Source organism: Mytilus galloprovincialis, chromosome 9 (assembly GCF_965363235.1).
Source record: "Mytilus galloprovincialis chromosome 9, xbMytGall1.hap1.1, whole genome shotgun sequence".
Lineage (NCBI taxonomy): Eukaryota > Metazoa > Mollusca > Bivalvia > Mytilida > Mytilidae > Mytilus > Mytilus galloprovincialis.
The window spans coordinates 57,040,482-57,112,570 of NC_134846.1; the positions used below are offsets into that span (position 1 = coordinate 57,040,482).

The window sequence follows — 72,089 nt, forward strand, 5'->3', positions numbered from 1 at the left end:
GTACACATACAAAAGTTCAAACTGTCCTACTGTGAATCTTGATAAAAAAAATCTATAAAAAATCAAGCCCTCCACGTTTTGTGTGCATATTGTTTTAAACCTGGTCTTACTTTATCAGATCGTGACAGATCTAGGGTCAGTTTTATGGTTTTTGTATTAAGAATACAAAGATTAAATAAACTTTAGCTGGACTATATAAACTTACCATCATAATAAAACATAATTTTTGGCACACATGCCGCTGTGACATAATAAATCATTATATGTTAAATATAATAATAAACAATATGAATAAAAATGACAGGTCATGTGATTTTTTTTCAATGGTAAATTATTAAATCCATTTGATAATTAAAAATAACACGTACACACAGTCGTCAGATAAGTATATAAGTATTTAATTTATCTGTCATCAATTTTGTGAACAACAATATAAGTTGTTAAATCAATTCGTCTGTGAAATAATGTTAAAATTACACACTTGAAAGAAGTGATAGACTCATATACAATGGTTGATTGACAAGGGCGCGTTTTTTGAAGATACTAACAGTGAACTGGTGAGTTGAGAATAATAGAACATGGTTCTCTCGGTAAAGTTCCAACGGAGGGGTATCCTGGTTTACATTAATATTGTACCTCTGTCCCTAACATATTGCTGTCGTGAATTTCTGTTCATCAAATTCAGCTTCTTGGTATAAGTCGCCAAGCCCATTTTAAATAAGTTATACCATACCGTGTGATACATTTTCAGATCAATCAGTGTTCTACTTTCTGTTTTACAAAAAAAATGTACATTTGATTGGGTTACTTTAATATAATTTTATGTCTTTGTTTTATTTTGTTATAAAGGATTATAAATATACTGTGCTCAGCAATGATTATATATATATTGTGCTCAGCAATGGGTACCATAATTGGCCAAACAAAACTATCGTTTTTATCAACATAATAAAATTGAAAATGGAAATGGGGAATATGCCAAAGTGACAACGACACGGCAAATAAGCAGATAACAGCCGAATGTCACCAATGGGTCTTCACAACGCAGTGAGAAAATCCTGCACCTGACTAACCTCTAAATAAAAATACTAGTTCAGTGAAAATGAACGTCATACTAAACTCTAAAAAATATAAATGAACTAAAATTTAAAAGCATACAAGACTATTTTTTTTTTTATTTTTTTTTCTATGGTCGGGTTGTTGTCTCTTTGGCACATTCCCCATTTCCATTCTCAATTTTATCAAAGGCCAGAGGCTCCTGGTATGGGACAGACGGATAAATGCAGCGGAGTTACACATGTTTTGTGAGATCTCAACCCTCCCCTATACCTCTAGACAATGAAGAATAAAGAAACACACAGCAATACACAAAGTAAAACTCTGTTTAAAAGAAGTCCTAGTAGTTAGTACGATCTCAGAATAAGAAACTAAGGAAAATGACAATGATACACAAATAAACAAAGGACTACTAAAGCAGTTACTGATTTGCCAGCTCCAGACCTCAATTAAATTGATTGAAAGATTATGTCTTCATCATATGAAAATCAAGTATAATCCATCTCCTTGAGTGTTTAAAAGTATCATACCATCACATTTTTTATTACAGGTACCTTGTCTTCAGACAGACACACAAAGTATACGGCGGGGTTAAACACATCTTTGAGAGCTCACCCCACCCATTAATCTTAGACAGTAGTGTAACAACACAGTATAATAACAGACTGTTCGCATCAGTTGAAATGGGCTTGACTCATCAGGACAAAAAAATCATAACAAAAAGACAAAAGTAGCGAATATCTATTTAAAAAGTTTATCACCAATAAATTTGTTTATACCTGTAAGTCGAAACGTCTGACATTTTTACAAAATGTTTTCAGAAAATTAAAACCATACTGAATATAATTGTTAAACACATGCAATGTATGTACTTTCACTGTACTATAACTATCTGTCGCTACCTATTTTTGGCATTGCACAAGGTAATGTTTTTTCTCGTCTGTTCACTTAATTCATTGGATGTTGGATGTGTACTAAATGACATCGTAGTATTTGATTCTTTTTTTGTATTTGTTGTTATTGGCTTTGAACTAGCTTTCAGTAATTCTAGAAATCCCAGATCTGTACATGGTATCTTTTTGTTGTTAGGGATGAGGAATGGATAAATACCCTGCCACGTCCGATCTGTGTTTTTGTTTGATGTTTTTTTTTTCTGCTTTGTATCGATCTGATGTTCAGTCCTTTTCAGCCGATTTCATAGTTAAATCTTATGTTGTGCTGGTACCAACCGTTCAAGGTTATGGTAGGGTTGAACACTCACAAAAATGTTGAATCCCATCCCATTCTTTGTGTACCTGTCCCAAGTCAGGAGGCTGTAGTTAAGTGGTTTTCATTTGTTCATGACTGGCATATGTGTTCAACGTAAATTGTTTTGATGTAAATAAGACCGTGATTTTTCTTAAACTGTAAGTTTCATATTTTATATGTTTCAGTGGGGCATTTTATAGCCGACTATACGGACATATAACGGTAACAGACTATTCACTTATGTCACAAGAAAGACAACTCGATACTTGTTTTTCAACAACTAATTCGTCAGGTCGGTAAAAAAAATACGCATTTAAGACTATATATGTTTATCGTCAAAACACTAAACTAAACAATAACAAAAGACACAAAGACAGATCTGAGTGTAATCGCAGTTGCTGAAAGCTAACCAACAACGATTTATAAAAAATCATGTATCTAAGACTACAATATCAAAAAGTACACATCCAACTTCCAATGCGATCATTTTATAGTGAAAAGATGAAATAATACAAATATTTATTTTCAATACAAACAAGGATATGTATAGTAATCCTTGATGCAAATAAATAGTAATAAATATGACATGAGATTACTTGTAAAGTAAAACATATAGTTTAATATCTAAGTAATTCTAACGTGGAATTAAGATGGAAAGAACAATAAAACATTAACAATTTCCAGTTTAAAGCTTGGATAAGATTGTAGATAACAATATTAAAGGTAATAGCTTCAAGATAAGAATAAAAAGACAATAATATATCAACAGTTTCCAGCATTAGAAGTTTGATAATCTTTCTTTTTACAGTGCCAACAACTGAAACAGCAACATGATAAACGGTCATCAGGGTGATAGGCACACGGACACCAGTCACAGAAACAAAACAACACTCTTAAGATCTCTAAACTACAGAGAATCATATCTATAATAGCGACTACTGATGTTACTACTCCATACACAGAGTCCCAGTTAGATATTGAGAATATAAATCCAGCATGTATACCAGTTGTCACTTTAAACACAATAAATATAAGCCTCCATATTTTTGGATGATAATTATCAGCAATAAGTTCCCACTTTATAACAACAATGATAGTTAAAATAATAGCTAAGGTCAATAATACGGCTACATATACTATTATAGGTACTTTGTAGCTATCTAACCAATCCGGAAGTCCTATCTTCTGCCACACAATAATGAATGTTACTGCGTCCACTATGTAACCGATCCACACACGGATGGCAAAGACAGTCACCCATTTCCTCGGTTCTTCTTCGAGTGTTTTATCAATGTACCGAGAAGCAAAACATCTAAATACACATAGCAAAATGTCTCCATTATTTCGACAACAATCCGCCATGACTTTTAATTGATCGGAAAGATGTTAACTACACTATAAGAAAAAAACACCCACTCGTTTTCTAAATATAAACCTATTGACCCATACCGGTATGTATTGTATTACTTTATTATACAAAAGCTATTCATCATTAGTGTTGCACGAAAACTGTCAAAACGGACATGTACCCTTGAGGTATCGTCAGTTTGCGTAAGAATAAAACGGATGAATTTTAAACAATAACAATTTATAAAATACAAGTTCTTTGTTTTGTTTATTTTTAGACGGGCTGGATAAATAATTATCAAGCATAATATATATCTATAGTTATAAATAGCGATTTCGAACAAAAAAACAACATCGTGTAGCCAGTAGTTCGATGCAATTTGTCACTTTTTCACATCAGGGTTGTCTTTTACCATGTTTACTTTTTAGAGACTTTAGAGCTAAAATACTCTATAACTGCATGTTTTCTGTCCTCAGTTTCTGTCAGCTGGTCAGATGAGTTAATCAGTTTGATTTCAATAAAAAAAAATTTAAACAATAATAGCAGTTAACAATATAATTACCATCTGAAATTCATCAATATAAGCAGAAGAAGTGATCAGAAGTCCATTTACTAATTTTAGGCTCAAGCAATGAACTTCTAATAAAAAAAAGTAGTAAGTACTCATAAATGGGTTGAACTAGTCTACTATATCAAAGAAGAAATAAAAGAAAAGAGAAAATAATTTTATCATTGCTAACTGAAATTCGTGCATCTTGGTAGGTTAACAGTTTAGTTCTGTGGTAACTTGGTTTCAGCCGCTGTTGAATATAAACAACTCTTATTAAAAGGACTGAATAGGCCCTGTAATGGTCATTTCAGCCATATGGGATAGGGGCAAACAGAAGAGTTGCCTGGAAACATGCATCGGAATTCCCCATTCGTTCTTACTATTTCTACCTCTATAAAAAAAAATCTGTTCTTTATTCAATATACCTGCTGACTCTAACTTGTTGAATGATTGAAGCCTCATTGACGATTATTTCATCTCTTTTTATTCACTAAAATATTATAAATGCGTGCATAAAACGAGTGTTATTATAACCAGATACATGTATTATATGTCTCTGATATAATAAAAGTATATTAGGAAAGGAATTCAATTTGTAAAAGTCACACAGTCATGTTATCACGTGACAAATTGTTATTTATTACCGTCAATTTTCAAGTTAAACAAAAGTTATTAAATCAAATGATCACATCGTTAAAACATTAGCACTTCAAACGAGCAATTTGTCAAAACTTAAATCGACCGTTTAACTTGTGTATGGTAATGTTATTTTCCACCTTAAAATGAAGCCATTTTACATTTACATTAACAATGAAATTGTTCGATTTATGGGTACTTTTCTATTGTAAGAGTGAAACAATATTAATCCATCCATACATTTCACTGTACGTAGATATGAATAAAGTCTGGACGAATAATCTATTATGATCCGATTATACCATAGCATACACTAATTAATAAAATGGTAACTATTAAAACTTTTATCTCGGGTGACAAGTTCAAATAGGAAAAGATACGACTTTTTACAAATTGAAACGGATTTTTCAATCATGGAGCAAAAATTTAAGGCATAAAATGTGCTGCATTCAAACTGACACTTGAATGAGACATATGCAACGTGGAAAGACTTGATGGTCTCACAAGAAAAGGTTGTTCGGTATAAAACTTTTGTGACGACGTGTCCAATGGACACGCAAAAAATTCGTTTACTTGGACGGAGACTAAGGCCACATCCAGTGGAACCAATTCCGTTTGCTTCATGCAAGGAGAAAAATTTATCTGTTTATCTCAATTTGCTCGACTCGAGAGATAAATTCGTAAAAAGTAAAAAGTATCAGGCATGGAACTATTATTCTGATAAGGATGTAATCGAAGAGCAAACGTCTAAAAGGACATCGGTAGATATGCCAATTATTGAGTCACCTCCTGCTCATGTTACAAGTGTGTCTGTGATTAAAGCAGAGAGGCAAGGCAGTGGACGGTCTGTAGGGAGGTCGGAAAGACAACACAGTGAAAGGAGGAAGTCTGCCAAACATGCTAGCGAACGTTCTGTGGGTAGACCTGAGAGACAAAACAGTGAAAAGAGGAAGTCGGCCAAACAAGGTAGTGATCGTACTGTAGTTATGCCGGACAGACTAATTAGCGTGTCGTCTGAGGTTATGCCGGCAAGACAAGGTAGCGAACGGTCTGAAGGTATGCCTCAGAGACAAGGTAGCGAACGGTCTGAAGGTATGCCACAGAGACAAGGAAGTGAAAGGAAGTCTGCGAAGAAAGTCGCCTTTAGTGTTAATGAAAAGGTTGACGAAGATAAATTTCCATCCATAGAACCAAATTCACGTGCTAGCTCACGTGCAAGAGCGAACACTAAACTATCCGATTTGACCTTTGGCAGTCGAAAGTCACCAGGACGAAAGAGTGCAGCAAGTATTGATAGTGCGTTAAGTAGAGACGGAGAATTATTTCATATAACATTTAGGGGATGCAGCAGAGAATCACAACGAAGGTATGATCCAAGAAGTGAAATACATAGTGACTATTATTCAATCAAAAAAATATCTGAAAGTCCTCGAACAAAGGTGCAAAATGTTCAAAAGCCAAAATCAGCCATCTTCCCCGAGTCAAAACAATCCTTCCAAGCTATACTCTTGGGTAGTCAGAAAAGAATGGTAAAGAAATTCGACAAAGGAAACATTAAACTACCGTATTATACGTGGGATAAATTAAACAGAGTGTCACATTTAAGAGGGTATACTTCGGTGCCTATATTTTGATTTGTTTATATATGGACCATTTGAATTTATTACACACCTTTGAAGATTAACATTAATCGCAGTGATGATAATCGGTCTATATGTGCAACTACAGTCGGAAGTGAATAGTGAGGAAAGAAGTGTTGTATCCAAATCAATGTATTACATTGGAGCCATAAGACTCATAGTATATTCTGAATATCAGAACTACTGCTATCATATTGGTAAAGTTAAAAGAGACAACTTTCACGATCGATTTCCCCCGTAATTTCTAACATTATTCGAATATTTTGTTTGTATTTTTCTATGTCAGACTTTGTTTCGCGTATGTAGAATGATATATTGTATCATTTTGTATTAACTGGTAATAATATGATGTGAAGCAAACATGTATAGCAATGAGCATGAATCAAAGACAATCAAATTCGGATAGTGCGTTATGTTTGGAAACTTTATTCTGTTCAAGCTTCGCTTTCTGCACTCTTTTTCAGTTGTCCCGGAATTGAGCACAATTTCCTTGTTGTGGCTTCAACATGGCCGAAATACGATAAAAAGTATGGTTCTCGGCTTATGGCCACCGTACAACTTTGTCCATAGATTATGTCAGCAATAACCATATTAAAGAGTTGAGTAATGTCTTATAAGACATGTCTTAAGCTTTGTGTCCGCAAATGAGGTCAACAGGAATGACCTGGGTTCGTCATTGAAAACACCCAACCTGCATGTTTTTTTCACGATGACTACTTTCAGTGTAGGATTAAAAAACAAAGCTATCTGAAGATTTGTACATACTGTACGTGTAAGCTAATTTTCCTGATGACTTGTATTGTTAAAAAAATGACACATATACAATGTGGTGTTCAGTTTAAAGTATAAACAATAAATCTGACTCTAAAATCTTGACAACAAATTAAAGTCTTAAGGGGTTTTGTGTTCTTAAGCTGATTAAAAATATAAATCATGTATTGTTAAATGTACCCTTGCTCTGATTATGCATAATACATTTGCCACTGTACGTTAAACAATCAACTATTAATGCCATTAATCCACTGGTTGGTCCGTTTTTCTATCTTGGGTTTTCTGTCTTTTTTTCAACTAATCTTGTTCCTGTTTTAATGCTTTCATTCAACTTCACATGGTGAAATCAATGCTTAGAAATAAAACAACATGAACTCATAGAAATCTGCTTCATGAATTAGAATTGTAGACCTTTTTACGATCTTTACTTTAATATAATTTCGATTTATATATTAACCTTACTAAAAGTCATGGCAGTTGTCGTCTGTAAATTATACTACTTAGAACTACAAAGTTTAAATGTATGGTAGGTCCCCGTCTTGGTGTCAAAGCTCATCAATCTTTAAAATGATGAACAAACCATTATGTCGTGTTATGGTGTACGACACCACCGGAAAAAAACCACCAGTAACATGGTTAAACATACCATTATAGCACCTCAACACATATATGGGTCCACAGTGGGCGAGTGGTCTATGTAGTTTTATAACTACTGTACCTATGGCCTTTCAACACTGAGGTTGTGAATTCGAACCCAACATATGACAGGTGCGCTAGCCTTCAATCTTACGGTTGATTTGCATAGTCATTTGTTCCCCAAAAGTTATGCTTTTCTCTGGGCATTCCTGTTTCCTCATCAAATTAAAACCGGCCACCACTGAATAGTCAAAAGCGCTGAAAGTGGCGTTAAACCCCAAAAAATAATCAGTAAAAAGGACGTTTTATACAATTTGAGTTGTGAAAATAAAGTTGTAAAGAGATAATGGAAGCTAGATAACATGATTTTAGGATGGGATGCAGGAAGTAAATATGGAGAAAATCGGATAAAAAATAATAGTTTACAGAGATATGTTTCATCTGTATATAATCATATTGATATGATAATTCAACAGTCGAAGTTTAAAACAGCAATTCTTTAAAATTCGAATGTTCATACATTTGCTATTCTGGATACCAAATACTATTGACTTCTCAAAACTGGTCCCTTGACTTAAACAAAAACTTTCTTTGTAAACTATACACATATTTTTACATCTTTTACTGAGGGGGCAGGGCAACATAATCTTTATGGATACGGGATGTGCAAATGATACTACAACTGTATATCAAATATCTAAAAATTAGTCCTTAAATCTAATAAGAAACTTACACATGTGAACTAAACAATAGTTTTAATCACAGGGACTCGGTTGGCAGATACTTTTTTTTAATCTATGTTTTTATGCCCCACCTACGATAGTAGAGGGGCATTATGTTTTCTGGTCTGTGCGTCCGTTCGTCCGTCCGTCTGTCCCGCTTCAGGTTAAAGTTTTTGGTCAAGGTAGTTTTTGATGAAGTTGAAGTCTAATCGACTTCAAACTTAGTATACATGTTCCCTATGATATGATCTTTTTAATTTTAATGCCAAATTAGAGGGTTTATCCCAATTTCACGGTCCACTGAACATAGAAAATGATAGTACGAGTGGGGCATTCGTGTACTGGGGACACATTCTTGTTTCAATCTTTTTTTTCATATTTCCTGTTTATTTGTATTACATTATTTACGTTTTTAACATTGGTATCAATATTTTTGTTTTCTAGCGATGTGCAGTATACTATCCATATCTGTATACTGAAAAATCCTACTTTTTTTTCCAACGTTAAAAACTTTAATAATGTAATACAAATAGACAGGAAATATGAAAAAAAAAGAATGAAAAAAAAAATAGATAAAAAAAATGTATCTGCTAACTGAGTCCCCGTGGTTTTAATCACTTAAGAAAGCAGAGGAAACAAGCTCAATGGAAATGGAATGTATCAATGATAACAAAACTACATAACAATGGTCAAATTAGTTCCACTTAATCTTATCTAATCTCAGACTTAAACATTATTGACAACATTACAGCTGAAAAAAGCAGCATGCCTTAGTCATTCCTCAGCACCTGCACCTGCACCAAGACAAGACAAGACGAAAGCGGGATGTCATTCCGTACCTATTGACAAGATGAACAGTAAACAATATTGGGGTCTTCAATGCCTTCATATTTTTTTCGTCTACAAAACACAACTAAACATGTTTCTTCAAATGAAAACTTTAAGACCGTGTTTGTCATTATTATGCTCAGAAAAGTTTTATCATTTCAAGAAATCAGGGAAAGGTGCCGATACTCCCATTCTTTTAGAAATGTGTAAGTTTTTTGTCTCCACGTCTTGCTCAGTAAGTACCAAAAATCCTTGGACTGTGTCACTGTCGTGTCAATCTGTCCAAGAAATACTTTGGTTTCATTAAATCTATATTAAGTTTTTAAACATTTGGACTATTATGAGAAATTAGTACAATCTTACAAAGGCAGCTCCATAAGACCACACTATTTCAGACTCAGACATCTGAGATTAACATTCCCAAAATCTGACAAGCTCAGAGATGAAATAACATCTTAACAGAGGATATCTGAAACTAAGTCTTGCATTCTTACCATTGGATTTAATTCTGGTTCACCTAAAAGTTCTATTGGATTCAAAATGGCAAAAAAGTTGCATGTATGCTGTCCCACCAGGTACACTAAATTATTTTCTGTGATAAAGAAAGTTATCACTTTAACTTGTTAGTTTGAAGTGTGTGTCCTATCCATTGTATTATTTCTTGTTTTGACAATACAATATCATTCTGTTTCCAATATAATTTCTAGTTCATAATATAGATATAAGAAGATGTGGTATAAGTGCCAATGAGACAACTCTCCATCCAAGTCACAATTTGTAACAGTAAACCAACAAGGAACCTAGACTCATACTGAACAGCAAGCTATAAAGGGCCCCAAAATGGCTAGTGTAACACCATTGATACAAGAAAACCAACTGTCTAATCTAAATCAAAAACAAGAAACACTTATGAACTACATCAACAAATGGCAACCACCGAACAACAGGAGTTGATTTCTCAAAAAAACTTACGACTAAGATTTATTGTAAGTATACTGAATGGTTAATGCATTTGGTTTAAATTTTTTAACAGGTGCCAACCTTCACCCTAACATGAAATGATAACAACATACACTGAAGGAATCAGTGTTCTCCCTGGGGCCTTTTAGCATCATGGTAAGGTGATGCTATCTGAAGTGGTTTTCTTATATATATTGTTATGGATGTGATACATTAATTTTTAGAAGGTATTTCTCCTGTTTACCAGGATTCTTAATGAAATATCTGGGGAGAACACTGACAATATAAGGTCAATGTCAGAAAAATATAACCTTTTTGTAAAAGGCTGAGAAACTTAAGTAAGACAAGCTTTTGACATTGACCTAATACTGTTTTCATACTGAAACTTAAATTAATAAATTGATAGCTATTTAAATTGTAACACAAAATTTCAAACTTCTTTCCACCTCTTAATGAACCTCTGATTGTGGAGAAAGTGTTACATGTTGAAATTGACATCGCACAAAATATAGACTATAATTATGGAAATAAACACAACTACCGTAGTTGAAGTATAAATATGATTCGATTTGATTTGAAAATGTTTTATGATTTGATGATGTGTAGAAATTATGAGTTATCAAGTTTAAATCAATATATCGGAACATATTTTAATAATCTATTGTCCCTTTTCTTTAAGGGATGCCAGCATTTGTATTGCAGCTATAGTGTCACTATCTATAGGTTTATTAGGATCGTCTGAAATGATATGATATTCTGTCCCAGACTCTGTCTCATACATAACACAATGGGTAATCTCCTGTACATTTGACTTTTCAACATCCACAATACATGACAAATCGTTTTCAGAACAATGAGGTATGTTATTCAGGTCAATTTTCTGTTCTGTCACTATGTTGGTATCTTTATTATGCTTAGTCAAAGGATTTGTTTTCTCATTCAATCTCTGACGCCGTCCTTTTTTATGATTGGTTATCAATGTCTTATCTCCACTTGCTGACTCTGTACGTTCACGCTTCAGTTTATCTTTTCTAATTCCATTTTCACTGCTAGTTCTTTGTATTTCCTCTTTAACTGTTTGCTGACAGATTTTATGATGGCTGGTTAGGTAATGCTTTCTGTGAAAACGTTTTCCACATTTGTCACACTGGTATAGTTTTAAATTTTGGTGTCTGGCCTGTTCATGTCGCTTAAGTGAACCTATAATATAAAATAATTAACCAAATATTAAGCATTGTTATATTTATTTACCCTTACTAAATCTGCATTAGATTTAGTGCTGGCAAAAAAGAAGGCAATTTATTACAAGCAACAAAACAAATAAAATTCTATACAGCAACACAAAAGATGTATCCATTATACTATATATAGGGTACATGGTATGCTGTTTTAAAATTCCAATGAATTATATGTCTTAGCAAACAAGCTGACTTTTGAAATGGATGGAAATTACTACTTATTTTTTATTCAAACTATCCTACTCCTTACAGCTGGAAAAAGGAGTATGTTCACAGATATCTGAATAAAAGAAAAATTTATCTGAGGACATGAATGCCTCCCCTCAATAAATGACTCACTACGAAAATTCGAACTCTGTCTGTGTGTTGTGGTTCTTAGCATTGTGTATGAATTTCATAAATATCAGATGAGAAAAACCTAGGTTAGAGTAAAGAAATGAAAAATGGATGGACAGAAGGACTGATAGAAAAAAGTTTTAACAAGGGTAACACATAATGTGCCCTTTGCCTTGGTGCATTCTTATAGTGAAAATAATCATGTTTACTAAATTCTAAATAACTTTCAGAGTTATTGCCTTTGACAACATTGCTCACATGCTAGGGCAACAATTATTTTTTGTAAGGATGTGTAGTTCAACAAAATATATATCTTTATAACAAATAAGACATTAAAAGTTTCTTGCTTTTGTAGAAATCTATATTATACATTTTGGAATAAGGCAGTTATTTTCCCACTGTGCTGCTGATTTAAAGCTTTTGTTTTTGTCAGTTTTTAATATGAAAATACTCTTTATGAATTGGCCTTATAGTTTTCCGTTTTTGTCTTACATTTTTGTTGGGTTAACTTATCATTTTTTTCATTCTGTTTCTGTTATTTACTCTATTATATTACAAAGTCCAAGTTTGATGACAAAACACAGGTCATCTTGGTACTGCCCCTTCAACTATAGATATTGGATAGACAGCAAATGACTGACAAGAAAAATTACACATCGAATGGACTAAGTGTGGAAAGTTGTTTAAAATACTTACCTTTTCTAGTAAATACTTGGTTACACACAGTACAGCTGAATAATGAAGGAGAAATAAATGCATGTCTATTGTTTATATGTGCAGTAAGATCAGCTTCAGTAAAAAATCCTTTGAAACAATGAGGACATTCCAATCTTTTAGGGTTAGAATGCATCTTCAGGTGAGATTTTAGAGAAAATGATTTAACAGTCTTTCCACAGGTGCTACACCTACAAGTAGAAAAAAGTAAACATGTATATATTCATAACTTATATTCAGAACAGACAAAGTCTTCAAGATATACAAAAAACTTTTCTGGCAATCAACAATTTCCATGTTTAACATGAATGAGCAATGGATATATTCAGGTCAAAATTTATAAACTGATATTTGGTTCCAAAGGAAAATATTTTGGTAGTATTTTTTATGTGGTCTATGCTAGATCTGCCAATAGTTTTCCTAAAAATAAAACAAAACATGGCCTCAAATGTATGTTTTCATGTAATTTTGGAACCTCATTCAAATTGATCCAACGTCACAGCTTTTAAACATCATCAAAGGTCTGCAATGTTAGTTAGTGAAGCACAAATTTCTAACAAAATATGTGAAGTACCTTTTAGTGTATTTTGAACACTACAATACAAGTTGATTATATGTTAAATATCAGAAAGTAAAAAAAAGATATGTGTTAAGAATATCCAAAGGATGTTATTTGATAGATTGATACGAAGTTGTAATGTAAGGATAAAACCTGGCTTCAATTCGCTTATATTTTCCTTCATTTGAATAAATATTGAATATACATGGCTGGATCTAAATGGTATCTTATATTCTTAAGGCATAACTTGAAGCATTAAAGGATGTAAATAAATTCACACTTACAAACAAGTGAGAGATCTTCTGTGAGCTTTCATTAACTTCTTTGTTTTACAATCTTTCCCTTGGGAATTAGTCTTGTTATTTTCTTTAACAGATTCCTTACTGCCAGTAAATATTTTCCCATCTTTACCACAATTTACTTGCTGCTTTGGGTGTCTTGTTAGTGTGTGATTTTCCATTTCTTCCACTGTCCTGCAGTTATTCTTGCTAAGATCACAACTACAATAAAACTAGTTAAATAATTCTACTTAAATCTTTTTTTAAAATAAGCAAGCAAGAAATTAATATTTCTTTCACTTTTTTGAAATGACAAAATAAAGACATGGACGATATATATTTTATCATAGAGAACTATAAGAAATATTGGTCCATGCATCATTCAAAAATATATATACAATTTGTTTAAATTTTCTTTAGTTTGAGAATTTATTCTGACATCAGAAATCTAATGGTGTACATGTTTAACTTGTTAATGTAAATGTGATTTTTCATACAACATTTGTACAAGTGTGTATAGTAAACCCTCTATTGCATGACACAATGTGGCTGCATAAATCCTAAAAAGTATTACCTCAGGTCAGCATTGGACTCCTCATGTAAATGTGCTTTTACAAGATTTGAGTTTATATTCTTTTTGGAAAGACAAATTTTAGATTGCACATTATCTATCATACACTTCTGCTCCCCTTTTTCTGAATTATCAGAATGTTCTGTTCTTTTATCTTTAAACTCTACCGAACCATTCTTGTGACAAGTTGCCTGATCTTCATCCTTACAAAAATTTTGTTCCATAACTAAACTGTCATCAAATGATTCTCTCTGATTTTCTACAATCATGCAGTTATTGGACATTGCATCTTCATGATTAGATTTCTTTCTGTTTGAAACTGGTTTTAACTTTTTAGTATGTTCTGATATAGTACCAACAGAGGATACTTTCCTTTTCTTAGTCTTAAAACTATCTGTGGTCTGTTTGTCTGATGATAGGGAACAGTAATCAATTCTCTTGTTTCTTGTTGCCATTTTACGAGAAGATTTCACAATTTCATTATTATTTACCACTTTTGTTGTCTCAGTATTGTCTTTTGAATATCTTAAAGGTCTTTTTTCAGTCACGTTAGCTTCTTTTTTTGAAAGATTCTCAGACACAGAATCAAGTTCCCTCTCAGTTATAATATCTGTGGTGATCTTGTCATTTGTGTCACCCAGATTCACTGACTTATTTGAACAATATCTATATATGCTGAGTAATTTTTTAAGCTTGCTATCAAATTTGTGAAATCCATCTTCATTTTCCTTTTTTTGTCTGAAGTAAAGTAGATTTATATCATAATTAATAAATTAACACACAATTTTCTCTTTAACCAAACCAGATTTTAAACTTAAATGGTAAATACAATTTCAATAATTCTGATTTGACATTCACTTTTCCTATCATGTTTGGAAATTTTAATCATGTTAATTGGTGATGAGTTTATCTCTTGTTTTTTCTTTTTTAACAAATGTTGAAATTTGTCAATATTTTTAGCTATTCTGATAGATAAAAAGCATTGCTCAATAAAATTTATCATCAAAACAAGAATTCAATATATATATTATTTACTTTTAAACCAAAATATCTAATTACATTAGATATATAACTAAAATAAATTTAAATACTCTTCTTTAAGAAAATAGAAAAATATTATACCTTCTTTTGATAAAAAGATTACAGGTTCCATCAACATGATCATCATATGCAATTCTAAATGGCATAATGGCAAATAATAATGTGCATGGCCAGTCTAAATTGTTCTTAATAAAACATGAAACCTTGTTCTTCAGTAGTATCCAAATCTCGTCTGAAATAAGATTTATAAATACCGGTATAAAATTATTCTGATAGTAGCGTTTTTTTGTTGCTTACCTACTTACAATAATATCAAAAGGTGACCATTTATTATTTCATTTTCTGGCTTATCATCGCATAATTCAAAAAGATGTAACAAAATGAAATTATAAACAATAGCAAAAAAATTTAGATGTACATTGTATCACAAAAACATAATTTTGATCATTGCACCATGAAAATTAGGTCAAGATCAGGTCAAGATGATCAGGTTGATATGTAAATGTAAGAAGGATTCAATAGACTAAATATCAATAACCTAATACTTCAAGTACTGAGAAACTGACATGATCATGAAACTTAATGTTGACTTTTGTGGGGCCATTAAACAAAGAAAATGATGTGCATATGAAAGCAGTGAATTCTCCAGGCCCTTTGAGGACCACGGGTTCACAGTGGTATAAAGTTTTAGCGTGTTGGTATAATTTTGGTCCTTGGGGCTAAAATTTTCAGTTAAATCAAAGCGCTGTAAGCGCTGAAGGCAGTTAACCAAAAACCAAGGCAACCGTAATTATGAAAACTGTGGCAACGTTGCCTCAACATTAAACATTCATATATAGCACATTCATGTCTATCTAATGATTTATTTATTAAGGCAAATAATTTATATGTTATCAAAGTTTCAAAAGCAATGCATATATCAATGTATATTTTTTTTATGGTGAGTCTGCAGTGGTACAAGTTCCCAATGATTGCAGTTGTTCTACTTGGTAGTTAACTTTGGTTTTATTTGACTGCTAGAAGTTCAAGTTGACTTAGTATGAAGATGTAATAGTATGAATGGACTGGTTTCCCTGGAAAGAAAACTGAGTTTGTGTTCTATAGTACAAAAGTTATGAGACACGAATCAGACAAATGTTCACTACAACAGGGATCAAAGGTGAGGTCTGACTGACCTGCCCATAGTAAATGTAAATGATTTGTTATTTTGTCCCATACATATGAATATATATAATTTAGGGGTGGGGATCTCAACGGTTTTCAAGTTCTCAAACAGGTAGGGGTAGGCCGAGGATTTAGGGGGGGCAGGCGGCCCCGCCCCCCTTTTGGGAAAAAAATTGGTTGCTTATATAGGGAATCACTGAAGCGTGACTTGAGTGGGCCCCCTCTTAGGTCAGTCAGCGGGCCCCCACTATGAAAATTTCTGGATCCGCCACTGGGGGTAGGGTGACCCTAGGGACTTCCCCTACATTTCATTTTATTTGTTATATTGTCCCATACATGAATATATATGGTTTAGGGGTGGGGATCTCATTGGTTTCCAAGTTCTCAAACAGGAGGGGTAGGTTGACCCCAGGGACTCCACCTATATTTCATTTAATTAGTTATATTGGCCCATACATGAATATATATTGTTTTGGTGTGGGGATCTCAACCGTTTCCAAGTTCTCAAACAGGAGGGTTGGGGTGACCACAGGGACTTCCCCTACATTATATTTGATTTGTTATATTGTCCCATACATGAGTATATATGGTTTAGGGGTAAGGATCTTGACCATTTCCAAGTTCTCAAACAGAAGGGTGTACAGTGACCTCAGGGACTCCCCCTATCTTTCATTTGAATTGTTATATTGTCCCGTACATGAATATATGGTTAAGAGGTGGCGATCTCAACGGGTGTCAAATTCTCAAACAGGAGGGGGTGGGGACACAAGGGACTCCCCCTATATTTCATCTGATTTGTTATATTGTCCCATACATGAATATATATGGTTGAGGGTGGGGATCTGGGCCATTTTCAAACTCTAAAACAGGAAGGGTGGGGTGACCCCCAGTGACTCTTCCTATATTTCATTTGGTTTTTCATATAGTCACAAACATGAATATATATGGTTAAGGGGTGTGGATCTCGACCGTTTCCAAGTTCTCAAACAGGAGGGGATGGGGTAACTCCAGGGACTCCCCCTATATTTCATTTTATTTAAAATATTGTCCTATACTTGAATATATGCAGGGGCGGATTCAGGCGGGGGGTTGCGGGCTTGAACCCCCCTTAAATTTGCAAAGCATGGGTTGTTCTCAGCTTAATAAAGAATATTCCGATAATTTTACCTCAATTTTTTTTTAGCCTCGCTCTGCTCAGCGAAAATTTAAGTTTACGTCCCTCCTAACCTAAAATCCTGGATCTGCCCCTCATATGGTTTAGGGGTGGGGAGCTCGACCGTTTCCAAGTTAGGGAGCTACCATTTGATTTTTATGGGGGGGCTAGGATGAAATTTGAAAAAAATAGGCAGGACAGGAGTTTTGAGTAAAAAAAAAAGGCAGGATGAGCAACTTGGTAAAAAAAAAAAAGGCAGGATGACAATTTGTGTAAAAAAAGTCAGGATAACTAGTAAAAAAAAAGGCAGGACCGAATAGAGTAAAAAATAAAAAGGCAGGACAGAGATTACAACTAAAAAAAAAAAGCAGGACAAAATTTTTCATCCTAGCCCCCCCATAAAAATCAAATGGTAGCTCCCTTATCAAACAGGAGGGGGTAGAGTGGCCCAAAGAATGCCACCTATATATCATATGATTTACTTACATTTAGGTATATATAATATAGTTGCATTATTTGTGAAAATAAAGAAACTTTCAGCTACATTAATTGACCCTTCAAAATTGAGAAAAACAAATAACCCTTCGAAATTGCAGTAATATGTTTACACTTTAAAAGCATCTCACATGCATTATCATCATTTATCACTGATAAAGAAAATTTAGACTGTGACCATGAACATGTATATTGTTAAATATATTCTGTTCCCAGCTGTTACGTTGTATTGGATTTTTAAATTAAAATTTGTCAAAAAGTAATTTTGAGTTTCTGTATAAAATATTTTTCTGCTTTTTCTTTCTTTTACATATATCTTTTGGTTTACAATTCTAGTGTTTATATTCATTTACCATGCATAGATTTATTTTTTCACCTGCTTTGATTTATTTTGTAATTGATCGCCGAATCCGGAATTATCCTTATCCGCTTCCGGAATCGGATCCGATATTGTAAAATTTTGTCTTCACGGTCGCCATTGTTATGTGTTTACAATGTTGTTTTTGTCAATCAGATACAATTTTACTCGAATTTATACAACATTTGTCGGCGATTTTCTGTATAAAGCTAGCGGTTGAACAAAATGAACATCGCTGTCATGAATAATAATGATAAAAATAAGTTTTTAGCTCGTTTAATTGGAGACTTTGGTGACTTGCATGGAAGGTTTGCAAAGTAATTTAAAGTGGAAGGTGACTACGTCGGACGTAGCTATAGAAACCAACTATCCTGGTCGAAATTCCTCTTGCAAAAGTGGAAGGTCGCGGACCTCGGACCACCGCTAATTTGCACACCTGCCTCCAAATTCAAAAGCTACGAAAATTTCTTTTTCTAATTTGAAATTGCCGCCAACAGCATGAACTTATTTTATAATATACTACTGACGTAGTTGTACTACGTATTGATGACAAACAATATCCCTACGACTTTTGCCATTTGGGAAATCTAAACTACTTGTCTTAAGAGATTTTCGGCGATTAAATATTTCATACAATTGTTCTTTGACATCTTAGCTAAAAGCACAAGTCATAATGAACTACACAAGGATTCTTAATAAGCACTACTTCCTATGTGTAACTTCAAAACTTTTGGATAAATCGACGATCATTTAAGTTTTTTCTGGTCATATTTTTTGTAATCCAGAATAAAAAGTATTAAAAAAGTGTTCAATTAGTTATATATAACATAGTAGCGAGCTAGATAATAACAATGGCAAGTATTTCAGCATTTATTGGGTAGAACACAAATTTAGGGTGCTCGCATAATGCAGCTTAACTGCATAAAAATCCGTAATCAGTAAAATTTAAAACAGCTTCTTTAATCTTTTCTGTGTGGTATAAAATTCCAGAAAGTACACAGAGAGTTGTGAGGAAAGAAAAACCTTTAATTCAATAAAATATAATACACTTGTAAGATATAATACTTTCCCTTTTGTACAGCGTACCTGAATAATGGACATCTTTTTTCACTATATCTATGTGTAAATCAGCTGACTTTAAAAGCTGAACATCAGGTGTTAAAAGTGATAATCCTCCACATAAACTTCTTCTAAGGTATAACCTTGTCATTACATTGTATCTGAAAAATTAAGAAGGAAAAATTGTCATGTTATGTCTTTGTTGTCTCATTACCTAGTTTATTTTATTTTCAGAAAAAGGAAAAGCCATGTCAAATGCTGTCCAGAATTACCTCAAAAGACCAAATTAGACTAGCCAATCAAAGAATCACAATCCCTACAACATCTGGAAAATAACTGTCATACTCCTATCTTGATTTGTGAGTTGAAAATGATGTGCTACAACATATTTTATAATGCCAAGCACCAAACATTTATGACAGCAGAATGAGTCCTTGGTCATAAACTTTACATGGTACTAGGAGTACAGACTTTGTGCCCGAAACACCAAATCCAGTATTTTGGTTGGTTGATTTCTGTCAAATTCTCAGTCTGAGTGTTATAATCTGACTGCAAGGCCTGAAGCTCTGGTTCAAATGATTATCATTTCCAGACTTTGAAAAACTATGTGTTTATATGAATAAAAAGAGATGAAGAGTACTAAGTTAGGAGTAACTAGGGTCTACATTTATAATGAAATAAAACCTGAACCACATGCTTAAGAATTAATTTTTTTCTACTGAAATAATGTTGCAACTGGTGGAGAGTTGTATCATTGGCAATCATATATTACATCTTCTTATTTATTTTTAACACAAAACTAAACTAAAGTACCTGCAAACAAGGTCAAGTAGACCCATGGTAATAATGTCTGGTGAAATTGTATCTATTATTGCTACCTCTGGCCACATAGAATAGAGGTCAAGGAATATCATCACATACTTCTGTCTTCCTTGGCAGCCATATGGTCCCAACACACATAACTCAACCTGGAAATATCAATATCTCATGAAAAACTCTGAATTAAATGCAATGAATTGCCATTGTAGTTTGGCGAGTGATTCAGCTTTGAAAGTTAAAAAGTAATGTAAATATAAATCAACAATTAATTAATAGATTCTTTTGTACATCAAACTGATATCTTCACTTATTGTATGTATGACTAAATAAAAATAGTAAAAAAAAAATCTTTAAAAAAATGAAAAAGTTACATGTACTTGTAGTTAAAATATCTTGGAAAATATGTTAGACTTTTAAAGTACATCAAAACACCTTTTCATATAATCTTCTATATGGAAGAGAAGTCTTTGTTTATTTCAGATGTGACCTTTTAAGTTTTATTCTACTTAGTTAATTCCGACAAGTGAAGTATATAGACTCAGGAACATGTAATGTTTGTAAAGAATTGCCTTTAAAAGAAAGGAAGTACATTGAGATCTTTGAATGGATTTTCACAGAAGCCCCACTGCTCATAGAATTTCAAAATATCTTAACCATTGTTAACTGCTAAAACCACACATAAAAATTCATATGCAAAGACTTAAAAGATCTCAGGTAACTTTTCTTAAACAGCCAATAGTCTGATAGTATAAATTGTGTTGAATGACATGTTAAATAATCTTACAGAATGCCAAAAGTAATCAGGTTCAACATCAGATTCAAGGTTACATATTTCTACTCCATTATTATCCACATTTTCTAAAACTTCTTCATTTCTCTCCTCATCTGGCTCATTTTTCATTATACAACTCTTCTCAACAGCTGAATTTTGTTTTGTAGAGCTCGAGCTTTCTAGGTCTGTTTCATGCACAGTTTTTATTTCATTATTACAACTGAAAGACAATTCCAATGATTGGCTGATGTCATTGGTATTTTCATTATGATCAACATCGATGTCTGTGTTTGTTGAAAATAATTCAATTGTACTATCACTGTTTCCATAACTTCTGAAGTTTTCCATTTCTTGTAATACATGGTTGTCATGTTTTTCACCATATAACATATTCAATATATCCATGTCATTTTCCTGCTCCATTGTGATAATGTTAGTTGTATCTAATCTTGAAGTACAGATAGGACAGTTCCTGATCAACAGTTTAACCATCTCAATCATACACAGAAAATAATATTTATCTTTACACAGTGCTACAGTTCTGTTTTTACCATGATGTTGACCTACAAAATATTCATCAATAAATTTTTATTATATTATGTTTTTGCTTCATGAATGAAAAAATATGGTATTTCTTAAGTCCATTTCGTTTTTCTTAAATTAATTATCACAGGAACACTCTTACCTCCCCCCCCACCCCCACCCCCCACCCCAAAAAAACAACAATCAACAAACAAACAAACTTGGTATGATAACTACTTAAACACATGCAACTGGTCAATACTTATTAAATACAAAGAACCCTTTACAAAATATCAAGTGTTGTAAACTTTGTTAAATTTCTAACGTGACAAATCTAGATCTAAATTCAGATTTATCAGATTTATACAACGCACTGTGTCCCTGGGAGCATTAATTACCATAAAATCATCGTTGTATTCCCTACACAAAGCCCTTTTCAGTGCATTTTCTGATATCTATAGTATACATAATCTTGGTTTTATATAGAGCTCTTGGAACTGCAGAAAATACATTTTTGTAAAATAACTAGAAAAGCAAAATGAAAAGAGCCTGTGTCTGGTCACCTTAGTACAATGTAGTATGTGCATTTTCAAAAAGGGATTTATACACTCTGACTATGCCGACCCCATTAGTTCATCTTGTAAATCTGAAAATGGAAAATTTAATAGTTGTGCTGCCAGCTAGACCTTTTTGTAGACAGGGTTAAGTTGCATTAAAGTTTCAATGAAAATAATTTGTTTTACATAATTTTACAAGACTGGCCAAAACAACTCATTGGGAAAGAACCCAATACTGTCATCTACTGCTATTACTGGAATAGAGTCGAAAAAGGAAATGTGTGAAAGAGACAACAACCCCACCAAAGATCAGATAACAACACAAGGCCACCAATGGGTCTTTCAAGGGGCTCTAGCTAGGAGATACAATGCATATATAAAAAAAATCTAAAAAAAATAATTTTTTAATCATTAATCATGCTAATGCAAGTTGAATAGTGAAATTATAATTCCCTTTTAGCAGCTAGTATGGTTCAATTTTGTCAAATAAGCTAAGAAACATTGATGATGAATTCTCATTGAATCTGTATTCATGTGACCTTCAATTTAACCACTTACATGTAGCTAGAGATGGATAGCACATGAACTGTGCGTGTTGAGTTATTCGAAGGAAAAGAATGTTAACATTGAAAGAGATTGATTGACAGGTTTTGATCCACAAATTATCATTCTTATAGATTATTATGCAGGTAAAAACAATTCTTTAAAATATATTTTTTTAATGTACAAATGTATATAATAATATGAAATTAAACAGACATAAAAAAATCTAATTGCATGAGTTCCCTATCTATTTATATCTATATTAATGTTAATATTATTTATTCGACCATCAGAGGTTTTCATAGGTTAAATCAAAAGTAATTAGATGGCATCAAGACATACATGTACACACAAAACAAAGCAACATATTATCGATCCCATGCCCTGTAAATTGTTTATTTTAGACTTTTTATAATTCAGATAAATGTTTTACATTATATTAAATCAAATATGAGAATTTGAATCGAATTGGTGAATGTGAATTTGACAGCTAGTTCCCCTTTAACACAGCGAGAAGGTCCTGAACTCAATGGTGAAGTCTTATTCTATTTTTACCTTCTTCGCTTATATGGCATTCATAGAAGGCCTGCAACTTATCGTCATTGGAAAACAGTACCAGTCTTTTTAATGACTTTTTATCACTTTTCTGATGGTCAGTATCACTGGTATTATCACAAGTCGATGGAAAGGGAGTGGAATAATATTGTGAGTAAAGTTTGCCATTTTCAATGATAAAATCTAAAGCTCTTTGTCTTAGGTTAGATCTGTGTATTCTGTTGCTGTAACGATCATCTGGAGGATACTCATTGGTTTGGAGATAGCTGAAAACGTGTTCGAGATCTATTTTTTGATAGAGAGATTTTTTCGTCTGCTTCTTATTTTTTTCCATTTTTTTCTGCCGGTGTTTTGCAAGGTTTCGTCCCTTTTGTTATTACGGTGCAATGGGAAATATGTAAACATTCTGATGACTTCGTTCATTGATTTTTTGGTGTAAAAATTGTGAATGTATAATTTAATAATAAAAATCTGTCAAATATATGTGCTTTTCCTTCATATAAAAACTTTGGACTTTTACAAGTAATGTGGTTTTGTAACAAAATAATTTGTTGTTTGTTTGAAAATTTACCATTGCACCAGGATTGAGAATTGCAAATGGCGGTGTGGCCAGAATGAAAAGTGAACGATAAATACCACTTCTTATACCAATGCCCCCGAAGAAAAGAAGAGCTGCTAAGAGCAGTTTGAATTATGATAATTTAATTCATTATTTAAAGTATGAAGCATATCCCCCAGAAGTTAACTCTGATCGAGAAAAGCGAAATATCCGGAAGCGTGCAAAGTCGTTCCGCCTGGAACAGCTTCCTAGTGGGGATAAACTTTATTTTACATACACATATCCAGACGAAGAAAATACACAACACACAAAGGAAGTTATCTATAAAACTGAAGATCAGAAAAGAGCTTTTGACGAATTTCATATAAATTCGAAAGGTAATTGAAGTGTTTTTTGTTATTTGCTACAAGAGTCTAAGGCTAAGTAGTAAGGGAGCTACCATTTGATTTTTATGGGGGGGCTAGGATGAAAAATTTTGTCCTGCATTTTTTTTTAGTTGTAATCTCTGTCCTGCCTTTTTATTTTTCACTCTATTCGGTCCTGCTTTTTTTTTTTTTTAGTTTATCCTGACTTTTTTTACATAAATTGTCATCCTGACTATTTTTTTTTGCAAGTGTCTCATCCTGCCTTTTTTTTTTATTAAAACTCCTGTCCTGCCTATTTTTTTCAAATTTCATCATAGCCCCCCCCATAAAAATCAAATGGTAGCTCCCTAAGTAGGGTAGGACTATGAATGCCTTTTACAGTCAGGTGGTCATTTTCAGTAAAATTTAGCGTCATTATAGTTCAAACCTTATATATGAGGAAGGCGCTTCCATAAATTAATCGGGGACATAAATGCCAGCTTACCAAGAATATGTCCTACATATTGATTGATTGTTGGTTTGCTTAACATCGGGATGTATCAAGTTCGCAGTCACGTCCGGTCAGAATGGGGACGTTAAATCCGATGCCTCGTGTATAGAGAGTGCCACGCTCTTTGCACGTTAAGAACCCTTGCAACAACTCTTTGAGGGGTCTGTAGGTTGCCTGTTGAAAGGCAAAATTTCTGTCCCTATCCAATATACCCTCATTTTCCAGTGGCAGTTCAAATTTCCCCGATGAGGCTAAGCGATTGGTGCTGTACTTTATCAAATGTGTGAGTTGTACAAAAATCTAATTCTAACACTGTTGGGTGTAATTTTCAGACTTATATATATACAATGTATACACCATGTATAGATCAATAACTTTGATCAATTATTTTTTTGTGGAGTGTGTTTTGTGTTTTGATTTTCATGAAGAAGTGGAGGATTTATAATATCTTGTTCATCAATAGTTAAAATTTGTAGCTGTTTTTTTGTTTATTTTGTAGGCACTGGCTACGGTTACATGGAAATGTAACAATAATAAAAATATTATTGTTACATTGGAGACTAATTGCCGGAATGCAAAGTTGGGTGAGGAACCGATTAATTACAAATGTAACAATAATTACTGAGGCTACGGTTACATTACGTTATTGTTACATGAAAAACAGCAATGTACGCTAGATTGATTAAACTTAAATCTTCTATAGTTGTATTGCTTCATTCTTTCATATGTACTAAAGAATACTTGTAATTTAATACTGATAAATAATAAAATATTATTATTCAACAAATGGTGTACAACTTGATAGTTTTACTACGTATTAATGGTTTTGATGTATTTAAAGATACTACACCGACCGTGCGAGGGCTGTATAGCCAGTCAAGGTCGTTAAACACTTCCATATATAAGATACTACTCAAGATTAGGAGTGTGACTGTCAAAGGCGAAAAATATAGTTCAATGGTTTCACTTTTTTAAAGTATTTAACTGCACACCTACTCTTATTAAGTGTCATTATACTTTGGACCAATTTTGTTTATGGTGAAAAAAATAAAACTTGGGATGCGTTTTAAACGAAACTGAAACAATATCAAGACATACATTTCATACAGCTTTATAACTTGACGTAAATTGATAATCAAAAGCAAAGTTTGCTAACTGTTACTTAAGTACTAAGAAAATCTGTATGTACACGTATCCGTGGAGGACGTAATTTCGTTCATCAAAAATGTGTCGGACTTTAAAAACAACTTACTGGATTTGTAGAAATTGTCATTGTAAATAAAAAATTACAGTAAATAAATTGTATGTTATAAATTTTTGAATAAATGTCCTCAACTTTTATTATTTAGTACATATTACTAGTCCCATCGTACATTGCTTTTTTTCATGTAACAATAACGCAATGTAACCGTAGCCTCAATAATTATTGTTACATTTGTAATTAAACAGGTCCTTACCCAACCATGCATTCCAGCATTTAGTCTCCAATGTAACAATAATATTTTATTATTGTTACATTTCCATGTAACCGTAGCCAGTGCCTGTTTTGTATTGCAAACATACATATATACAACTCTTTCTGTTTGTTGAATTATTTTTACTTTCTAAATTAGCAGGATGTTCATATTGTACATTTGTATTTTCAGCCTGTATCTCATATATATGTGATCAGTAAGAGGATCATATTGATTGTTAAAAATGAGTTTGAATTTACAGTGAGCCTGTTTAGTAAATTGATTTTTATCACGATAATAACCAAAAAATTGGTAAAAATTGATGAAGAATGAGAAAATCATCAAAATTAGGTTCTTTCAAAGGGCCTTTAATAGCTTTTTTCTTCACCGATTGTTAACAGTCATATAAACCATGTAAACCCAAAATTCAGGTTAAGAAAAAAAGTTTAATTCTAGATTTTTTGGCTCCTCAGATGTGTACATCCTTTAGGAAAAGATTTTCGATTTTTAAATTTTTTTGATTTTATGTTTTGTAATTCTGTTATTTTCTTTATAAAAAAGGGGGAATTTTCCAGTTTTTCGGATATGACATTGAGAAGTTATTGAACTTTATTCTTTGAAATAGCAATGGGCATATCATAAGCTCATGGCGCAGCTGTTTATTAAATAAAGATATATTAGATAAAACAAGTACAAATATGGACCTATTCCACTTAACCTTCTAGGGTGAGCTCAACTTAAGTGACTCAACGAAGGTCTGGTTCACCAAAAGGATTTGAAAAATATGGCTGTGCTTACACCACAAAATTTATTCTGAAATACATGCCTATTTAACTGGAAAAGATTAAGACATATTGAGGGAACTTTACTTTCTTTTTCCAATGAGACGTAAAATAAAAAAACATACATTTAACCAACATTTATAAATTGTAACAAGAAAGATTTGTTTCTTTTTTAGGTGTTCACATCGGTCGTGAGAAATTACTCACCCTGATAACAGAAAAATATTACTGGCAGGGAATATGTATCAAGATTCGAGAATTCCTCAGAGCATGCAAAGAATGCCACCAAAAGGTAGAGGCACAAGTTACAAAGAAGAAACTCATGGAAGATACCATACAAACAGAGGGATATGTTGCTGTAAAGATTGAGGATGATCAGGATTATGAAGAAGTAATGGAAACAGAAGATTTATCTGGTGTATCATTGAGTGATATTTGGACATCATCTGAACAGCAGTTATTACAGTTACAGTCTCAGCATTTCTGGGATATTGTACGTAAATGAAAACTAATTTGTTAGTTAAGGTGGTACCTAACACCTTAACTAAAATTAGTTTGTCTGGTTTACTTTTCATAAAATTTTGACAAGACCTTGACTTTGACTAGACACATTATCAGAAAAAAATGGTTGGATAAATAGCAGTTTGACTATCACAATTTTGATCATTGAAAAGCTTAATATTTCATTAACAATACAATGTCATTAAAACGTTTAGCTGATTTTACAGAGTTATCTCCCTGTAGTTTTAGGTACCACTTTAAATAAAATAAAAATCTGTGGATTTTAACAAATCATTTGTTGAAAAACATAGAATAGTCTAGACATGCTAGACTATGTCTCCTTTTGGCTTAAAACTAATTTCAGTTAACTGTGTATTTTCATGATGTGAACAAGATAAACAAATTTTTATAATTTAATTTGGCCATGTTGGTTGAAATATATAGTAAATTTCTGGACAAAAATTAATGCCTGTGGTTTTTTTCATCAGAAATCAAGAACACTTGACAACAAAAATATAACCAACCTGTAACAATTCGGTTTCTATTGTTACCATGTTTTTTTTTTTTAAAAACAACCAAAATAATGATGTCACAATAACTTTTTGAAAACAAACCCATATATTAATATGAAACATATACATGTAGCATGGTCTTTTAGGTGATGCATACTTATCAATTGCATAACTCTGTATAATGAACAGGTTCAAGAAAAAAATGCAGTTTAAGAAAAAAAATAAGATGAACACCCACCCATATAACAATACATGCACAGGGTTAGATAAGCCAATAAAAAAAGAACATGAAAATTTAATGAAAATCAAAGCATGTTGAAGTTGTTGGAAATGTGATAGAAATACATATATCTGGCAGAGAAAGTGAACATCCAGTCATATTAAAGCTCTTGTAATTTAATTAAAAGTGATAATACAAGATTTCACATTTGTTAACCGTTGAAAAGGTTTTTTTTAAGTGTTATTTTTTTTTATATTGAAAACAGAATAAAAAATCCATAAAATCATTTTATTCTATAGTTTATTAATTCTTATTCATTGAACAGGTTGAAGTAAAGATGTTAGGACCATATCTTTGTAATGGAAGAAAGAAGCATGTTATGGTATTTATGGATGTATTTTCCTTATGGCCAGAGGCAGCTATTGTGGAAACCATGTCATCCACTGTTGTAACACATGTTCTCATCAACCTCATATGTAGGTAAGAGACTGAGATAAATAAACTCATCATAGTGGAAACCATGTCATCCACTGTTGTAACACATGTTCTCATCAACCTCATTTGTAGGTAAGAGACTGAGATAAATAAACTCATCATAGATACCAAGACCACAAGTTTGTACACCACACACACATATCATCTATAAGAGACTCATCAGAAACGCTTGATTAAAAAAATAATTAAAAAAGCCAAATAAATTATGAGGTTGAAGAACATTGAGGACCCAAAATTCCAAAAGATTTTGTCAAATACAGCTAAGACAATCTGTGTTTGGGGTAGAAGTAATAAGAGAAAAAGAAATTATTTTTGAACTTGCCTGGATGTATGAACTAGTTGACCCTTGCCATGATGGCCTATCATTATTTGCCTGTTTGACAACTTTATATTTTCAATCTATTATTAGGTCTTCAGAATATTTTCCTCTGCAAATACCTTTTAAGTGTTTAATATCAATATTGCATAGGATGACTCTCCTAGTCAATAAATATGGCTTCCATTAATTTAAATAGAATACAGGGGACTAAAAAAGACAAAACATTATTCTTTATGCTGATTATACTTAAGCAATACCCATACCATATAGTCAGCCTTTAAATTCCCTGATATGAAAAAATGTAAAACAATACAAATAAAATTAAAAACGACCCATTTTATTTATGAACAGATTTGGAGTAATGAATAAGTTGTTGATGGGAGCTGGTCAAACAGATACAAATGTATTTATGTTACCTAGGACAGATATTCTTCTAGCTTCTGACATTGATATTAAGATACTGCACACTACCACTCCACAAACAGGTAATATAAAAGTAATGTTGACTCAGTGGGATAGGTAGAATATAAGAAAAACAAGAATTCAAACATTTAATATGTACCGGTATGCACTTTTAAATAAGATACTGCAGGGATTAGAAGAATATAAGTTGAAGAACAGTTTGGATAGGCAACACATTTCTTAGTCATAGACATATCTACAAGTAAACAGACACTGTATAAGCATAGGGTTAGGGGGGAATTTTAGTTTGAAGCAGATTTCCTAATATCGGTACTAGATATGTACTTTTTGTAATGTTGATAAACAAGAATCTATATTTTTCTAACACTCTGAGGAAATTTAAATAAGTTCTACTTCTTGATGTAATAAAATAAATCAAATATTTGAAATTGTTCATCTTTTCACAATAGCTTTCCTACTTTCAGCTGAAGCATGGTATGAAATAGAAGAAACAATGAATCAGTTTGTTGCCAATAATTCTGACTGGACAAATTGTCTCCCCTTTGCTCTACTGCCACACAGAATATCTCGTGGAAGACATACTGAATACTCTCCAGCTTATCTTACATATGGCAGGTAAGGGGATATTAAAAAATAATTTTGACATCAGTAACATACTGAGAGTCCTGCTGTATTGTTACTTAAGGAACACCTGCCAACCTTTTGTACAAAACAGTACGTCATGAATGCAATTTACATTTCATATTTTGTTCACCTTTATAAACATTCTGTTATCCAAGTTTTGCTATCAACTTGATAATTACATTAAATGGCAAAGTGCTGTTCCTAGAAAGTATTACTCTTAATTAGATTCACATACATCAATTCTATATAAAGATGTTAAATGATTTAGACATCTATTAAGTTTGTTTGTTAAAATCTTATAAAATGAAGTTGATATAATCGTCTTTATATAAAGATATTTATATAACTTAGAAAATACTTTTGTAAAAATACCAACTGTTATATTATAGTTTACTATTAAACATCTAATTATACGTCAGAGTGACCAAGTGCTGTAAGAAGTTCATATACAGTTACCACCAATCTTTCAACATGGATATTGTGAGTTCAAACCTGCTTGTGACAGTTGTGTTCAACTATTTAAACTGACTAAAATTAACAGTTTTAAAAATACCTACTGAAGGTCATGGTAGTCTTCAGGGGAACACCAGCTTCTTGGCTGCGACATTATTATAGCCAATAGTGGTGAAAGTGCTGTTAAAATACCAACAATCAATTATTTAAATGACAAGTGACAAAAACATTACATAGGATTGATTTTACTAAATAGCCACATTAACTGCAAAAGGTTATGCTAAATAATTGTTGAATTGAATGAATAATCTAAATGTATTTTGACCTTGTAGAGAATTGAATCTTCCATCGCTACTGACACATCAACCCACAGCAGAATACCTTCAAACAAGTGATGGATATATCCCTATTGACAAAAAGTTACAAACTTTAAGTTCATTAATGACTGTTTACAAAGGATATTGTGGAGATGATAATGTTTCTCAAGATTCTGATATATTCAAAGGTCCGTCTATGAATATGCCTGGAAGAAAGATTCCATTGGGTTCTGCTAAAACAATGACTGCATCTAGTAGTTTAAGTAGTCAAGAAGTGTCAACATCAACTTCTGCTCAGATATGTCATGAAGGTATAGAAACATCTGGGATGTCTGATGAAGATGATATAAACACTGACAGCAAAAATGTCAAACCAAAAGGAGAAATAAAAGAGGAACAGGAAACTTCAGTGAATACTCCCCTAAGAAGGAAAAGGTGGTCAAAAACTCACAGAACGAGTATGGATAATAGCAGTAATAATACTGATGATCTTAGCATAGAGGAAATACAGAGCTATGAAAAACTTCTAAAAGTTGATGAAAATAGCAATGCTGATAGATTGATGGTATTAAATGTTTTAAAAAACAAATATTCTCGGTCATAAATTAAAGAGTGCAATGGAAAAATCAATGGTTTCTTAAACATGATTTAAGTAAAATTAACGTAAAAATGAAAGTGAAATATGAATATGTTATTTCTAAGGTAGTTAAAAAGACACTTATTGATATTTTGCATAGCATCGCATGATGTTTAAACAGCTGGCCAATTTCTGACTAAAATGTCCAGTTTGAAAATGTTAAGTGATTACTTGAAAAGATTCATGCTACTCTCCGATTTTCGACACATATGTTTACTTTCGTAATAGATAGCTATGTTGAGTTGGAACTGTTGTAACATAAATTTAAACAATGATGCATATTTTATGACAGAATTGTACAAGTTTTATTCAATAAATATTTTTTTTTTAAACAGTAATGTTTCTTCTAACCGTGGGTTTCTATTGTTGGGCGCCAATGTAACCAGAAAGCATGAATTTCATTACAAAATTGCTCGTCTCCACCGGGACTAGAAGGCTGGACCTCTGTGTTACAAGGCAGCGTGTTAACCGACTGAGCTAAAGAAGTACTTCCTTAGCTCAACTGCTTACGGCTGACTAAGTATCTACTAAGTTTTCTAATCAAAGCAATGCCGTCACAAATTCATAAAAGAAATGTAAACATGTAGGTAATGTAAAAATGTTAAGTACTATAAAAAAAGAAAACAAAAACACATATATTCGATGTAAACATGAATTATGTAAACATGAATTATGTAAACATGAATTATGTAAACAAATGTCTTCATTTAGTATGAAAAATGAGGCTCTCTAACCAACATACATTAGTGGTCAGATAATTTAAATTTGAATATTCTTTATTTTAGGTGTCAGGAGAAGTTGATGCATATTATGACGATGTGATATTGTATCTAAAACATAAGAGATACGGGGTAGGTGTTGTAAATGATCATATGAAGAGGAATATAAGAAAGATGTCTGAGAGTCATTACTTAGAGGGGGATATGCTGTACCACAAATGGAAGACCACTAGCAGGGTTATACCACTCAGATTTGATGAAAGATATTATATTATGGAAAATTACCATATTGACAACAAAGGTATGAGAGATATTATATTCGTCTTCATGTTTAAATATTAATGTATTTCTTACAATAAAAGTAACTATATATGTTCTAAAGAAAAAAGCAATAAAAAAAAATCACGTTTTTTGACTTTCATCTTTTTAATAAGTTTTTTTTGTACTTATCAGTGGGTTTATTTTCATATATAAATTTTTAAAGGTGGTGCAATATTGCAACTAGCCTGCTCATTAACTGGTCATCTAGTAAATGTTTTTCACTTTTCTAAGTATTAGGCCAAAAAAATTATATGCATTTTTCCTTTTTTTTGATCGACATCAGGGGTGTGGAAATATTTGTTGTGGGCACTTGTCCCCGGGCAAGTGAAACCTAAAATTTTACTTGTCCGCAAAAAATTTACTTGCCCTGATTATCCCAATAAATATTGAATAAAATTGAGAATGGTAATGGGGAATGTGTCAAAGAGACAACAACCCGTATTGTATTTCTTGTTAGCTAATATATGATTCTTAATTAGCACTGTTGTGCATCACAAATGAAATATATTTGTTTATATGTGTAAAAAAATAGGAAAGTAGGAAATTGGTTGACATCAATGGGACAGAAACCTAACAGCAAACCAACCGATGAAATGACATGTAAACATGGTAAAGGACAATTTTGCAGCAGTTTTTGAATAAAAATTGTAGCTAGTAGGTACATATACTAAATTTGAGGACAGTGATTGAAGAAATGTAAACTAAATAATAGATAAACTATTGATTTTGTGGCGTTTCTCTCAACTGACACACTTGGTTTTTTCTTGATTATTTAGTATTGTCTTGATGGGCAATTAAAGCGTCCCTTTTATTTTCCACTTTGACAACAAATAATGTTGACCTTTCATCTATAAATAAGACTTCATCTATAAATAAGACAAAAACTTAATTTATTTTTCGAATTTCCATAGATAGCCAGGGGCAATTTGATATCCACGATGTCTGAAATTCTCGCTTCCGTTTTTGTTTTTAAATACTGTGTCCTCCATTTGCATTTAAGGTTTTGTACTCGACTCATGACTCTTTTTGTCTTGCTTGCCCACTTTTTATTAAGAATTTATCAATCTGAAGGTTACAATACACCATTAGATTTTATGGGCGCAGCCATTTTATGAGCATAACATGGTATTCAGAATTAAGAGTATGACTTATCCTGATTGGTCGATATGTGCGCCCGTTGTTTTTTATTATTAGAGACTTCGTGCACTCTGCTTTATACAAAAGGCAAAATAAAAATTATTCGGTAGCCCTAAAGGCACTGAGATGACTTTTCAACGCTAGGACAAGACACGTATTTTTAAGGGCAAAATTGATAGGCATGGGAGATAAGTACAAAATACGCTAAGAAAAGCAACGCGAACCTATATTTTTTGGACCAAAAAATACTGTCATAATAACTTTTCTTTGATTCTAGCAAGGTTTCGTTAAGAAAATCAACTTTCTAAAGTCTGTATCTCGAAAAAGGCTACCATTGTCGCCTATGGGGAAATTAATTGTTTATTTCAATCTGAATCTCGATACAAAATTTAAAGAAATGACACTTCCGGTAAATGATGGATAAAACCTAATCGACGATCCCGGGTCAATTGACAAAGCCAATGCAATGTTACGCGACTCGGGTTCGTATACTTATTTTTATTTATTTTGGTAATCGATCTATTTCCGGTATCATGTAATAGAAATAAATTGACGAGAACTTTAGTCAGCTGCAATATTTATCGCCATGAACATTGATGTTTTTACTTGCTGAACATTGGTTTCTTTTACATAAATTAAACATCTTTATACGTTTTGAAATTAATTTTATGTTTTTGTTGGATTTGAACTTTGTCTTGTATATTTTTATGCAGTTAAGCTGCATTATGCGAGCACCCTAGATTTGTGTTCTACCCAATAAATCCTGAAATACTTGCCATTGTTATTATCTAGCTTGTTACTATGTTATATATAACTAATTGAACACTTTTTTAATACTTTTTATTCTGGATTACAAAAAAAAGTGACCAGAAAAACCTTAAATGATCGTCGATTTATCCAAAAGTTTTAAAGTTACACATAGGAAGTAGTGCTTATTAAGAATCCTTGTGTAGTTCATTATGACTTGTGCTTTTAGCTAAGATGTCAAAGAACAATTGTATGAAATATTTAATCGCCGAAAATCTCTTAAGACAAGCAGTTTAGATTTCCCAAATGACAAAAGTCGTAGGAATATTGTTTGTCATCAATACGTAGTACAACTACGTCAGTAGTCTATTATATAATAAGGTCAACTGTTCATGCTGTTGGCGGCAATTTCAAATTAGAAAAAGAAATTTTCGTAGCTTTTCAATTTGGAGGCAGGTGTGCAAATTAGCGGTGGTCCGAGGTCCGCGACCTTCCACTTTTGCAAGCGGAATTTCGATTAGGATAGTTGGTTTCTAGCTACGCCCGACGTAGTCGCTTTACATTTGAAAGAAAATAAGAAATTACTTTGCAAACCTTTTCACCATGTTCACCAAAGTCTCCAATTAAACGAGCTAAAAACTTATTTTTATCATTATTATTCATGACGGCGATGTTCATTTTGTTCAACCGCTAGCTTTATACAGAAAATCGCCGACAAATATTGTATAAATTCGAGTAAAATCGTATCTGATTGACAAAAACAACATTGTAAACACATAACAATGGCGGCCGTGAAGACAAAATTTTACAAGTCGGATCCGATTCCGGAAGCGGATAAGGGTAATTCCGGGTTTGACGATCATTTACAAAATAAATCCAAGCAGGTGAAGAAATACATCTATGCATGGTAAATGAATATAAACACTAGTATTGTAAACCAAAAGATATATGTAAAAGAAAGAAAAAGCAGAAAAATATTTTATTCAGAAACTAAAAATTACTTTTTGATAAATTTTAATTTAAAAATCCAATACAACGTGACAGCTGGGAACAGTATATCTAACAATATACATGTTCATGGTCACAGTCTAAATTTTCTTTATAAATGATAAATGATGATAATGCATGTGAGATGCTTTTAAAGTGTAAACATATTACTGCAATTTCGAGGGGTTATTTGTTTTTTTCTCAATTTTGAAGGGTTAATTAAAGTAGCTGAAAGTTTCATCCTTTATTTTCACAAATAATGCAACTAAATTATATATACTTTAATGTAAGTAAATCATATGATATATAGGTGGCATTCTTTGGGCCACTCTACCCCTCCTATTTGATAACTTGGAAACGGTCGAGCTCCCCACCCCTAAACCATATGAGGGGCAGATCCAGGATTTTAGGTTAGGAGGGGCGCAAACTTAAATTTTCGCCGAGCAGAGCGAGGCTAAAAAAAAATTGAGGTAAAATTATCGGAATATTTTTTATTTACAACCCATGCTTTGCAAATTTAAGGGGGGTGCAAGCCCGCAACCCTCCCCCGTCTGAATCCGCCCCTGCATATATTCAAGTATAGGACAATATAATAAATAAAAAATGAAATATGGGGGAGTCCCTGGAGTTACCCCACCCCCTCCTGTTTGAGAACTTGGAAACGGTCGAGATCCACACCCCTTAACCATATATATTCATGTTTGTGACAATATGAAAAATCAAATGAAATATAGGAAGAGTCACTAGGGGTCACCCCACCCCTCCTGTTTTAGAATTTACAAATGGTCGAGGTCCCCATCCCTAAACCATGTATATTAATGTATGGGACAATATAACAAATCAGATGAAAGATAGGGGAGTCTCTGAGGTCACTGTTCACCCTCCTGTTTGAGAACTTGGAAATGGTCAAGATCCTTACCCCTAAAACATATATACTCATGTATTGGACAATATGGCAAAGCAAATGAAATATAAGGGAAGTCCCTGTGGTCATCCCAACCCTCCTGTTTGAGAACTTGGAAACGGTCAAGATCCCCACACCAAAACAATATATATTCATGTATGGATCAATATAACTAATTAAATGAAATATAGGGGGAGTCCCTTGGGTCACCCTACCCTTCCTGTTTGAGAACTTGGAAACCAATGAGATCCCTACCCCTAAACCATATATATTCATGTATGGGACAATATAACAAATAAAATGAAATGTAGGGGAAGTCCCTAGGGTCACCCTACCCCCAGTGGTGGATCCAGAAATTTTCATAAGTGGGGCCCACTGACTGACGCTCCAGTCACGCTTCAGTGATTCCCTATATAAGCAACCAAATTTTTTCCCTAAAAGGGGGGGCCGGGCCCCCTGCCCCCTAAATCCTCTGCCTACCCCTACCTGTTTGAGAACTTGAAAACCGTTGAGATCCGCACCCCTAAATTATATATATTCATATGTATGGGACAAAATAACAAATCATTTACATTTACTGGCAAGTCAGTCAGACCTCATCTTTGATCCCTGTTGTAGTGAACATTTGTCTGATTCGTGTCTCATAACTTTTGTACTATAGAACACAAACTCAGTTTTCTTTCCAGGGAAACCAGTCCATTCATACTATTACATGTTCATACTAAGTCAAATTGAACTTCTAGCACTCAAATAAAACCAAGGTTAACTACCAAGTAGAGCAACTGCAATCATTGGGAACTTGTACCACTGCAGACACACCATAAAAAATATACATTGATATATGCATTGCTTTTGAAACCTTGATAACATATAAATTATTTGCCTTAATAAATAAATCATTAGATAAACATGAATGTACTATATATGAATGTTTAATGTTGAGGCAACATTGCCACAGTTTTCATAATTACGGTTGCCTTGGTTTTTGGTTAACTGCCTTCAGCGCTTACAGCGCTTTGATTTTACTTGTCCACGGGCAACCAAGACAAAAATAATTACTTGTCCGGTTGTTCAAATGTACGAGTCGGGCGAGTCGGGCATAGCATTTCCACACCCCTGGACATTAAGTTTGATAGCTGATCCTAAAACGTATTATTACCTTTCCAAAAAAATATTTCATGAAAAAGCCTATTGAGTTGTCTTATTTCACTACGAATCCTATTTCCACTAGATTATTCACTCAAATTTGTGATGAGTTAAAGCATACAGAGTGAAGAACTTGTCAAGACACTGAAAACTATACACTTATCAACCTGCACACCCAAATACCTGATTAATAAGTGTAAAACATGATCAAACTTGGAGAAACTTTTCTTGGATAACATATTTCATGGTTTTGCTAAAGTCTGCCTACAATCCTATAAAAAATGTGTACTTTGTTAAACAGTTTTTAAATTTGTGATTTATCTAGACCTTCAAAATCCACCAATAATATTCATCCAAGAGATTAAAGTATTTCTCACTATATATTTTGTAACAGGAAGACATTTAGGATTCCGACAGATGTATGAGAGACTGAACAAGTTCCACTGGAAGAGTATGGCTGTAGATTGTGAAGCCTATGTTAGGACTTGTGTTACTTGTAACCAGGCCAAAAGTGTTAACAATGATAGTCTATTTGAGTACTTTTATGATGTTACTGATGTAAGTAAGAACTATATTAATTCTTTTAGGGTTTTATAAAACTATATTCAGAAATTATTGGAGTGTTTTTATAAATGCAAAAAAGTGGCAATATCAGGGTTGCAATAATAAAAATTTGCATTCATTATTTTAGTAGGGATTTTCCTTAACAAAAGTTAATGATGTAATAAGGTCTTGCATTTTTACCAATAAACTGGGATTTGCAATAACAAATGCACACATTTATGAATTTACAGCAGTTATTTTTTAAAATATCAATCTTCACAGTTAATGCTAAACATGCTTAGCTAATCATGAACTATTTTACTTGTGAACTGTAAAAACAAATATATTGTAAAATCTCTGTTTCATTGAAATTAAATTTAAAGGGGGTATCTCAGAATTGGTTTTTGTTGTTTAGAAAATTTAATTTTGAATATATATGTAATCATGGTAATATTGTGAACAGAGAAAAAAAACATAGAGTTGTATACACAATGCAGTTGCAACGTCACACTGACTTTTGCATTTTCAGTAATTTTTTAAACTGGTGTGGATGATTGAAATCATTTATTTTCATTAAAAGGATGAATGTCGATTTTTAAAACAAAACAGAAACTTCAGTCACAATAGTACATGATTTGTAAGAAAATCTGTCATGTCTGAAATTTTTTGTATAAGATAGCAAACATTTAACAGTTTGTTTCATAGTTTCTATTTAAAAAAAATATTAATTTGATATTTTCTTGTTGTAATTTTAACAAAGATTATGTACTATTTCCTTTGACCATACTTTATATTCTATTAAAATCTATTTCATTTTTTGTATAGGAGGAGAGAGCCAAGCTTGCTGAAGAAAACTACAGTTTGTTAGTTAAGTATCTACAGAAAGGAAAGATTTTACAATCTGTTCAACCAAACAAATCTAAACTGATAACATTGCTGGCTAACTGGTTCACTATTAATAATGGCCAGTTATACTACAAGAGACCAGATAGAGATTTTAATGTCTGTCTGGAAATAGCAGCAAGAGCCAAGAAAAATGCCATTAGGAATGCTCATGTTATTACAGGTTTGTTATATTCATATTTACTTTCAAGAGTTTACAAAAGGTTATGACCCTATTTTGAATTAAAAAATAAAGTTGTAACATCAAATGAGGTTGCTCGTCAAAAGTTTTGTTTAAGTACATTAGTTGTAAAATGTTAAAGCATTTCATGAAAGTTTTGAATAAAATGAAAGAAATCAACCTTGGGTCAGAAAAATGTAGCAAAGCTTTTATTTAAGGAATGTAAATTAATTCAAAGGATTATTTATATTATCATGTTCTGCAAGATACATTTATTTTGACTGCTGGTACTAATAGAATAGCACCAACAAAAAAGTTTTGTTCTTAAGTTGAGGCCATGATATATAATTATTATGATTTGTTTAGTAAGTGGAAACCATTTAAACCAACCTGACACGTTACAAATGTTAAGTGAAGGATATATATGGAATGGTATGAAGGAAAACTGTGAAGATTTTGTACATTCTTGCTGTAAACACCCAAAACCAGCTAACATCAAAAGAAATGCTGCATTTAAAAAATTTGATCTTCTGCAAAGAGTTTCACTGTTCAAGAAGATAAGAGTTATGGTGAGTTTGTTTGAATGTACTCTCAGGTGTAAACACCATATCATTATAATAGAACTAAGACAGAGCACACATTTTTAAGAAGGGTGATGATGCTTTTCCAAGGGATAACAAGACAGATTTGACAATTGCATAGAAATTTGATCATTAAAAAAAAGTATTTCTTGAATTACCTATAGGACTGCAAGTGTTCTTTTTCATAATATTGATTATTACACATGAGATACCAATTTTTTGTTGATTTCTTGTGTATGTGTTAACCACAAGTTTACCCTGTTTATATGTTCTTATTTACAAATTATCCTTATTCTTGTATACAGGTTATGTCAAAACTACTATCCATTAAAAAACAAAAGTTTTAACAGTGTCATTAATGAAAGTGATACATGTACCTTAACAGATAATCGGAAAGAATAATATTCATCAAAAGTATTTTTTTTTCATTTCAGCAAGATGATCCAAAGATGACACAAACAACTAAGCAGCATAAGTCAACAGCTTTATTAAGATATCAGAAAATTTTAGATGACACAGCTCAAGATAGTTTCAGAACAGACAATGATCCCACAGAACGTTCTAGTGAGTTAGTAGAAATTACAGAAAATGGCCAACCACATCATGAACAAGAGAATGAGATGGAAAATGAAAACTCTGAAGTGTGTGAAATTACAGATGCTGAAACGTCTGTGACAAATAAAATTATAAAAATGGACGAAGAAGTAGAAGATCTGGATGAGATAAGCAGAAACGAGCCATCGTCCTCTCAAGAAGAACAGACTATGATTTGTGATTCTCATGACGTTATTGAACAGCATGTAGACGGTATTGAGCAAATAATTTTATATAGTAAACATCAGATTCAAGATGAACAGGATATAAATCAACAAACAGTCCTTCATGAGGAGGCAAAAATTCACACATCTAATCTGCATACACATTCTAATGAAGAAATGGAAAATGAAGAATTAGTGGATAATTTGACTTTAGAGACTGCTGGTGGTAGACAAGAAGATGTCATTAAACAAGAACATCGTTATACCTCATCAAGGGTGGTCGATACTACAGTTTCTGGAATGATTCCATTGGAAGAAGCTCTTCTTCTTTGCTCATCTGATAATAATTTACAGGGCTCAGAAGTAACACATATAATTAAGCATAAGGAGCATGATACAGCAGTTGAGAACAAAATGGTAGACAGTAAACCAACACAGACAGAGTATCTTAGAAGTGTTTCTGATGAGGTTACATTGTCAGCCATCAGATCTATAATGCCGTCTGATGAGCATGATGAGGAGGAAGGAGAAATGTATGATGAAGAAACAGAATCAGAGAATGAAGAAATGACTGCCACAGGCGGTAGGTTATGTTATCTCAGGTTTTTGGAAAAAAGTTATATTCCTCGGCTTGGAGCATATGTTGCATGCCTGTCCTTTTTAGACTAATAATTTACATTTGTATGTTACATTTTGTATAAGAACATTATAATTTGAAAATGTTGGTTATTATAGCCTAAAACTTGATGAGCCATTCAACTGTATATATTCACCAAAAAAATTCTTTTTTCACATAAAAATCCCCAGACCAAACAGACGTGTATTTCTTTTCAAAGTTGTAAAAGTAACTCCCCTTTTGCCTATATAGCTTGTGTTAAATTTGAGCATTATAGTTACTCATCAAAACTTAAAAAAATAAGTTGAACCATTTTTGCAGAATATAACATTTAAGGATATTAGAAAAAATGTATAAAATTGTATTGTAAAATATTAACTTTAAATCAAGTATAGACCCTTTTATGGAGATAAATGCATGAGCTAACATAAAAGATTTTTATGACCCTGCAACGAAGTTGTTGGTGCCATTTAGTTTTACCCTTACTAGTGAGAAATTCCGTCTTTCCGAAATTCCGTCATTCCATCATTCTGTCATTCCGCAACAAACCATTATACGGAGTTTTTTTCTAAACGCCTTCAGATATTGGGCTGATTTTTGGTTTGTGAGTTTACCATGATGAGTTCCAGATCAATTTAAAGTTTCGTTCTGCTCTGCTAATTTTTGCTGAAATTACGGGCTTTGGACTTTGATAAATTGTTGAAAATCACAGTTATACAGAGTTTTTTATTAAACGCCTTCAGATATTGGGCTGATTTTTGGTTTGTGAGTTAACCATGATGAGTTACAGATCAATTTAAAGTTTCGTTCTGCTCCGCTAATTTTTGCTGAAATTACGGGCTTTGGACTTTGATAAATTGTTGAAAATCATGGTTATACAGAGTTTTTTCTAAACGCCTTCAGATATTGGGCTAATTTTTGGTATGTGAGGTAACCATGATGAGATACAGATCAAGTTTAAGTTTTGTTCCGCTTCGCTAATTTTTGCCGAAATTACAGGCTTTGGACTTTGATAAATTGTTGAAAATAACAGTTATACAGACTTTTTTTTCTAAACACTTTCAGATATTGGACTGATTTTTGGTATGTGAGTTACTCATGATAAGTTACAGTTCAAGTTTAAATTTTGTTGCTCTCCATTAATTTTTGCCAAAATTAAGGGTTTACAACTTCGAAAATTGTTGAAAATCACAGTTATACAGACTTTTTTTCAATAGGCCTCCACATTTTTAGCTGAGTTTTGTTAACAGTTATACAGACTCTTTTTCTATAGGCCTCCACATTTTGAGCTGAGTTTTGTTAACAGTTAATTATAATTATGAACATATCAATGTGAGACTACCATCATGTTTGTGTCCACATGTGTTATTGAAATTGCAGATTTTTCAATTTTTTGGGACGGGGCCATTCGTGTCGCTTTGACACATCAAGTTTTTTTAAAAACTCTTACATGCACCAATTTTTATTGAAAAATAGTAAGTACTGAGGTATTCAAATTAAATAAACAATTGGAAATCAATATCAGTTACAACTAATTGAATCATGTACCTTTTTTGCAGGAAAGATATTTTTATACATGCTTTTTGCCAAAAATTACACAAAGGGAGATAATAATGCCCCCCCTTAAATCTATATAATAGCATGTCCCTAATAAGTGGATATTGGAAGAAAATTGTCACACAGCTTGAAATGTTCCATTTTTTTTTTTGTCATTACTTCCCTTTGCATTTTGTATCATATGCTATGCTTTGGTAGTCCAAACTTTTTCATAATTAAAGGATGTAAGATAGCATTGTTTGAAAAATATTTTGAAATTTAATTACAGAAAATGACTCAGACTGGAAACCAAAAGAAGTCAAATCTAAACAGGACACCAGTGCAATAGTTGGTAGCAAAGACCCTGATTTTGACCCCATAAAGAAGAAATATGATACTACAACTAGATTTCGTTGTAAAGAATGTGGGAAATGCATTAGAGGGATCATAAGATACAGAAGTAAGTCAACATTATATTAGTTTGCAGGGTTGGCAGCCTGGGTTTTTCTGGGCTGGGCTATACTACCAGAAATGGGTAATACTGGGCAATACTGGGCAATATGATATTTTAAGCTTATTTCAACACTAAGGCAGCAACCATTTGATTTTCTGGGGGGGGCTATGGTTTTTTTTTCTGTACAAACTTTTTTTTTCGCCTGCGGCGAAAAACAATCTATTTTTTTCGCGACAAGTCGAAAACAATTTTTTTCTTTCAATTTTAGCATTACATATAGTGGCAGCTGAGGGTGAAACAAACAATTTTTTTTTCTCAGAATCAAAAACAAATTATTTTTTTCTCCAAAAACTGGAAACAAACTTTTTTTTCCAAAAAAAACCATAGCCCCCCCCAGAAAATCAAATGGTTGCTGCCTAAAGACTCGTTGTAGTTTCATAGTATTATAGCTAAACATTTTATAAAGATAACCAGTCATATGCCAGTGAGAGTCATTTCCATAAGATTGAAAACTCAATTTCATTCTCTTCTCCACTTATTCTTTGTAAGCGAAATACAAGATTTGCACATTTTTGGATACCGTTTTAATTTCCAAGCATTGTTTTCAATAATTCAAACTTTGAAAAAAATGCATTTTACTGGAGTGTTAAAATTAATTGTATATTAAATTGCTATATACTGTAAAAGTACTTTTATTCGTGGGGTACCAATTTTCGTGGATGAGTTTATCCATGAATTTAAGTGTCCAACGAAATAAAACAACCATTGAAAGATCCATCGTCGGGTTTGACTACTGATATGATTAGAAAATATATTGAATAACGCCAAATCTGAGAATACTTTAATATCTGTCACAGAACTACAACCGCACTCAGGATTTTACCCATTTTATCTTTAATAACCTAAACTGTACAACTTTTGATCTTTTAATTCTCTTAAAAATATTTTTGACCTATGAAAGTTAGATTTCCAGTATTGATATGCTAGTATGATAAAGTGTTGATTTTATATCCTCATAGTTCTTTTACATATGCATGATATGGGAAATTATAATTTCATGCTGGGCTTAATTTTTATAAGAATTACTTGACAATTCAAGATACGTTTATAGCATTTGTTTATGTTACTGTTTTCTTTAGGTGGCATGTTAATGGCCTAATTAACACCTTTGATATGGTCTTAATCTGTTGATCACTTTATCATGGGTTAATTAGTGTTATCACTACGATTTACATGGCTTAATGTTTACTTTGCAATTTCCTCAATCCAGACTATTTGTAACCTTCATTTCTAAAGGCTTTAATTTTTAATTTTTTTGAAAACTAAAATCCATGAATTTAAAAACCCACGAACATGTAAATATTGCTCAAACCACGAAAATTGATACCCATGAATTAAAGTACTTTCACAGTATATGAAATCATATTTCTAATTAAACACCCTACAGGGTCTTGTCATAAAACACTGATAGAAAGGAAAAGGCTAATTATTGTAATATAAACATAATTGTGTTCTAAACTGAATAATTACTTATTACTTAGTTTTGTACATTTGTACATATAAATTCTTTTAAAGTAAGTTTTCTTACATACATAAAATTGTCATATTGTGTCACATACTGATTGAACATTATACAATAACATAATAAAAATATACATTAAAACAACAGTACCCAACCATAAGATTGGCTTATGAGACACATATCTACAAAACATGGCATTGTTATTAACTGTTAGTATTAGTTATATATATTTGAAAAAAGATTTTTTTGGCTTAAGCTTTATATTAAGACTTTGACCAATCCAGACAGAAGGGTGCTTTCATAGACTTTTAGGAGAGAAATGTTTTTTCCATTACAATTTGTCTAATTTGTCTCCGTGTACACTTGTCTTAGAGTTGCTTTCTCAAATGTATACACTTTTACATGTTTCATAAGACTCAAACATCCTTGTTTTCAAAACAAAAGACTCAAACAAGTAAACTTATTTATAAATCAAAATATGTTTATAAATATCTTAAATGAATTGCATTTGTGTTTGTGTTTGATCACTGAATTCTCTTTAAAATTCAGGCCAGTATCTTATATATTACTTAGTATTGCAAAGTATTATCCAGTAAAACCCTGTAAAACCCGGGTTTTCCCAGTATTTCCTGCTGGGCTGGGCAATACTCTTTTTTGCCAACCCTGTTAGTTTGTGATTAGGTCAGTTTTATGTATGGGAGCCACAAATGGCATACTGGTAGTTTAAATGTTAGTATCGGTATGTGTTTTCGACAGTTTAAAGGGAACCACTTATTTTAAGTCATTGGAATTTGGTATACAGTGGAATTAACAAGGGCATATCTAATTTCCATGGATATAATTAGGCCTGTTTCCTAAATTATATTCTTTTTACTGAAACATTTACTTGTTTAAGTTTGCAATTAGGGCAGTTTGAGTTGAACCACTAATGATAAGTAAATGATATTTGGTATGTAGTTGTAATGCCATTGGCACATCTCATTTCAATACATGTACTGTCTTTTTAGGATTGACAATCAGCCCTTGTTTATTTGCTTTAAAATTTGAGTATAGTTTACATATTACACAGGCAATACATATTTCAAATAAGAATTTGATTTCAACTTATACTATATGTTTTTATTGCAGCACATGTATATGAACACACAGGCATTTAAACTTTTGATGATGAACATTGTGTTTTATTGCAGCACATGTATATGAACACACAGGCATTTAAACTTTTGATGGTGAACATTGTGTTTTATTGCAGCACATGTATATGAGCACACAGGCATTTAAACTTTTGATGGTGAACATTGTGTTTTATTGCAGCACATGTATATGAACACACAGGCATTTAAACTTTTGATGGTGAACATTGTGTTTTATTGCAGCACATGTATATGAACACACAGTCATTAAACCTTTTGAATGTGAACATTGTTTTTTTTATTGCAGCACATGTATATGAACACACAGGCATTAAACCTTTTGAATGTGAACATATTGTTTTTTTTATTGCAGCACATGTATATGAACACACAGGCATTAAACCTTTTGAATGTGAACATATTGTTTTTTTTATTGCAGCACATGTATATGAACACACAGGTATTAAACCTTTTGAATGTGAACATATTGTTTTTTTTTATTGCAGCACATGTATATGAACACACAGGCATTAAACCTTTTGAATGTGAACATATTGTTTTTGGAAAGTTTGCTATAGCTATAAAAGGAATGTATGTTCACTGACAATTCAGATGAATTTAACTTCATTTTGAAAATAAGTATCACAAACACTACTTTGCGGATCGGCCATTGGCTGAAGAGAAAATCAAAAGAAATCTACGCGAGACAACGTTTCATTCATGAATATTTCATGAATGAACATTTTCCCGCACTATTTTTTACTATGTACGATATTAACAACTGTTTGCTATTGAATAAGTGAAAGCCCGAGTGTATCGAAAGAGTCTGATATGCGAGAACAAGTTGATATTTGACCAAGTTGTCGGATAATTGACAAGTGATAATGGTTTGATTTATTTTAACAATACACAGGTGATAGAATATAAAATAATCAATAATTATATGGCTAATGTCTGACGCCAAGGATGAGCAAAGGTAAATACCGGCTTTGATAGAAAAGTGCATTGTTTTTGTCAAACTGACATCGATCTGAAAGTTTTGATGCCAAAAATCATTCGAAAACTTTTAATTCCGATATTTAAATACTAGCTGTTTCACATTCCAATGTGAAACAGATATAAGGACCTTCACTCGTTCAGTATGCTTAAGTGGATCAAACTGACAACAGAAAAACATTGTCTTAATGGCAATAAGTATCATAGCATCTGTATAATTTAAAAGCAACTGAGTCATCATCTACTTCTTAGAATATATTATAGTTCAGTGTATCAAGACCGAGATCAAGCTAAAGACAAGTGCTGTTAAATTATTAAAATGATTTAAAAACATATGTCCATGTACCAACAAAATGACTTTCTTTGTGCTTAACAATGCAGTGGCGGATCCAGAACTTTTTATCCTCACACTTTATTCCTGGGGCAGTATGATTCTTTAAGATTTACCTATAATTAACAATGGGTTGTCCTAGCACAGAGGCAATGATTACTAGTATATATAATAAATGGCTTAAAACAAAAATCTCAAATGTCATTGCCTCAATGGAAAATTACACAGCAGCAACTTAAATGTGTTACAGAGTTATAAGCACCTCAGATCAACATTGTATGAATCTAGTTTATATAAACTTTTTATTCCTGAGGTCATACTACTATTGTTATGCCCCCACCATATTGAGTTTTATCCTTGTTTTTTTCTGTAAGTATGTACGTCCCTTACTTGTACATACGTCCATACATCCCAAAATTGATTTCTGTTCTCTTACTTTAGTTTGCCTGAACCAAATTTTATGAAACTTATATGCAATGCTTATAACCACAAAACACAAGTCAAGTTTGAATTTTGTTGGCGTCACTTTTACCATTCTAGATGTAAAGGGGTAAAATTTTCAGTATATCCTATCAAGTATATATATACCCTTATATATAAGTTTGACTTGTAGCTTTCTTCGGTTATACGTTTATCAGGTGAACATAAAAACGATCTTTAGATTTAGAAGTATAGATATATGAAATAAGAATGTGTCCATAGTTATGATAGTACACAGATGCTGGCCAATTCGCACTATCATTTTCTATGTTCAGTGGATTGTGAAAATGGAGTAAAAACTCTAATTTTGCATTAAAATTAGAAAGATTATATCATAGGAAACATATGTACTAAATTTCAAGTTGATTGGACTTAAACTTCATCAAAACTACCCGGACCAAAAACTTTAACCTGAATGGGACAGATGAACAGACGGAAAGACGGATGGATGAACGAACGGTACGACGTAAGGACGGATGGACAACCGGACACACAGACCAGAAAACATAATGCCCATACATGGGGCATAAAAAGTGATTTTTGGAAATTGCTGGCGAGACAAAGGTTTAGTTTGAAAAATCAAAACTGTGATTAAATACATTTTGAAATAATGCACGTCTATAACCTATTTGAAATAATACACATATACAGTTGCAAACTTTCCAGAGGTGCTATCCAGCACTCTGATTTATTGCAGCACATGTATATGAACATACAGGCATTAAACCTTTTGAATGTGAACATTGTTTTTTTATATTGCAGCACATGTATATGAACACACAGGCATTAAACCCTTTGAATGTGAACATTGTTTTTTTATTGCAGCACATGTATATGAACATACATGCATTAAACCTTTTGAATGTGGACATTGTTTTTTTATTGCAGCACATGTATTTGAACACACAGGCATTACACATTTTGAATGTGAACAATGTGTTTTTATTGCATCACATGTATATGAACACACAGGCACTTAAACTTTTGATGGTGAACATTGTGTTTTTATTGCAGCACATGTATATGAACACACAGGCATTAAACCTTTTGAATGTGAACATTGTTTTTTTTTATTGCAGCACATGTATATGAACACACAGGCATTAAACCCTTTGAATGTGAACATTGTGATAAAAGATTCACAACTTTAAAGACAAAGAAAATCCACATGATGAGACATACTGGAGGTCAACAATTTCTGTAAGTCATTAGCTTTGTAGAACTTGTTTTTTATTATCGTCACTTTTAGTTTTTCATCAGTGAATGGAATCTTTAGAAATTTAATTTATGTAAAATTGTGCCTGATTCTAATTTTTTGTTGTATATTTGCATCTGGAATATACACATTTATTCTTAAACCAGTTGTTGGCATGATAAGGATTATATTCTTCTCAAATATTTTATGATGGTATGATACTAAAGCCCTAACGGGAGGGATTGTACTTGATTTTCATATGATGAAGACATAATCTTTCAATCAGTTTAATGGAGGTCTGGAGCTGGCATTTCAGTAACTGCTAGTCCTTTGTTACTTTATGTATTATTGTCATTTTACTTAGTTTCTTTTGTTACCTATTACGACATTCTTTTAAACTGAGTTTTACTGTGCATATTGTTGTATGTTTCTTTATTCAACATTCACTAGATGTATAGGGGGAGGGTTGAGATCTCACAAAATATGTTTAATCCTGCAGCATTTTTGCGCCTGTCCCAAGTCGGGAGCCTCTGTTTTTTGTTAGTCTTGTATGTTTTTTTTAATTTTAGTTCATTTATATGTTTTGGAGTTTAGTGTGAAGTTCATTTTTACTGAACTAGTACACAATTGTTTTAGGGTGCGGAGGACCACCTCTTAGTGTGGGATTTTCTTGCTGTGTTGAAGACCCATTTAAGGCCTTTGGCTGTTATCTGCTTTTTTGTCAGGTTTTTTGTCACTTTGATATATTCCCCATTTCCATTCTCAATTTTATTATCTAATTTTTTTAAAAACATCGTTGATTTCTTCATACATAACCAAGCCAGTGGTCTAAGTAGTGGAACTACTGTATTAATAGCTTACGAGTTCAAGTGCAGCTCATGTCAGGTACTTTTGACTCCATTCTTATATGACTAGAATTGTCAGTTTTTCCTACCTATTTTTCCTATATAAGATTTTTTTTTAAATACATGTACAAATACCTACAATACCAATAACAATTTGCAAATTATGAAAGTGAGGGGGCTTTTTTCTCATTTTTTTCCACTGAACATGACTTTCTATGAAAAAGAAGTCGGTGAAGTATATAGGAAGATGCAGTCATCATTTGTCCTTCCTCAATTACAAAATTAGATTCATTATATATAAACAAGTTATACTTGACATCCTCCCTAATATTGTTTTAATTTGTTTATTGCAATGTAGTAGTACATATGTATTTTTATATACAAAACAGTAGAAAAATTGACGAAGCTTATACAATGCTTCATATGTTGATGTTCATGCCCTTTAAAACTGATGTAATATTGATGTTGCAACTTCATCTGTTTGTTCTTATGAGCAATTTTGACCAAAAAAAAGGAAAGTTTACACAACTTGAAGAGAAAATTATTTCAGAAAAAGAAAAAAAGGTCTTTTTTTCTCAAAATATTTTTTTTTGACTGACCATGAGATTCCAGGGGAAAAAGTGAAGTATATAGGAAGATACAGTTATCACTTGTCTTTCATCTGTTATAAAAATAGATCAATTATACATAAATAAGTTATACTTAAGACATCCTTCCTAATCTAGTTGTTAAATCTTTTTTTGAAAATAAAATCCCAGGTGTTCACCTAATTATTTTTGCCATGTTTTTCGTAGAAAGCCTTCATCATATTGTCTTTCGTTATACTCTGAAGTGAAAATTTTCTCTAATATATTTTCAGTTGGTTTGCAATGTTGGCAAAATATGAATATATTCTCTTACTTAATTTTAATCTTTTTAAACATCAGAAATAGTACAAGTAAAACTGAAAGTAAAGCCTTGCAGAATTGCTTTACCCTTCAAACCTCAACCTTGACTTTGCAATAAACCAACTTACAGTAAATCATTTGTACATTCATTTTTATGTTTAAAATTATGAGGGCTCTGAAAAATATTTCTTGAGATATATTTACTCATGCTCTAATTTTCATTGATAAACGATATTTCATATCATGTTTTAATTGATCTTCATTTGTGGACCATTTTATTCTTGATTTAAATCTGAGTAGTTTTCCCTGCCAACAGTGTACAATAAAAAAAGATAGATGTAGCATGTTAAAATATCCAATGCAAGAAACAATAAAATTGAGAATGGAAATGGGGAATTTGTCAAACAGACAACAACCCAACCAAATAGCAGAAAACAGCTGAAGGCCACCAATGGGTCTTCAACACAGTGAGAAAATCTAGCACATGGAGGGGAGCTTCAGCTAGCCCCTAAACAAAAATATTTTTATGCCCCACCTACAATAGTAGAGGGGCATTATGTTTTCTGGTCTGTGGCTCTGTTCGTGCGTCTGTTCAGGTTAAAGTTTTTGGTCAAAATAGTTTTTGATGAAACTGAAGTCCAATTAACTTGAAACTTAGTACACTTGTTGCTTATGATATAATCTTTCTAATTTTAAAGCTTAATTAGACTTTTGACACCAATTTCATGGTCCACTGAACATAGAAAATGAAAGGGGGAATTTCAGGTTTAAAGTTTTTGGTCAAGGTAGTTTTTGATGAAGCTGAAGTCCAAGCATCTTGATACTTAGTACACTTGTTGCTTATGATATGATCTTTCTAATTTTAAAGCCAAATTAGACTTTTGACCCCAATTTCATGGTCCACTGAACATAGAAAATGAAAGTGGGAGTTTCAGGTTAAAGTTTTTGGTCAAGGTAGTTTTTGATGAAATTGAAGTCCAATCAACTTGAAACTTAGTACATATGTTCCCTATAGTATAATCTTTCTAATTTTAATGCCAAATTTGATTATTACCCAATTTTTACAGTCCATGGAACATGGAAAAGGATATAACTTTGTTATAAACATGTAACATGTGTTCATTGAAAGTAATGTTATGTTGACTTGAATTCATGAGCCTTTATACCTTAATATCATAAATTGAAGGACAACCCCAGGTGCGAGAATTTTTCGTTGCATTGAAGACCTGTTGGTGACCTTGTGCTGTTGTCTGCTCTATGGTAGGGTTGTTGTCTCTTTAGCACATTCCCCATTTCCATTCTCAATTTTATTTAATTTATTTTAGGTGTTATTTATGTGGTAAAGGATTTAGCACTAGTATTAGTTTGAAATCACACATCAACATACATGAAAAAGGTGGAAATATTATGGTGAAGTGTGAGCTGTGTAGTCGTGTTTTCAGAACTAAAAATAGATATGAGAAACACATGCTATGTAAACATCCTTACACACCAGAAATATTCAGATGCGATGAATGTGACAAAGATTTTACTACAAGAAGTAAGTAACTGAATAATTTTTCATGACTTTTAAGTTACATTCTGATTATTCCTTTAATTCATGCATGTCATGAATTATTTTTTTTATAAAAGAGGGGTGAAAGATACCAGAGGGACAGTCAAACTCATAGATTGGAAATAAACTGACAACGCCATGGCTAAAAAAGAAAAAAGCAAACAGACACATAATAGTACACAAGACACAACATAGGAACCTAAAGACTAAGCAACACAAACCCCACCAGAAACTGGGGGTCATCTCAGGTGCTCTGTAAGTGTAAACAGATCCTGCTCCACATTATAAGTTGCTGTTCCCAGGTACTTTGAACTATGATTGGAGTATGCATGGTTAGCAGAACAAAACATTCATTTGCAGTAAGTTTCTTTGTTCAAATGGAGACTTACACAGGCACTTGTCTCAGAATTTTTCCCCCTATATACCTTAATGTAACATATTAAGGTATAAAGGACATTTTATTCTGAGACAAGTGTCTGTGGAGACTTAGAATCATTTAGTAATGTTTTTGTACTGGTTGTTTATATATTGATCATTTTGTTGACAGGGACCAATACAATCAACCTATTTGTTTGTAAAAGTAAACAAGCCTTCATAGTCTCTTTTACCTGTCAAAGGAATCCAGATTTTTATGGTGGTCATTTTATGGCCAAACTTTTCCTCTTATTATTATGTATCAAAAGACGTTTTTTTTTTTTGGTTAACTACTTTTTAATCATATCAAATATGTAGGCCTTTTTTGAACACCAAATACAGAAATAATGCATGTGGATTCGTTTATTTTTCCTGGATGGAGAACAAATTATATTTACATGAAAACTTTATTTTGAGGTTTTGCCAATGTTTGATTTCAAGTTTATAGGAAATTTTTACTTCGCTGTATACTTAAAGTCGTGGTTCACCTATCCCAAAGAAATCCTGGAAAATTGGAAAACCACAAATAATAATGTATCCTATGTAGATAAATTTAGTATATATGTAATTATGTGAAATTTATAATTGATTGATAAACTATATGTACATTTTATAAACAATATGTCATTATGTTGATAAAAATATGAATATATATTTCTAATTTTCATCTACAATACATCCTTACATATGACATCATTAAAAAAGTGGAATTCATAGATTATTGTTGGTCATCTCAATAAGATGCTTTTTCTCTTATGAGCTGATACAGTGAAAGTGAGAAAAGCAATAAAGTTGAGATGACCAATGATAGTCTGTTTATCGCTTTTTTGCCTATGTTGATGTTGATGTTGACATTAACAACGGGACATGTGCCCTTAGTTCCTAGAGATATTTTTTCATATCCCTCTACTTTGCTGAGAAAGAAGCTTACCAGTTAGTAAGACAAAAGGAAAATTTCATAAAAAAAATATAATGAAGTATACTGAATTTTTATTTCGATTATGGGATTTGGTTATAATGTTTATTTAATTTTTTAGGGAGTTTGTACAGACACAACAAATCTCAACATGAGAAAATTAAAACCCACATTTGTGAGATATGTGGTAAAGGATTTTATAGGAAAGAATATCTGAAGCGACATTTAGAGACACACGAACCTGTTAAACCAGACCATTCAAATAGACGTAGACCTATCTGTGAATTAATACAAGATACTGGTGTTAAATATGAAATTCCTATATCACAAACTGAAGTACATATACCAAGAAGATGTAACATAGACTTAATACAAGAATCTGGTGTCAAATATGAAATTCCTATGTCACAGAATGAAGTACACATACCAAATACAGTGCAATATACAAACTCTGAAACAGTGATGGAGAGTATAACAGTACCAGGTGAATATACTATACCTCTGTCTGACTCAACTCACATAGCCTTGCCGAGTACAACTGTGGACAATCAAATGACAGTGGAGTCGAGTTATTACATAAGTAATCCTGATGATGAGAACCAAGTATCACATATGTTTGTGTATGGGCAGCCAGCTGTTCAATATGAAGTGGAATGTGGTTCCTCTGAAGAACAACTTGATGCTGCTGAGGCGCTGACAGCTATTAATATGTTAGCACAGGCTAGCATTAATCAAGGATATTGAAATTTTAAATTGTTGATACATACCACTGTAATGTTTTCGCTGGCTTATATTATTGAGGAAGATATTGAAACTATTAAGCTTTAATTGAAAAAATATACACTCAGTTTTGCATTTTAAAACTAATTGTCAGTTACTCTATACAATTTATATTACCAATAAAGAGGGTGGGAATACCTTTATCATCAAACTTCAAGAACAACTTGATGCTGCTGAGGCGCTGACAGCTATTAATATGTTAGCACAGGCTAGCATTAATCAAGGATATTGAAATTTAAATGTATTGACAAATATCACTGTTATGTTTTCCCTGGCTTATGTTATTGAGGAAAATATTGAAATTATTATGCTTTAATCATTAAAAAAGATATACAATCAGTTTTGCATTTTCAAACCGTTTGCCAGTTACATTGTACAACTTATAATCTCAATAAAGAGGGTAGGCCTGCCCTTTATTGTCAAGCGTCAAACGTGTGTTTTTCACTACCATTAACGTGAAATGAACCTCAATTTCTTATCCTCTTCTCATTTTGTAGCTACAGTTAGTGGCAAATGGAGTAGATTGTTTATCATTTATGTTATCTGAACAAATGCTTTACTGTTTTTCATCATGTGGGGAATCCAATTCCTACCCTCAGTAATAAAACTAGTATCTATAATACTAAAATTACGAGGTCCAATTTGTCAGCTGTCATCACGTAAAAACGACGAATCAAAGAATTCAACTTTATATATAACTAATATAGTACAAAGGTGTAGATTAAAAATTACACCACTCCAGGCCCTTTTGTTTTCCACTTAATTAATATTGCCAATAATTAAGAAGTTCCGGGTCGAGTCCGATACCGATACCAATAGTATATTCACCTGTTACCGATTACCTTATCTGTACGTTCTGCATCTGACAGGCGCACCACCAAACGGTGTATTCAGGATTAATATGCTATATAGTATTACATGGGTCATAATCACAGGGTTGACACTACTTAATTGTACCTATTGTAGTATTTTAATCAGTTAGACTTTCTAAGATAACAATACGAATACTAAAACTCTGGACTAAAATAAGGCGTATAGGTACAGTTTTCAATTTGTTAGTGGTCATGACGTAAAACAGCGAATCAAAGAATTCAATATTTATAACTAATATAGGACAATGCTGTTGATTAAAAAATACTCCATTCCAGGACCTTTTGTTTTCCAAATAATTAATATTATCAATAATTGATAAGTTCCAGTTTGACGGGTTCAAACAGAGAGATTTGAAAGCAGAGAAAACTGTGTATCTTATAATCAGCATGACTTTATCAGATGACAATACTAATACTAAAATAAGGCTTGCGCATAGTTATATACTTTAATTCAGTCACGGACCCGCGATATACGTGTGTTTTAGTAATAATAGAAAATTACAAAGTACGTAAATTTATTTTGATTTTGCACATTGACAAACATTTTAAACATAAAGTTATAATGAGCTTTTCAATATCATGAGTTTATTTTCAATATACATTACAAATACAACAAGCTTTGAAACATGCATCATGCAAATAGATAATGATAAAACAGTGCAACATTACCTTTTGACAATAAAACCTCATATAAACACTCAGACAATCTATAAAAGATGCAAAGCTCAAAATTTATTCTCACTAGTACTATTGTATAGCGGGTTATTTTCACAGGGTGCAAATTTGGCTTATTTTCGTGGATAGAAAAAAATTGTCAAAATAAATTCCGCCAATTTAAAACAGCCTGTGCAAAGTATTGTTAAAAGTTTTAAATCCGTCAAAATAATAACCGCCAAATTTTGTATACCTTAATCAATGAAAATCGCCAAATTTTACACCTGCCATACGGTATGGGCGGGAGGCAACCAAATTTTGTCCGTGCATTTACTCATGAAGCATTCAACCAAACCTTTTAAAATTTTAATATGTTGTTACTGACAACAAAATGGAGGTCAAGTTCAATAATGACGATTTTGACTTTTACCGTTCAGGAGTTACAGTTCTTGAAAGTTTAAAAAATGTTGTGTCCGTGCATTTACTCATGAACCGTTCAACCAAACCTTTTAAAATTTTAATATGTTGTTACTGACAACATAACGGAGGTCAAGTTCAATAATGACGATTTTTACTTCTACCGTTCAGGAGTTACGGTTCTTGAAAGTTTAAAAAATGTCGTGTCCGTGCATTTACTCATGAACCAGTCAACCAAACCTTTTAAAATTTTAATATGTTGTTACTGACAACAAAATGGAGGTCAAGTTCAATAATAACGATTTTGACTTTTACCGTTCAGGAGTTACGGTTCTTGAAAGTTTAAAAAATGTTGTGTCCGTGCATTTACTCATGAACCGTTCAACCAAACCTTTCGGTTCTTGAAAGATTGAAAAATTGTGTTACCGGAGTATTATTGGCAGATTATACAACAGAAATGGGATTCATTAACTTTAGAACATTTTTTTAGATATTTTCAAAATCCTAGGTAGGTGGACTTAGTAATTTTTTCTTACTTTATGCATTAAGGGCACACAGTTTGTCCTGCTAGAGGGTCATTTTCTATCTAGTTTTTATGTTGTTATTGTTGATAACATGGAAGTCAAGTTTGATATGATAATCATAAATTTTACCTATTAGGAGTTTTGGTCCTTGTAATATTGATAAATGCCAGAACACAAATAAATGTTAAAGAATCCGGTTTACTGTCATTTTGACAGCTCTTGTAATGGTTCAAATGTCAATGTTAAGTTTTTCTATTAAGGTCTGTTTCTCAGATATTTTGAGCAGGTTTCACAGATATCTTTGCAGAAGGCCAATTATATTGGATTCATAGCATCGCTGTTATGTGTATGTGTCTGTCATACACCTCATTCTTCGTTCTTTGATAAATGTTATATTCTATGTTATATTTTATGTTCCCTGAAAGGCTGAAATATATTTTTGGGACTCGCATATCCGTTGTTTTAGCCATCCAGCATAAATGCTGTCCACACTAAATACTTGAATTGTTTGAATAAAAAAAAATGTACCAATGGAAAATATAGGGTGTGGAAAGAATTGGAGTCAATGAGCTTAATTTTAATGTTGCTACTACAATATATTACATATGCTGAGAATAAAAAAGATTAAACCAATGATTTCTGTATGAAATATAGATTTACCTTGAATCATTTGGATAAGATTACATAATCAAGAGAAGGCTTAGGCCAAGTTTACTAAAGACAAATGTTTGCAAAAATTGATTTATAAGAACTTATTGGTCAGCCAGGGTTAGCAGAACTCCTGCCCAAATTTCTAGGGGCCAAAATGATGGTATAACAAAGCTCTAGCAAAACATTTCAAACACATTACATCAGTATGTACTAGAAGATAAAAGCACCACAAGATTATTGGTTACTGCAATGTTATTAAATATATACCTCATATCTTTTGAGTTAGCCAGGGTCATTGGAACACTTACGAACTTTTCAAAGGTGGTGCTCTTAATGATTTATCTGTGTATAAGCGCTCTAGATAAAGAAAGGCAACAGTAGTATACAACTGTCAAATAGACATAAATTAATTAAGCGAAAAGGACAGTAAATAATTCCATTGTGGTATACTACTGTACTGTTGTTATTAATGGGATGTGTCCGTTATTATTCTGTGGTTATTATGTTGTAAAGTACTATCATATTATTTGTTTATTTACTTCTCTGTCCTGAGTGTTCTAGAGTTTATTTGTACTGTTTTTCTGTCACGTAATGTTGACCTTTTAGCGACATTTTTAACATTGCCGTATTAGAGGGAGGTTTGGATAGCCATGAAACAAGGTTTATCCCTTCATTTTGTCTTAAAATTACATTATGTCCTGTACCAAGTCAGGCATTTTTTTCACATTACTATAAGACGTGTCACGGTACTTTTCTATCCCAAATTCATGTATTTGGTTTTGATGTTATATTGGTTATTCTCATCGGATGTTGTCTAATGCTTAGTCCGTTGCTGTGTGTGTTACATTTTAATTTTGTGTCGTTGTTCTCCTCTAATATTTAATGCGTTTCCCTCAGTTTTAGTTTGTTACCCCGATTTTGTTTTTTGTCTATAGATTTATGAGTTGCCTTTATATGGCAGTTGTTATCACATAGTCCGTTTCTATGCATTTTGGCGTATGTTGTTGTGGCAGTTTCTGTTGTTCCGTTTTGTTTTCTAATATAGTTGATGTGTTCCTTCTGTTTTGGTTTGTGTCCCAGATATGTTTCAGTCCAATCTATTGAACAGCGGTATACTACTATTGCTTTTACTGAATAGAGAAATGATAGACTTTATCAATGGAATCTTATTGAAAATATTTTGAATTTAAAATGTTTTAAATAGTGGTGATCTATGGACACTGTGAATAAATACATTTTGTAAGTACACATTTAAAAGATAAAATACTGAACTCTGAGAAAAATTCAAAAAGGAAAGTCCCTAATCAAATGGCAAAATCAAATGTTCAAACACTCCAAACGAACAGATAACAACTGTCATATTCCCGACTTGGTACAGGCATTTTCTTATGTAGAAAATGGTGGATTAAACCTGGTTTTAAAGCTAGCTTAACCTCTCACTTGTTTGACAGTCGCTTTCAATTCCATTATATTGACAACGATGTGTGAACAAAACAAAAAGACATAATAGGTAAAAATGTCAAAATTAGGGTACAGCAGTCTACAGTGTGTTATAATCTTAATCACTATCAAAATAAACGAATATATAACAAAGAAGAACAAAATGGCATATAGACCAAGTATATTAGCAAACATAAAAAGATCAGAATACACAAATTTACCATGGTACCATTTGTTATGACACTAGATGAAAAGATTAATAAGATCGAAGTCATATGAAAAATTGCTGAGTAATGTTGCCCAATGATTGCACAAACTTCTGTTATATATATTTTTACTCTAAAGTATGCATACCAAATATTCTTTATATATAACTATAATTTCAAATAATAGTCATAATTAACGTTAAGGCTTTAACTGCATAATCATGCCGATTTGGGCGGATCGACTTGGAACCAAATCGACATGAAAGCTTTATTTTTTTCTTGTTTAACTTCCGTCTTTAAAGGCTAAGATTAAAGTGAGGAGATACTTAATTGATTTTCTAAGTACAATCTTTGAGTATATCCAAAATATGTGTACACTCTTAATCCCTGTATCAGTACACACATGTCACGCACTTAAGAAAAAACTCATCAAAGTTAAAAAGCTTATATAATGATAAATTGCTATTCAAATCTTAGGTTTAACTTGGGAAAATCGCGAAATAAACATGGATAACATTACAGTGATGGATTTTCTAACAAAAGAGGATCATACGAATAAACTCGTCCGTGAACGACTTCTTGCACCTATTGTATACCTTATAATAGTTCTAATTATTGGAATTCCTGGTAACACGTTCGTTCTTATCATATACAGAAACTACAACAACAATGTATACAGAAAAATTATCTGGACCGTCGGAGCTCTTGACTTGGTGTTTTGCATGATTGGTACTCCGTTTAATCTCGGTAGAATGTTCAACTACTACAATTTCAAGTCATTGCGAGCTTGTCAAGTGATTGCAGGAATGCTGGACGCTGGAATCATAACGACAGCACACCTCTTGATGCTTTTGTCTGTTCATAGATTCCGACAAGTCTGTCTACCTCTGGGACGACAGCTCACTTTGACAACTGTATCATATTTCATTGCCGGATGTTTTGCAATAGGTGTTATACTCGGAATACCACAGGTTGCTGTGTTGCAACCTCTTGCAACGACAGATCTCGGCAACAACGTGACTGGCTATTCTTGTTCTGTAGGATGGAAGGATTCACCTCAGTCTTGGAAAAATTACAACACCTTTCTCACGAGTATCTTTTTACTGTATGCATTTATATTGCTCGTGCTTTATATTCTTATTGGTAGAACCATTCAGATCCAAAACAAAAAACGTAAAAAGGGGCTTCATGGAAAACAATTACAGTCGGCGAAATCAACAAATGATTCACACAAAATGACAAAAATTGCCTTTACAGTGAGCACTGTGTTTGCTTTTAGCTATCTTCCTTTATTTGTGAATGAATGGGCAACCAAAGGATTAAACGAGAAGAACATGGACCTATTTACGTTTTCGTTGCTTAAAATTGTACAAAGAGCCTATCTGATTAACCATGTAGTGAATCCCTTTATTTACGCTACATTTGACAGGCGATTCCGACATCAAGTGAAAGATTTGATTATATGCAGAATAATGAACAATGAAAAAGTTTCTGATACAGATAGCAGTGCAACCAAACCATCAACGTCAGCTACAAGTGTTTGATGTCCACAACAAACGAGTTATCTAAAGTTGGAATCAACTTATATTATGACATATTTGTGACTTAAGGATAATTTATCTATAAAAATAAAGACACTTTTATCCAGTTCAACAAAAACGAATTTTAGAGGTGAACAAAAATAATAACTTGATTTTTACTGTTTTCCAATTTAAAAATGATAACAAGAAACTATGCCAAGTATTCACATTCAAGACATACACATATATATAATGTCGAAGACAGAACTCTTAAAACGCCGGACCGAACACACGAAGATAATTTTTGACAATATATGTTATTGCAAACGTAAATATCAGACTGAATTAATGTATACCTTCTTATTTCAAGATGACAGGGAGCTGAAATGTGAGCAGAAGATATAGATTCCTAAGACAAATTGCGATTTGAGTAACAATGTTGTCTTATTTCCTACAAGCTTTACTTGATAATGTTTTAGTCTTTTTTTCAAAGAAGTTGAATTTTCTTTTTGTTGATGCTTATTCAATTAAAGACAATAACTTTTTCAAAATTTTATTGAAAACATGTTATTGTACTAAACCTCAAATTGCAACTGCAGCTGGAATCATTATTATATTTATTGGTATGACTTTAGACTTGTATATCAAGGAAATCATGATAGGAATAACAAGCACGGGAATAACGTATCAACTAGGAGATATATACTTCATCTGCGGACGCTGCTGGAATGATATGACATTAAACTTCTATGTTCTGATTTGTGAACAAATGTTATTTTAAATTGCGTATTCAAATACTATAGATAAGTATTTGATAAACGGGATATATATAACAATAGTTTGTACATTTACAAGTGTGTAACGTTATAACGACATGAGAGTACTCTCTGCAAAATGTTAAGTTCTAGTATTTGTAAAAACGACAGAAGAACTGTAATTTTATTTAATGAACTATTGTAAACATGGGAAAAATGTCCACAATTTTTCATTTGTTTGGTCACCGCGATTGTAAAATAAGTAAAATTAAAAACCAATTGTTCAGAGAACAATTGAAGGTCTTTCCATATCAAAGAAATTTTGAAAAGAAGCTAGTTTCTGAAGCTGATGCTATAACTTATAGTTTTGATATGCTTTAAAGTGAACTAAAGGAGATAATGTGCTACTTCCGGTCTCAAATGATAGCTTACTTCACTCTGATTCCAAAAAATATATAAAAAAATAATAATAATAATAATAATAATCAGAAACAAATACAATAGGTCTTTCCACAGAAAAGTGGAAAGACCTAATAATTCAAACGTTTCAAAATTATATTGATTGATGATAAACCAACATCTTTTAAAATTTGAGTGATTGGCACTATATGTTGAACTGAAGGCAGGATTTAAGCTACAATGAATCAGGTTGTTTGATACTTCTACTTACAAGATCACTAACCTTGAAATCATTTTTATTTTCTTGTGCCATTTTCATTGATCATTGATAATGTTCAGTTTATCATGTAAATGTGATACTTGTAATAAAATCTTCACATTACATCTTTTAAACCCATATTCATTTTGGTCTTTTGCGTATAGAGAATCAAAAGTGTATTAGTCGTTCTTTCGACTATAAATTTATTTCACTGATTAAGAAATAAACAATAGATTTATATACATTTTTAAATGTTTTTTTTTTAGATTCTGTAGATGGGTGGTAACTTATATTTTATAAAAAGGATTAGTTTCAATGTTAAAATATCACTCATATATTGCGTAATTGCACTTGACCTCGATTTTATTTCCTAATAAGCAGGTTTTGTTTCAAGTTAACAGTCAAGGTCAAACAATTTTGTATTTGATAAATGTGTCTGACAAGTATTAAATGACATTGATCTCATTTTCCTGGTTTTCTGATCAAGTTTTTTTTTCTAGAGACGTATAGTAAGACGATTAAGACAAAACAATAGAGCAAACAAAATGATACTGGAACGCTAAAGATACTAAATAAAACAATAGAGCAAACAAAATAATACTGGAACGCTAAAGATACTAAAAAAACAATAGAGCAAACAAAATAATACTGGAACGCTAAGCATACTAAACAAAACAATAGAGCAAACAAAATAATACTGGAACGCTAAACATACTAAACAAAACAATAGAGCAAACAAAATAATACTGGAACGCTAAAGATACTAAATAAAACAATAGAGCAAACAAAATAATACTGGAACGCTAAACATACTAAACAAAACAATAGAGCAAACAAAATAATACTGGAACGCTAAACATACTAAACAAAACAATAGAGCAAACAAAATAATACTGGAACGCTAAACATACTAAACAAAACAATAGAGCAAACAAAATGATACTGGAACGCTAAACATACTAAACAAAACAATAGAGCAAACAAAATAATACTGGAACGCTAAACATACTAGACAAAACAATAGAGCAAACAAAATAATACTGGAACACTAAAGATAAAACAAAACAATAGAGCAAACAAAATAATACTGGAACGCTAAACATACTAAACAAAACAATAGAGCAAACAAAATGATACTGGAACGCTAAACATACTAAACAAAACAATAGAGCAAACAAAATAATACTGGAACACTAAACATACTAGACAAAACAATAGAGCAAACAAAATAATACTGGAACGCTAAACATACTAAAGATGGACCCCATGAAAGAACTCAGTTGCTACAAATGGGCTGAGAGTCAGTGCATACTTATTTTCAACCAACGACAAAAACAGTTTTCTGAATTAACCTTCATCGGGCACGCTCAAAACAAATAAATGAAAGGAAATGGTATATAAATCTTTGAATTCGAGAGATGCTATATCACCATGAGGGGTCTAAAAGAAATCGATTCCATTCAATGTATCATTCGACTTTTATGTGGATTGATGTCATGCACTATTGGTGGAGGTTTCCTCTCCGAGGAAATTACCAGCTCAGTAGTCAACACTTCTATGTTAACATTAATTATCACTGATATGGTCAAAAGTGAAATATTAAATATTTTCTACCGCAGGAATAGGTTACCTTAGCTGCATTTGGAAAAACTTTCGGAAATGTTGGTTCTTCAAAGCTCTTGGAATTCCAAACTTGTTTTGCCTTTTGATTGTTTTGATTTTCGAACGTCATGCGTACACAATCTTAGGCATTGTATCTTTAATGAGTTCCTTATCGAACTACCGAGCTGGCGGTAGCCTCTGGTACTAACAATACATCAGCAATGGTAATTTTTAATGGAAATAGCGATTTATGAATAATATCTGTTCGGGCGCTTTTTTTAAGTCGTTTTTATTTTAAGTAACTATTTACAACACTGGGTTGATGCCACTGCTAGTGGATGTTTCGTCCCTGAGGATATCATCAGCCCATCAGTAGTCAGCACTTCGGTGTTGACATGAATATCAATTATATGGTCATTTTTATAAATTTTCTGTTTACAAAACTTTGAATTTTTAAAAAAAAACTTAAAATTTTCTTATCCCAGGAATAGATTACCTTTGTCGTATTTGGCACAACTTTTAAAGGCAGGCGAGATAGTTCATCGTGTGTACTCTTCTTTTTTTGTTTTATTTTCATTTGCATCTTATCTAGCGAAACATTTTGATGTCGTCAAAAATTGGATTCATGACGTTTCTGGTATTCGAGGTTGTAACAAAAGGAAAAACAAGATCACTATTACAAAGCCGTTGGTTATAAGACATAGTTATAGTTAACATTTGACCTGTGTATCCAAAATTCGTTTATGTAGTCCGTAGATAACATAAACATTGAAAATTAAAAGTTTAATTGATAAAGTAATAATGAGTTGAAACAAGAGAAATTATTTTAATCATCCGTCAAGACTATTCATAGAAACAAAAGTAGTTTATGTGAATGTTTAAGTATACAATATTTCCTGTTTCATTTTATATTCCCACTCTCTATTTGTTTATGCAACTCTTACAGATAAAAAGTAGGCGTATGTAAACAGAGAAACATTATAAATACTAGGAAATTTGTGAACAGATGTTTACAGATCAGTATACGGATTGTGTCAGTATAGGGAAGACTATATAGTTCTGACGGAAATGGATATGAATAATACAATAACTGATTATTTGACAAGAAATTTTTACAATGACATTATTGTCCGTGAAAGACTAGTGGTACCGATTGTATATCTTATTCTTCTTCTCTTAATTGGACTTCCTGGAAACATTTCAATTTTGGTTATATACAAAAATTATAATAAAAATGTCTACATAAAGATCATATGGACTATTGCTGTTTTAGACTTGGTGTTTTGTTTGATTGGTATTCCATTTAATCTAAGCAGGATGTTCAATTATTACAATTTCCAATCATTAATCAGTTGTCAAATCGTTGTTGGCATTTTGGATAGCGGAATTATAACATCTACTCATTTACTAGTTTTGTTGACCATTCACAGATTCCGGCAAGTATGCTATCCTCTGAAGCGTCAGATCACTCTGAAAAGTGTGGCATATTTTATTGGAATATGTTTTGCAATAGGTGTGGCTCTCGGGATACCACAGATTGCTGTATCACAACCTTTTGCCGAAACAGATCTCGGAAACAATGTTACCGGCTATACATGTTCCGTAGCATGGAAAGATTCACCACAGGCTTGGAAAAACTATAACGTGTTCCTTACATTTCTGTTTTTATTTTATACATCGCTCTTGTTTATTTTGTATATTATGATTGGAAGGACTATTCATAAACAAAACAAGAGACGCAAAACTGAACTTCATATGTTACATTCAGGCAAATCAACAGTTCATTCACATAAGATGACTAAAATTGCTATAACAGTAAGCGCCGTGTTTGCACTTAGTTCTTTGCCATTATATATCAATGAATGGGCAACAAAAGGTTTGGATGAAAACAAGTTAGATCTGATCACATTTTCGTTATTAAAAATTGCACAGAGATCATACCTGATAAATCATGTGGCTAATCCTTTCATATATGCCACATTTGATAAAGGATTTCGAAAACAATTGGCATATATACTTACCTGTAAAACGACCGACGATCACGATAAAGGATCATCTGACACAGAAAGCAGTAATCGAAAGTTGTCGACATCCGCTACAGTAACTTGAACAACAACAGAAATGGAATCTTCTTCTTGTAATTGTTAACTATAGAATTAGTATAGCTAAGATTGTATAAAATCTAAATGTATCATTCAAATTTTGCATGATCGAGATTACAGAGATGAAATTAAATCCCAGGGATTTAGAAATACTTTTTTCGCAGCGTTTACATATATCTTATTTTGCTTTTTTTTTTTAAATTGTTTAATGATGCTAAATGGATTCAAATGCAATATATCACATGCTTTTTAAAATATGAAGCAACGGAAACTTTTATATCTCGGGACATGCATTGGTGTGCACTTCAAATAAGTGTGCATTGTCTTGGATGTTCTATATTTTCCATATTTTCAATGAACAATTAAGGTGACCGGGAGGTCTTAATTAGAATCCATAGAATTTTTAAATAATTGTCAAATTAAAGTTTTTTGACGTGATTTTTTTAAAAATATAATAAAAAGTATGGGTCGTCTGACTTTTTTTCACGTTACATGTTTCGGAAAATTGTCAAATTTTGTATGGATCATTCATGGAAAAAGAAAAAATGGGTCACCGAACTTGTTTTCTTGCAACATTTTAAAATAGGTAGATTCATAAAGCTGTCTTTTATTAGATATTTTTTATCTGGGTTATCTCCCCTACTATTTTAGTTATTTCCCTTAATTTTCAAGTTAAATAAAAAATTGTGTCTTTTTAGAAAATACAGCTGTAAATATGATAAAACACATAATTCCTATATTAACATTAAAATTTTCACAAATGAATAACATATCTAAACCAATATAAATTGTTATCTGCTACTTCAAAATCCAAGACGACTTTCTTTATTTAACAGCAAAGAACTCTATCATGCTGTAAGTTCTTGATAAGACAAGATTCACACTAAACACAAAGTGTTTATTTGTATTTAAAAATAGTGAAAAGCTTTATCTCTATTTCTTTTGAACATTAAAGTGTAGAAAAGATATCGGGCATCCATCAGTGGCGGATCCAGAACTTTGCCTAAGGCGGGCCCGCTGACTGACCTAAGGGGGCCCGCTCCAGTCATGCTTCAGTGATTCCCTATATAATCAACCAAATTTTTCCCACGAAAGGGGGGCCCGGGCCCCGCAGGGCCCCCTGGATCCGACTATGTCCATTTCCCGTAGTCACCATATATGGCTTTTCTTATTTTGGACATATTGGTTTATCTTGACATATTGTATCTCATATATATTTTACCGGAAACAAATCCATAAATGGTTCATCATCTTATAAAAAAGAATGGAAATTGGGAGATGACAAGTTGACAATAACATATCAATTTTGATATTATAGTTACTGCGATTTGTTCTGTATAATATGGTCGATCGGGTATAGTAACTAGTGGTTTAGCTGTTTAAGGAGAATTTGCCGTTTTGAACTCACAATGATTTCAAGGAATCTTATATTCTCTATTGTCGTTATATTATTTTTGTGTGCTCATAAATGAACAGTTAATATTTTACACAAATAAAATGATGTGTTTCTTTTTACTAATAAACGTTGAGACACTGTTTTGAGTATTTGTTATATTCAGTTGTGTTTTCACTGTTAAATACCTAGATATATAAATGAACTAACATTTAAATAAAAAGACTAATTAAAGTCATATGAAACGAGAGACTGGTGAAAAATAATGTGTATCCAATTCTTGAACCAATGCATGTATATATCATAAACTTAGTCCTCTGTATACGATTTTATCATTTTTTACGTAAACATATCATTTAATAGTCAATTTTTTCTCTCTGTCTGTTATGATGTGAAAATATGGCTGCTACTTAATTGTCGTGTTTTGAAGCCGTAGTTTACCGATTGTCACCTTATAGTAAACAATCAACAAATAAGCATGGATATTGAGCACGTGCAGATATATACATGCATGATATGTATATTATCAACAGGAGCAATAGACTTTCCCCTCGAAACAGGGTACTTTTAATGCAATTGTTAGTATACAAAAATTAGCAAAAATATTGTTCAAACTGTTTCATTTGAATTATTAATGTCGGTATCGTTTTCGTTATGCACGATTACAACTTAGTATCCGCCTAAAACTGTAACTGTTGCCTTGCCGACTTAAATAGATTGTGATTTTCTCAGCAATTTCTTCTTGCCTGCTACACTTTTCATTTTTCATCCCTAACAATCATTTGTATAGATTTGCGTATAAACTTTGTGTTGAAATGATTGACGTCGCAGTCAGAGATCACGAGCTGTACCTTGGGTTGGAACATCCCTTTTTTGCCGATCAATCTTTTGAATAGGGACATATGGTCACCCCCTTTTATCTTGGGTTGGAATCCTCTTTTCAAAATGGCTGGATCGACCCTTGTATCGTCAGTGCACTCTATACTACAATTCCATGAAAATAGTACCAGTCTCGGAACAGAGGTTAAAGCTCATGTTTCGAGAACACCAGTCCCACCTATTTTCATGAGGGATAATTATTGACACCGCGAAAAAAAAAACGTCCATACTTAATGATTTACAAGATCTCTATTATGATAATTGCATAAAAGAAAAACAACTTGGAACTAATTTGTCATTTTTTTATTTCTTGCTGTTATTTTAAAATATATTTCCGACATAGAGAAGTTCGTTGATAACTGTTTTTTTTTTTTTGGTGTTTTTTTCTTCTCTAATAGCTGTGATTATTTTCTATTGAAACCAATAACGTAGACCAAAGTGTTTTCCTATTCTGGAAAAATAAAAGATTTCAAAATTATACCGAACGGCAAGTGAAATTTCATAAAGAATGAATAGCTCAAAAACACCCGTCCGCTGTATTTCCTCATTCTCTTTAAAACACTGCAAATGTATTAGAAAAAAATCGTTGTTCAACTACAGAAATACATCACTATCGTTACAGTGTTTTGGATCGACGGTTAATTTTTACACTTTTAGAAGGCCCAAGATTTAAATGCTACCTATAAGTGTAATTGTTATCCTAATCGTAGGTGTATGACAGTTTCCGCAAATGTCTATTGGAAACTGTCATACACCTACGATTAGGATTACAATTACACTTACAGGTAGCATATAAATCTTGGGCTTTCTCAAAGTGTAAAAACAAAACGTCGATCCAAAACAATATGTAACGATAATAGGTTGTTCTAGAATTTTCCTAATATATTTCAGCAATGTGTTAACATTAATTATTGTATACGGTGTTATTGAAAATGCTATAATTGTACGAAGTACATGTATGAAAGAATGAACTAACAGTATTTTTTTTAAAATTAATTAAACATGAGACACACAAAATCTCTCAATTGTCGTTGCTGTAGCTAGATTGGAACAATTACTGAAAAAAACCTCAGCAAGACGTTGTGTTAGGAAAGGTGAAATCAACCATGGAGCATGTTAGCATGTTTATGCTAAGACTTACTTTCTCTCTTTTATTTTGTTTTTAGAGAATGAGGAAATACAGCTAACGGGTGTTTTTGAGCTAATTATTCTTAATGAAATTTCACTTGACGTTCGGTATAATTTTGAAATGTTTTATTTTTCATGAATAGGACAACACTTTTGTTTCAAATATTTATTCGAGAGAAAAAACAACAACAAAAAAACAGTTATCAACGAACTTCTCTATGTCGGAAATGTATTTTAGACTGTTCGCCAGACTCAATTAAAATGTAAGAATAGGTATACTCAAATAGTTAAAACTTTGCTATCTATGTTTTCAACAGCCACAAACAAAAAATGACAAACCAGTTTGAAGTTTTTTTTTTTAATGCAATTATTTTAATAAAGATCTTGGGAATCGTTAAGTAAGGACTTTTTTTCGCGGTGTCGATAATTATTCCCATGAACATGGGATGAGACTGCTATGCTCGAAACATAAGCTTTAACCCCTGTTCAAAACTGGTATCATTTTCATGAAATTGTAATATAGAGTGCACTTACGACGCAGAGATCGATCCAGTTATTTTCACAAGGGGATTCCAACCCAAGATAAAACAAAATTGAGGGGGTCCAACCATATGTCCCTATTCAAAAGCATTGATTGGCAAGAAAAGAGGTGTTCCGACCCCGGGAACAACCCGTTTTCTCTCATTGCGACGTTGTTCACAAAGTTAATACGCAAATCTATTCAATTGATTTTTAGGGATAAAAAATGCAAAAGTGTAGTAGTCGAAAAGAAATTATTAAAAAATCACAATCTACTTAAGTCGGCAAGGCAACAGTTACGGATGCAACGTTGTACTCGTGCATAACAAGGTTTGTTTTTGCATTTTGAGATTACCCCTTGTTTTGTCACCTGTAATTGTCAGTCTAAAGTGTAATCCTAGGTATAGACCTAGTTTCCGCAAATGTCTAATATGAGTATGGTTTAAATTTACTGATTACATAATCAATAATTAAAAATACCCATTTAAAAATTATTTATAGATCTTATCACAGTATTGAGTTTGTAACCTTTTAGAATAAGTTGATCTAAAACGTAAAACAACAAAAATATCGAACTTCGAGGATAATTCAAAATGGAAATTCCTAAGTTAATGGCAAAATCAAAATCACAAACACATCTAACGAATGGATAACAATAGTCACATTTCTGATTTTGTACAGGCATTTTCTTATTTAGAAAATGGTTAATCAAACCTAGTCTTATAGCTAGCAAAAGCACGATTAGTTCTTCCTTATCGTATCTAAGGATTCTAACATCTTATCTGTTTCTTGTATTTTATTATGACAACTCAGCTCAAACTTTACCAATTTTGGTACTCAATGCTCTTCAACTTCGTACTTTATTTGGCCTTTTTAACTATTTGAATTCGAGCGTCACTGAGTCTTTTGTAGACGAAACGCGCGTCTGGCGTATATACAAAATTTAGTCCTGGTATCTATGATGAGTTTATATACTATGTCCACCCCCTTTATCATATTGAAGTGTGCTTATAAAAAAGTACTTGAACTTAATACTTTAACACATAAATAACACTTAAATACAATAAACTTAAATCTTAATTAACAAGAAATAGTTATGAACAAGTAAGTAAAGTCAAGAACTGTTCCTAACCAATTAAAAATATTAAAACAGAAAAAAACATGCTTGTTGTATTTTTTTCTGTACATATCATTCGAGTTCTAAGTACTTTTAGAAATTTTGAAATGTGCTTTTTTCATTGTATTTGTACAGATACATTTTCAGAGCCCTCATTTAAATATGACAGTCGTCTTTGTTTTCACATATGACTTTATGTAAATAGGTATATTTTTACAGAGTTTAAAGGTATAAATGATTTCTTGGACCAAACCAATCGGATAGGTCAGATGCTCAAACTTTTACCTGCTCTTAATCAAAGCCAAAAATTTCACGACGGCAGAATTTGAATTTTTGTCATTTTTTGGCGAGAAAAATGAAAATGAATTCTAAAAAAAAAAAAACGAAAATTCACAGTTGTCCCAAAGCCAATAATGTGTATGCATTTTTGAAAAAAAATATGGCAAAAATAATTGAATTGGAAATATCCGTAGTCAAATTTATATAACAGACCAGGAAGGATGTTTAAAGTATGTTTATATCTAATTGATCTCTATATATAGCTAATCAATGTAATACACGGGATGGGTGGATCTTTCGATAAGAATCGTTGACTTTTCAAAAATATGTATTTATCTGTAGTTTATAATTTGTGATTTTTAATTCCTAGAAAGGCATGTTTGGTAATAAAATATTTTTTGCCCCAAAACAATATGTATCATTATTACCTAAGCTGTATTTGGCAAAATGTTTTTGGAATGTTGGTCCTCAATGCTCTTCAACGTCGTACTTTAACTGGCCTTTTAAACTTTTTTGGATTCGAGCGTCACTGATGAGTCTTTTGTAGACGAAACGTGCGTCTGGTGTAAATTTAAAAAAAATGAATCCTTGTATCTGTGGTGAGTTTATTTACTTCATATTTTGAGAATTGTTAATTACGTTGTAGGTATCTTTTAAAATATTGTATACTAAATATGTGCAAATATCTGTAACTATAGTTTAAACATTTGTAAGTATTTTTCTTTGATTCTTTTTTAGGTTACTCCTTGAAGATCGTTACGTTTTTATATTTGTTACATAGGGAATGTACACACCATTCTTATTTTATTCGGTATTGTAAATATATATTAACAAATTTACCATACTATTTTCAATTACCCTGTTATTACTCGTCCATTGATAAGATTGTGTACTTATAAAGGAGGAGCTATGATACGAATTGTTAATTGGCTCCTGAAATTGAAAAAAAAAAATAGTTAAATCATTTAAGCTTTTCAAAATTGTTGATATAATTAATAAATGAAACAAGACTTTATTGTCAGTATTTCAATTATTACTTTACGGAGGTTTGCTACTCAGTTTTAAAATAACAAGCTTTTCATAACACATAGATCGATACTTATACATCCGTCAATGTGTTACTGTTCTATTGTGGTGAATTTTTGTATTCTCGTATATGTGCTTTGTCTAGGTTCCTTTTTGTGTATCTTTGTTGACACATTTGTTTGTTTTTGTAGTGATTGAGATTATAACACAAAGTTGACTGCGGTACCCCTATTTTTGTTTTACATTTTTACGTATAATATATGTTTGTTTTTAGAATTTTAAGCGACTGTCATACAAATGAGCGGTGTAGCTTACTATAAAACCGGGTTTTATCTACCATTTTCTACATCAGAAAATACCTGTTCTATTTGTTTGGTGTGTATAAATTTTTGATTTTGACATTTGTTTATGGACTTTTTCGTTTTGAATTTTCCTCTAAGTTTGGTATTTTTGTTATTTTACTGTTTTGTAATTGATTTTCAGATGTCGTAGGCATAGACT

General features: G+C 32.2%; 2 protein-coding genes and 1 long non-coding RNA gene across 5 annotated transcripts; 2 read left to right on the forward strand and 1 right to left on the reverse strand.

The window, feature by feature from the left end:
* Window positions 1-398: 398 nt before the first annotated feature.
* LOC143045391 (uncharacterized) lies at window positions 399-3,694 on the forward strand. Its single transcript, XR_012968945.1, has 3 exons — window positions 399-557; window positions 2,490-2,596; window positions 3,113-3,694. It is a non-coding gene; the product is annotated as an uncharacterized LOC143045391 (long non-coding RNA).
* A 7,337-nt stretch (window positions 3,695-11,031) lies between these two features.
* LOC143045393 (uncharacterized) lies at window positions 11,032-23,580 on the reverse strand. Its single transcript, XM_076217853.1, has 9 exons — window positions 23,130-23,580; window positions 20,965-21,515; window positions 20,175-20,329; window positions 19,389-19,522; window positions 15,214-15,364; window positions 14,095-14,829; window positions 13,527-13,742; window positions 12,666-12,874; window positions 11,032-11,595 (listed from the first exon to the last, which is right to left on the reverse strand). The coding sequence occupies exons 1-9, from the start codon at window positions 23,461-23,463 to the stop codon at window positions 11,054-11,056; spliced, it is 3,027 nt and encodes a 1,008-aa protein (XP_076073968.1). The 5' UTR covers window positions 23,464-23,580; the 3' UTR covers window positions 11,032-11,053.
* A 112-nt stretch (window positions 23,581-23,692) lies between these two features.
* LOC143045392 (uncharacterized) lies at window positions 23,693-54,186 on the forward strand. 3 transcript variants are annotated; one of them, XM_076217850.1, is made up of 15 exons: window positions 23,693-24,065; window positions 26,956-27,272; window positions 28,338-28,492; window positions 29,178-29,311; window positions 29,714-29,864; window positions 30,659-31,208; window positions 32,066-32,300; window positions 37,636-37,799; window positions 38,610-38,850; window positions 39,214-39,416; window positions 39,863-40,769; window positions 42,628-42,798; window positions 48,334-48,454; window positions 51,507-51,721; window positions 53,188-54,186. In XM_076217850.1, exons 1-15 carry the CDS (start codon window positions 23,780-23,782, stop codon window positions 53,808-53,810), a joined length of 4,473 nt encoding a protein of 1,490 aa, XP_076073965.1. In that variant the 5' UTR covers window positions 23,693-23,779; the 3' UTR covers window positions 53,811-54,186. The 3 variants fall into 3 exon arrangements, with proteins under 3 accessions (XP_076073965.1, XP_076073967.1, XP_076073966.1); XM_076217852.1 differs by lacking the exons at window positions 48,334-48,454; window positions 51,507-51,721; window positions 53,188-54,186 and adding an exon at window positions 48,017-48,299; XM_076217851.1 differs by lacking the exons at window positions 23,693-24,065; window positions 26,956-27,272; window positions 28,338-28,492 and adding an exon at window positions 28,527-28,579.
* The last annotated feature ends 17,903 nt before the right edge of the window (window positions 54,187-72,089 follow it).

What these genes read in the sequence shown, in the direction of transcription:
- LOC143045393 (XM_076217853.1), bottom strand. Translation starts at nt 23,463, where the DNA reads ATGGAAAAAAATAAGAAGCAGACGAAAAAATCTCTCTATCAAAAAATA. An exon ending in GAGTCCAATGCTGACCTGAG is followed by an intron (nt 13,743 to 14,094) that starts GTAATACTTTTT and finishes GTTTTATTGTAG; the next exon opens with TTGTGATCTTAGCAAGAATA. An exon ending in CCAAGTATTTACTAGAAAAG is followed by an intron (nt 11,596 to 12,665) that starts GTAAGTATTTTA and finishes TTTATATTATAG; the next exon opens with GTTCACTTAAGCGACATGAA.
- LOC143045392 (XM_076217850.1), top strand. Translation starts at nt 23,780, where the DNA reads ATGCCCCCGAAGAAAAGAAGAGCTGCTAAGAGCAGTTTGAATTATGAT. An exon ending in AGGGATCATAAGATACAGAA is followed by an intron (nt 42,799 to 48,333) that starts GTAAGTCAACAT and finishes TTTTTATTGCAG; the next exon opens with CACATGTATATGAACACACA. An exon ending in CAAAGATTTTACTACAAGAA is followed by an intron (nt 51,722 to 53,187) that starts GTAAGTAACTGA and finishes TTAATTTTTTAG; the next exon opens with GGAGTTTGTACAGACACAAC.